The sequence below is a fragment of the Anticarsia gemmatalis genome, chromosome 23, assembly GCF_050436995.1.
Source record: "Anticarsia gemmatalis isolate Benzon Research Colony breed Stoneville strain chromosome 23, ilAntGemm2 primary, whole genome shotgun sequence".
NCBI classification, from domain to species: Eukaryota; Metazoa; Arthropoda; class Insecta; order Lepidoptera; family Erebidae; genus Anticarsia; species Anticarsia gemmatalis.
The window spans coordinates 3,091,290-3,163,378 of NC_134767.1; the positions used below are offsets into that span (position 1 = coordinate 3,091,290).

The 72,089-nt window shown below is 34.7% G+C and overlaps 3 protein-coding genes across 3 annotated transcripts; 1 reads left to right on the forward strand and 2 right to left on the reverse strand.

Moving 5' to 3' along the window:
- Positions 1–28,965: 28,965 nt before the first annotated feature.
- LOC142982976 (uncharacterized) lies at positions 28,966–42,799 on the reverse strand. The gene is made up of 8 exons (XM_076129732.1): positions 42,744–42,799; positions 41,330–41,418; positions 38,616–38,859; positions 37,170–37,312; positions 36,580–36,721; positions 35,717–35,843; positions 29,545–29,658; positions 28,966–28,992 (listed from the first exon to the last, which is right to left on the reverse strand). The coding sequence occupies exons 1-8, from the start codon at positions 42,797–42,799 to the stop codon at positions 28,966–28,968; spliced, it is 942 nt and encodes a 313-aa protein (XP_075985847.1).
- Positions 42,800–49,274: 6,475 nt separating this feature from the next.
- Positions 49,275–51,864, forward strand: LOC142982977 (uncharacterized). The gene is made up of 2 exons (XM_076129733.1): positions 49,275–49,443; positions 51,695–51,864. The coding sequence occupies exons 1-2, from the start codon at positions 49,275–49,277 to the stop codon at positions 51,862–51,864; spliced, it is 339 nt and encodes a 112-aa protein (XP_075985848.1).
- A 12,928-nt stretch (positions 51,865–64,792) lies between these two features.
- On the reverse strand, positions 64,793–67,023 carry LOC142982978 (uncharacterized). Its single transcript, XM_076129734.1, has 3 exons — positions 66,894–67,023; positions 66,336–66,517; positions 64,793–64,978 (listed from the first exon to the last, which is right to left on the reverse strand). The coding sequence occupies exons 1-3, from the start codon at positions 67,021–67,023 to the stop codon at positions 64,793–64,795; spliced, it is 498 nt and encodes a 165-aa protein (XP_075985849.1).
- Between the last annotated feature and the right edge of the window lie 5,066 nt (positions 67,024–72,089).

The following is a 72,089-nucleotide window of genomic DNA, read 5'->3' on the forward strand; positions in this document are numbered from 1 at the left end:
ATATAATAAAGCTGAAGAGTTTGTTTGTTTGTTTGTTTGTTTGTTTGAACGCGCTAATCTCAGGAACTACTGGTCCGATTTGAAAAATTCTTTCAGTGTTAGATAGCCCATTTATCGAGGAAGGCTATAGGCTATATAATATCACGCTACAGTCATTAGGAGCGGAGTAGCAACGAAAAATGTTACAAAAACGGGGAAAATTTTGACCCATTCTCTTAGGTTACGCAAGCGAAGTTGCGCGGGTCAGCTAGTTATTTATATCTCCAAAGTCATATTTTTTATATTTAATAATGATGTAGGTTGGCCAAATGGTGGTTAAGCTATACTTTTTTTAAGCTCCATAGTTATCAACGTCAATAGCATTTTTTCTATCGTAGATATTTATGATTCTGTGCTAAGTGAATCACAATATTATATTAAATGTAGTCGCATTAGTCGCACAGTATTTACATAATATTTCAGAAATCACATAATTAAACGTTTACCATAACCAACAAAAAAAATGTTAAAAAAACGTAACGAATAGTTTCAAGAAAGAAAACCAAATTCAGCTAGGGGTCCGAATATGAAAGGAAGCATTTTCCCGACAGTAGGAAAAATGCAGGCTTATAAAAAAGCTTTATATGTTACGAAAAATCGCAACTATCCACCCAGCCTAACATCTAGATTCGCAAATAAAATTCAAGTGTTCCTCCATGATTGTAATAAATACATTAAGATAAGAGTATACGAGTTGAAAGCCATTTTGTTGATATGACGCGTGAAATGCGAATTCCCTTCAATGTTTTTTGCCTGTAGTAGAAAAATTCGAAGAGCTTTTATCAATAATTTGGATGAAATAAAAGAAATGTATTGTGATTGACAATGACTTTTTGAGGTTAAGTGTGTTAAAGAAACGTGGAATGGAATATAATGAATGGCTAGTGTTAGAGACTGAAGTAGTGTATTTTCTAGTATTACAGAAATTACTTATCCTTGATTTTAGTACATTTAAATTTTCTTTTTTCTTTTCTATTTTATTTTATATTTTCACCGAAATACGAAAGTAATTTTGTTAATAAATACATGCTATAATTTTTATGTTCAATAACTTTGTATAATATTTACCCTTATTTAACTATAATATGTTTCTAGAGGTATAGATTACCGCATGAAAGATAAAAAAAATTCTTGTAATACTTTGAAAAACAAAAAATAAAACATTTTAACAGTCACAGCTGTGCAAACTTGAAAATATTTACGATAAAAACACATTTACAATATGTTATATCAAGGCATATGGCATCTATATCTAAAATTTATATTTCAATAAACTTTACTTTTACATATTCGCAAAGACTCTAAACAATAAGTAATACAAAATAAATCTTAAACAAAAAATAAAATGAAAACGAAAAAGCCTTGATACTTATTCTCATAATATACGGTCGCACCATACAATAAAAACCAAAGAATTATCTTTTAAATCCCAGTTCACTCCATAACCTCTTATCTCGCCAAAATAGGTCTAATTGCCCCATAATTAAGGTCAAAAGTTAACACCTTCATGTATAACCCTGATAAAAAGGGTCCCAGTGTCCCTTGAATAAAATCAGAAGATGATTTCGTAGGAGATAGCGTATTACGCAAAGGAAGTAAGCAAATGAAGCGCAAATGCGATTATTTTCGCCTGAGACTTGCGAAAATTTATACGAAATGTACGTTTTTATTTAACGAGTTAGGGTGTGTTGTAAGATATGCGGCGCGTGATTCATTAGGATTTTAAATGGCTGTCACAACTGTTGATTATGATAAACAAAATGATTTAAGAGCTTTTAAGAACACGTTTTGGTTACGGCCTTAAATGCCGTGTTTACGGCTTCATTTATTGTTAAGGAACTCAAACACTGCTTTTGTTTAAAGACCACTTTCCTCCAAAGAATTTCTCTTGTATAACGGGGTAAAATAAGTAAAGCCTCATAACAGCTGTGCATTATCGTATACACGTGACATTGTTGGTCACCAGTCTCTTTTCCTTTTTAGCTTTGAATCCAACTCAATAGAAATTACATTACTTATCAACTTGTTATGTATATTGAACAGTTAAACTATTGAAGATTGACATAAAATTTTATTAAAAGTAAATATTATTATTCGAAATAAATTTTCGTTAATGATAGCAGAAAGGCGAATGTGTCTCCGGTGTTTAAATTCATAATAACAACGTGTTTATCAAGTGCATTAAAATTATTTAACCTTTTAACTGGTAGCTTTTGTCTCTTGGGACAGTGTTGAATTTCATTTTAATATGATATTTTTCTTCCGCAGGCTATTTATAACATTAAATATCATTATATTTTGTTTGTGACATTGAATAGTTACTGTCTAAATAAGACGAGAAAAATTGTCTTTGAGTATTTTCTAGAATGTGAAGACAATCGACAAATGCAAGTTCTGATTGCCTACCATTATTGCGTCAAATATCAAGCAGTAGTAACAAAAAAATATAATATTGAAAATTGTTTGGTCTTAACTATAACGGAACCAAAACGACCACCAACTTTTATTGATAAAATCAGAGGTTAACAAATTGATACTCTAAAAAAACAAAATAATGTGCTACTATTATAAGAATGCATTTCAGTAGCGCTATTCTCTACAGTTGGAATCATCAAGTATCGAGAGTTTGACATTTAAATTGTACTGCCAAAATAGTTTCTACGACGTCCACTAGAGGCGCTGGTCAGATTTTCAGATAAAATTTATCGATAGCTAGATAGTTGTCAATGCTCGATAGTTGTACAGAATCGCGCTACAGTAAAAAGTTTCAAACAATACTTCGAAATATTCACAGTTTGTCTGTTTCATATTACTACAACAACAAAACAAACACAGATTACAATTATTATTTATTTATTCAAAGCCACTTTCACCTCGCTCTCCTTTCCATGACATCACCCTTAGCCCAACATCTTCAAATGACGTGAATTAGCATAGCTGTGATACAAGTGCCCTTGCATTTATTTATTTATTGTATAATTTGCCACTTCTGTTTTCAAGGAGTTTTAGTTAATACTGAGTAAAGACCTCTGTTTTAAAGAAAAGAAAAGTTCTGTAATTAGTGAAAAAATGTAATATGCTAACTGACCCTTATACGTACGAATACATACGAAAAAAATGCTTTTTAGTTTTGGAGATTATTGTTAAATAAAGTTAGCCTGTGTTTGATCTTGAGTCTTTATATTAGGTATAAGTATATGTGACCATCGAAATTGGTTTAGTGACTTGTGGTTACCTACATCTGCTGGTTACAATACTGTAACTATTAAGATTTTCTTTCTACCGATATTACTATAGTTGTGAAAATGTAACAGAAAGATTGACATAAATTTTGATAACGACAAACAGATCTATTACGTATGAAAGTTCCCAACCCACACTCGGCCAACGTGGTAGACTCGAGGCCTAATCCTTTCTGTATTCCAGGAAGAAACCCTTGCCCAGTAGCAAGACGTTAAAGGTTTTTTCGCCATCAATAGAGCCACCAAGAGCAACGTAACCAACATATTATATTTTTTCTTCTACCCTCACTTATCAATGCCTTGTAACATTACACAGCAAAACACCTTGTTATACAACATTGAACGACAAAATGATACTTGTTGTATAATTTTATCCACTGTTTATGATATTTCGTCTGTTTTCTCCCGCATTTTTCTGCCGTCTAATGACGTCATTCTGCGTATTTTTATTATAGAAGAGATTTTATGCAATGAGGTCGAGTACGACGTGCTTATTGGGGACAAAAGTTGTATAAATTTGAGCTCTGTTAAAGATATTAGCCTTAGAGGTTAATGATCGCGTTTTGGTGGCCTTTTTAAAGGGAAAACTTTTATGGAGTATTTTTAAGCTGATAAGTTTTTTGTGACCCAATGGATATTTGTGGATACTATACATAGGATTGCGGATCATTGATCTTTAAACATCGGCTAAGATTTCCGGGTCAGCCAAAAAGTTATGCGTTTATAATTTTGAAAGCGATGTGGAAGAGTACTACGACTCGTAGTGCGCTTCCCATGTTTAGTTATTTTAATAATTATTTATTTTATTTATTTATTTGTACATATAGTTAGTCTATTATTGCTGTAAATAATATACATTTTTATTATAAATATCATATTATTTGTATTCTTAATATGAACTCTTCATTTTGATTCCGGTCGAGATATTTTTTCAATGGTCTCTATTACATGAGACTGACATTATAAACGAATCACAGTTTTTGATAAAGTAATAGTTATTGTCTACATCAGCTGTGAAGCTGCGGAAATCAATAACTTAAAGAAATAGTCCCATCTAATACTTGAAAACGAAAACTTAAGGAGTATTTTCTCTCATAGCTTACGGGTTACTAGCACATAATTCACGAACAGAATCAACCGGATAGGTAACAGAATTTACTGCCGATACCCACTGGCGTTCAAACAAACTGCGTCGGTGCAACTTACGAGGTACATTGTACGGGTTAACTTTTATGATTTTCCTATATCGTAAAGAGATCACCAAGGTGTGGTGACTGCACCACACTCACCAAGGTGTGGTGACTACACCACACCTTGTTACCACAGGTTTATATTTACACTGGTAAATATAAACCTTAAAACAAATAGTGAACCTAACAATTCGGAACTTGAGACAGTAGTGCAATATTTTGGATCGGAATACAGGACCTCAAGATAGCAAGCTTGATGGTATAGTCATTGGGCCACCATTGCATACGCTCGCAATATCCGGATATGACTGATCAACCGAATTTAAGCATGCTCTTCGAAGAAATCTTCTTCTTATCGTATGGTTAGTGGTCAACCTAGTGTCAAAGTTGTTCAAGCCGCCCGAAAGGCCTTTGACATGGCTTAGCGGCTGTTGTCTTAGTAGAAAACAACCGGGACCGACTTTTTACGTGCCCTCCGAAGCACGGAGACGCCCAGCTCAAATACCACTATGCGGTTGCTTCACCCACAGATCGTTGTCAGACCGGTGAGCGCCACTGGCTATGGGCGCTTCCGAAGAAATGAGATGCTTAAATGAATAAGTACTAAGCGGTCTACTTATGGAACGACTGCAACTGTTCTGCTTGTTTAGCGATGACTGACCCATACTCTCTTTGAGCCTGAAGAATTTGTGGAATAGTCGTTTAACAAAAATTAAATAATTATTTATCTTTTTGAAAGATTCGCATTAAATTGACACAAGACCGAAATTATATTTAAAGCGTTTTTTTAACTATTTGCATTCTCATATTCCTAGTGAAAGATAAATGGCTAATATCAGTCGCGAACTGCAGTTCAGTTTTGTTGACCGATGTCGTCCGATGGATCAAGCCGTAAGTCAAACATTGTCCCCGGGGATTAAACTGAACTCCATATTGCGAGGTCCACTTTAATAATCGATTTGTAGTACTTGTAATCTCTGAAGTTGTACTGCGTTCTGTATGAGCTGTGGGATGCTGGGCTTCTGATCGATTTGTGTGTAGCGATACGTGCTTCTATTAAAACTATTTCTGGTCAATTTCACTACCGACGACGTCTTGTAAGGAGGTCAGGTGCGTAGTACTTTTAACCGTTGGTGCTCTATGTCAAGATGTATGGATGAATGATGCTAGGAAAGCTTGTAAGGATCATACCAAGTGACGTTCTTTGGCCTTTGCCAACCCCGTTAGGAACCAGGCGTGATATTATGTATGTACATACTCATATGTAGGTATTCACCATGGTTTTTAAATCTGATGGGATAGTTAGAGTTATGTATATCAAATATGTTACTTAGATTTTTTTTTAACCTCTGCTGTCCCATTGTTGGGCAAAGGACTCCTCCACCGGTCTCTATCCTCAGGCATAAAATAATTTGAGACTAATAAAAATATTATACGGGATCAACTGAATGCCTAATATAACCTGATCTCCACTCACTATAAATTCACGTATTCGCGTACGGTTTTGAATTTAAAACCTCTTAATTCGATGCTGTATTCAGTAAGTCAGTGAAATATTAATAAACAAAACTTTGTTAGGACTAGAAGGGTAACCTGTTAGGTACACCTGTTACTAAAATATTGACAGCCAACATTAGATGTTAGAGCCTATAAATATTTTGAACAGCCTATAAAAATATTACTTTATACCCGTTGTTAAAGCTTAAACAAGTCAATTATGTCAACTGTACGACAAAAACTTACTATTTTTGATATTATGTTCAGTTGAACTTAGCCATTGGCAAGGCGTAACTATTCTTATCGCAATTATTGACAAGTTGAACCAATTCATGCCTTTTGTAGCACATAAACACTTTACTTTAAAACTCTTAAATTATAAAGACACCTGTACATAGAATGTACTTGCTAATACTGATCTTTTACTGACCAATGAATGGCTACAAAGCTTCAAACAAAAACTACATGATCATTTTATTCTAAACACTACTATAGTTTTTTCAACTAATCAGCAAATTATAATCCCATGAAAAACTGTTACAGGGATGACCCTCTTAAGATAGAACGTTTCAATATAAAAGGTCTTTTGATCGCATCTCAAATAAAACTTAACAAAGACCAAAGTATAACTACCGAAAATAAAAAGCCCCTTTTTATTGTTATTACCATTAATGTGTTACGGAACCCTAAAATACGGTAATGGACTTGTATCTACGGAACCCGGAGTGGTCCGAATACAAATAAGAGTAATTATGTAGCGAAAATTGAAGTTGTAAATTGTGGTGAATTTGTGTTAACTATCTTACAGTTTTTTGGACCGAAAAAGGTTTTTTAAATGACTGCCAAAAACTGGCCCGAGTTGTTCAACAGTAGAATATACTATTGCTTTTAATGAGGTCTCAAGTTTCGTAAGACAACTGTAGCGCGATTTTCTTCGCTGGGTATGCAACTTCTATCAAGTAACGAAAATTAGATATTAGAAATACTTGAAAACAAAAATATTTCAGATTTTCATAAAAAAATATATTTACATCGTAATGCTACAAAATAAAATCCAGTTTTAGACGTATGGTTTTAACAAAAAGTTACGTTCAATCCTTTACTAGATACACGGTAAACCCCGAAAGCCATGAAAAACAATGACATTTGATCTTACCGTATTAAGTACACTTAAGCTTCTTAATCAAACTTTACAACCAGTAAAACCGAAAGCCGAGTTAGTTTTGCAAGCAAAAAAGGCTGCAAGAAATGCTACAAACATAGATACAGAGCAAAATATTTCTTTTTTATTTTCTTGCACGTTCTACAGTCGGTACTATCGAGAATCGAGAGTTTAAAATTAGTTTAGAGTATCGCGTATTTGACATTTCAAGTACTGTAAAAATAGTTCCTACGGCACCCGTTATTGACGCTAACCGGCTTTTTGTCTATGCTATTAATAGCTGAATTTCAACAGTCGATAGTAGTAGGAGATCACCCCTTAAGTTAAGTTAATTATCTATTTTCTTATACTAAACTACAGGTAGTTCAAAGTCGTGTGCTATCTGTATATTATTATATTATTGCGCCTCTAGATCACATTACTTATTGCGTTATAAATAGCAATGGCAGTGAAAAGGAGCGTTGTTGACATTTGCCTCCTACGCTATCTACGATCGAAGGCTCATATTTAAGGCAAGACGCTGATGACTCTTTCGAAACTACGAGTATGTGTGAAATCATTTCTGTAGCAATTCTCTACAATCGGTACTAATGAGAATTTTACATTTAAATGTACTAAATAATTAATCCTTACGGCACTCGTTAGGAGCGCTGATCTGGTTTTCACACCCTTTTTTTTCGATTATTATTACTTAAAAAATATGTTTATTACCAATTTGAATTAAGTTAAACCGTATTTTCGAGTATCGAGACTGACATAACTTTAAAATGTACTGCAAAAATAGTTCTAAAACACTCGCTTGTGGCGCTGAACCGATTGTCATACTTCTGAATAGATAACCGATCGTCAATAGTGGTTAAAATCGCGGAACAGATTTTAATACTTAAAATTTTTCGATAATCGATAGTATTACCAGTTAATAGCCAAGTTAAGACATCATTTACGTCTGTACTTAGCTTGTAGTAGATTTATTTTACTCAAAAAATATATTATCCAATTTAACTTAACTAAACAGATGTCTAATACTCTAAAGTAAACATAAAATACCAGTAAATCGTGTAACGTAACATCAGCAAAACATTTGGCCTACGGACATACTGACCAAAACAATTTGACTGAATGCCCGTTGTGGTTTGACCTTCGTGTGTGATAAATGGATTCCGGATAGATTGATTTACTATGTTCGCGATTAATTGTTGTAGTCGCTTTGAATCTTAATCTAGGATTCTTATGTATGTGTGTGTTAGGTGTACACACGAAATATATATGTTACTGTAAAAGCCCGAACTGTGGTAAATCCTAAGATTTTCCGGTAAAACCTAAGATTTACCAACTCTCAATGGTAAAAGTCCGAACAAGCCAGAGTTTAAAAACTATGTTACGATATATAAAAAAATCCTCCTTCATAACTATGTTTATAACTATTTCACGGTATAATTATATACTGTGACATAGTTATAAAGAAGGAGTTTTGGGCATAGCGACATGGGTAGGTTAGGTTAGAAGGCTAAGGTGGGAGCGAGCGAAGCGAAGCTCCCACCTTAGCCTTCGTGGTTATTTTTTTTTAACCACCCAGAAGGAGGAGCCCCGCGAAGCGGGGCTCCGGCGACATCTCGATATCATCAAGTGAATATAGGTAAAAGTTCGAAATAAAAGCATTGTTCGGACTTTTACCATTGCGAGTTGGTAAATCTTAGGTTATACCGGAAAATCTTAGGATTTACCACCGTTCGGGCTTTTACAGTAACATATATAAACAGACACTAAGCATAATTTATTATACATAAGTAACTAAATAATTATTAAGTCTATTGTACGAATTGTAGAAAAAAACGCGTTGGATTGAGAACCTCCTCCTTTTTTGAAGTCGGTTAATGAGTAAATTATGTCATAGGTCCGATTCATGTAGCGCAATTCTGTATAATCTGTACTGTCGAGAGATTGACCTTTAAAATGTACTGCCAAAATAGTTGTTACATAGTACGGTACGGTAGAGGCTCTATATAGCTGATTTTCGTGTAAAATTTCTCGATAGCTAGCTGGTTGTTGGTAGTCGACAGTAGTCGAGCTACTGAACACACAATAAATAATTAACTATGTATTTTGTATGAACCATTTTAATAAGTTTGTAAGCTGTAGAACGAATGGACACGTTTTACCACACATTATGTTTTTTCTTGCTATACTTTCCGTAGATAGGTATACTGAACCTAATGTAACACTGAGTATTTTCATTCGGTCAAAAAGGTTTTAGAATTTTTCATAACATAACACAATATCCACAATATTTTGTCATACATTATTCATGTATGCATATCACATGGCAATGAACTTTGACCAGTATAAAGGCTCAGTTGGTCAACGACTTATTCAAAGGACATCTTAAATTCTAAAGAGTTGATACGCTAGTAAGCTAGAGACTTTGTATGCAGATCCATTTCCACGATTAGATTATAATTCATAACTTATGCTTATAGCCACGGCTCTGTCCACGTGGTTCTGTTTGGTTTTAAATATCACAATGTGCCCCGGGACTTAATTTCTTCAACAATCTACTCGCTAAATCTGACGACTACCGTGGCACAGTTGTTAAAGTGATCGCCATGCTACTACCATTGTGTCAGAAGGTCGTGGATTCGATCCCCACACGGAACAATTAATTGTTTATATATTTGTAAAAGTCCCCACGACAGTAGGGCAATTCTTAGTCCGGGAGTTATCTTTTAAAAAAACAATCTTATGATGACAACCGGTACAGCAGTTAAGTTATGATTAGTTATGAAAGTTTAAAAGATATGTCTTCTGATGTATAATTTAAAACAATCAATACTGTTTGCTGTGTTTAATTATGCACTATTATAAAATCTAAAAGAGTTTAAGTGCTAATAAATATACACACAATAAGAAAAAGCCCTAGCCCAAACGGAAATAGACTACGCAAAACGGCCAGAAAATAGGCGGTGAAGTTTAAAGGAGAAAAGTGTAAAAAATAAATTTCTTTATAGAGTGTTTTCCAGTAAATTAATTTCCCATTTAGAATCGCAAAGGAGCGTTTTTCAAACATCTCAATTGGGAGTTTAATGTGCTACGATTCCGAACTTTTTTACTACCATAATCTGACTTATAAAAGTCAGAATTACACAATTAACTTTCACCTATATAAATGGAGGCGCCCAGAGCCAGTTGCGCTCACTGGTCGGTAAACGATCTGCGAGTTAAGTAAACTTTGGCGCGGTAATTTCATAGATGGGTGACCGCCTAGTGGTATATGAACTGGGCGTCTCCGTGCTTCGGAGGGCACGTGAAAAGTCGGACCCGGTTGTTGTCAATTAGGTTAACAAGTCAAGTCAAGCCACATCAAAGGCCTTCGGGCGGCTTGAAAAACTTTGACACTAGGTGTATTATTAACCATACAATAAGTAGAAGACCTATATAAATTTGTCTTTTATCGTTTTATTCATCCCTCGAGGCGAACAGTAATAATTAGAAAGGTTGGCTAGAACGCAAAGATTAACTGCTTTATAATTCGCGTGAAGTATTTTTGAAATACGTGGGTAGATGAAAAAGTTCTGAATAGGTTTGTAACATACTGGAGTTTTTTTCAAAGCGTGCTTTCTGTTTGAGAAGCGAAAACTGTTCTGACTATGACGGTTTGAAATGATACTCGAAACAACAAGTACTTCGGCATAAATGTTATTACTTTATATGTTCTGCGAATGGAAGAGACTTTTAAGTAATACTCTGTACATTTTACAAATAAATTGAAGTAGTTTTTGGTACATAATTTCAGGGAATTCAGTGTAATCTCTTTTAAATGACAACGAGAAAAGTGAGGTAAGTATGTGTAGTCAGAATTCTGAAATGACTTGTTTACTGTTGTCCACAAAGTTTTAAGTAGAAGTCCAACAAAAAGTATTTTACTGTTTATATATTTATAATATGTAGAAGGCAAGCTCATTGCCAATACCGGGCTACTATTTCAACACGAAAAACCCAATAGCTCTTTGACCAACTCAAGGATTTAATTCACGACTTCTTGACTAAAATACACGGTTCGCGTGACCCATCCTTTCTGCATGGTATATTTTATTGCATTTTGAATTGCATGTATTACATGTTTCTTAAATTGCATTGCAATTTATACAAAATATTACACCGTATGCGCATTATTAGATACATTATAAGTTACACTGCAACTCAACATTTCGTAAATCTGTATTTCCGTACGCACCATTAACTTCCCATGCTATCTTGTATCACACAGCTCCACGCCATAATTTTTCCTCTCGAAAGGCGTTAGATTTTAACTAAATGACTTCACGTTGTTCTCCCTACATTATGTGTTGAACAGCCATTATTTGCGGTGTTCACTGTTCGTACAAAAGGTGTTGACGCGCACACATTGTTGTGGTAATCAGTTTCCAAAGTGTAATTCTTTTGGGAGGCGTTTTAATTTTGTTTATAGGTTTCGTTTGGTGTGTGTTTAATACTGAGTATTTTAAACGCCTGTGTGTGTCTATCGATGTGTAAACATTTATTTGACGAAATTAATGTTGTATATAAAAAAAATACTTCACTATGTTAAACTCAAAGCCTACCACTCCCTTTAGAGTATTAGAGTAAAACCCTTGCCCAGCAGTGAGACAGTAATAGGCAAAAAATATAACTTTGTAAAAGTAAAAGACATCCTATCTGTATATCGTTACGAAATTTAACAACAGTAAGAGAAGAAGAGACAATAAAAATATTATCACAAAGGTGTGTTTTTCATAATTCAATACGTAAAAAGCCCAAAACAGGATATTAAAACCAAGCTGCTTGCTCCTTACCAAATGAGACCAATGTCTAATACGAGATTTTACTTTTTTACAAACTTTCAATATAGTAAAAGCGTTCGCAACTACAAAAGCGCACATACTACCACTTCCGTGAACATTAAAATTGTAATCCCGAAAATGGCTTACTAAGTGAATGAGTATGTGCGCCGTCCTTGTACAAAGTTAGAACATGATTTATTAGGGGTCCCTTACGGACACATCCGGTTTGGACCTCATAGCCTGGAGGCAGTTGGGAACAATGTACTCCAAGCCATTGTTGTAGTGGAATAAAGTCGATTGTGCTGGTTTAAAGTAGTTTTTAAAATGTAATCATGTAAGTGACATTTATTTTCTAAAGCAATAAAAAACGAAAATGTGATTATTGTGTTCTTGTAGCACGATTCAGCACGAATCACAACAAAATTGATTTTTCAGAGTTACGAATGTTACGATTACTCATGACGAGTGTCATTTTTTACTTAAAAACCCAATCAGGAAAACTTTTATAACATACAAAAAACGACACAAATTCAAGTAGACAAAAATAAGTGCTATATAAAATTTCGTGTTTAAATTAACCCACCACTCCCTTTTGCAAAAGAAGTCAAACTATCTTAATTAAAATGGGTAACGCCCACGACCGTTATGAGTCATAATTTTAATAATTTCATAACCAATACTCATCAGTAGATAAAGTATTTGCATTAATATCTCCGATTCAGTCCATTCACAGGTCAGCAAGTCCATTCAAATTCCGCGTCAATTTTTATTAAGCCTTACTTTACCCAGAAATATCTATAAAGCTTAATGTTCAGATATTGAATACGTATAAAATGACGTCATTCAATTTGGAAAAAAAGGGAATTTCCAACCGCGAAACGTTGTTGAAATGGTGACAAATTAAATTATCGCTGAAGCGTACTGTTGTTAATACAATTTGATGGTCCCAAAAATAGCTTTGTGTTTGCGTGTGTGCCGATACGGTTAGGTGATTGTTTGAATTGCGTCGCTTGAAAATTGTTAGAGCGGCCAATTTTAGTTCCAACGCGAGCTTAAATGTACGACTTTATGTAGCTGTGTAGGATATCTATTGCCTTATTTGGGTGTTGTTACCTTTATTGTCATTTTATCAGTTACAATTTACATAAGATCATTGCAGCCATTACGTAACTAAAAATGTTATAAAACCAGCCAGATTTTTTGTAAAATACATTCATTCTGGATTGTTATTTTGTTGGATATCATCTTTAATAAATGACATAAGGATTAAAATCACGCCCAAAGCCAAGATCAAAGTGACATACTTTCCAAGATCGATTTTTTATTAACATGGCGTAAAAATTGTTGATCATGACCGTTCTAAACAAGATTTACTTTGGGTACTTATTTATAAATGACTTAACACTTTAAATAACAAATGATAATAATTTATGAAGTGTGCACCGCACGTAAGACGCACTAAAAAAGCCCCAATAAGACGCGAAAGTTTTAATTTATTTAGATTTAGTTTAGAAAAGTCAATGAATTCATTGTTGGTGCCGGAAAATAATGATCTACAGTCACATTAATTCCTAGGTACTAAACATTCAAAATACTCTCCATAAAATTCATAAAACAAAAAACAGCAACGCAAATTTCATCCAAAATCGATCGACCTTCGACACAAGCACTTACGAAAAACATTACCAACTCCTTATTGTCTTATACTGCGAAACAAAGCCTTCTTATACATTTTTTGTAGGAAGATTCCGTTGAATTTTCAAGGCTCTAAAATAAAAGAGATTAAGGGCTAAGTTTCCATCGGCCGGGATCATTCTGGGCTCGCTAGTCGTTCCAACGATGCGTTCAAGTGCCCGTTCTGTTGCGACCCATCAATTTTTACGTTTATAATAGTGATAAAAATATATTCAGGACTGCTATGGTATAAGTGAAAAAATCTCGAGTGAAAATAGTTTCTGTTTATTCTGTTTTTTTAGGACGTGCCCGGTTAATCAGTTATTTTGAAGGTTACGTCACATGTTATTATAGAGAGTAGCATGGATGGAAAAAATGGGCATGTTTAAGGTCAATAACACTATTTGAAATGCTACAATTTTATTCATAGCGCTATTTAGTACCAAGAACTAGAAACTGAACTCGCCGTCGTAGTTTTATTTCTATAATCAAATTAACCCAAAATTTTCCTAAAGTAACCTCATTTTACGGTATTTTGTAAATAAACCAATGTTTTATGATAGTAGCATGGTCACCAAGGAAGGAAGGGAAGGTCCAAACGGAGATGGCGGGACGACATAGATGCGTTCCTAGAAGATTGGCCGGAAGCAGCAAGCGACCGAGGGGACTGGAAGCCTAGGGGAGAGGCCTTTGCTCAGCAGTGGGACACAGAAATAGGCTAGATAAAAAAAAAACAAGGTCACCATCTTAGAATGCTTCTACGAGCTTCTCAGAATTGGTATACAACCGCATGTCACCAAGTAGGGTGAAAGTGCATCATAACAAGAGCCCAGAATTTGATAACGTAGCAGGCTTTTGGCAACAGATTAACACCTGTTAAGTATATTTCAACATTATAAATGGTAAAAACATGCTGCATTTCGTACACGACCAACTTGCGTACACAAAAAGCAGTTAAACAAACAAGCTAACATCTTTAGTTCTGTGTAATGTTATTATTATAAAATGACATTAAAGAAAGAAAGAGATGATACTATATTAACTATAGCACTATCCTTATTTCTTGGTATTTTGTCAATGACCTTTGTTAGTAAACAGGACAGATTCTTAGTATTACAGCTAACGGGGAAATGTCTTTGTTTTAAAAGTTCTTTATAAAATATTTACAACGGTCACTTTACAATTTACATAAAAATTATTTTAAATTATATTATTTATGTACTTGGAATAATGATAAACGGTACCGGGAATCAACAATATTGAAAAGTAATTGTCATTGTTGTAAATATCAGAAAATCATTGCTTATATTTAAATACTGGCTGTCTTGGCAAAAATGGCACTGTAGACAAATTATCTGAACCTGAAAAACTCTATTTTTGTTACCAACTGTACTTTATGCAAACCTTTCATAGATATTTACATTTATGAAAGATTTTCTCTGAAACGTAGTTTCATTGGAATTCTATTCATTTCAATAGTTAATAGCACATTCGTTTGTAAATTAATTGAAAGGAGAACTTATCAAATTAATGGAATTAGTGCAAAACATTTTCTTTGAAATAGCTAAACGAGAAAATTAAATGTTATAGTTAGTAATAGGAAAATAGAGATTAAGTAAAATAGATTTATCAATAGAATATATGCTCAATTTATTATTTGTATGCTTTTAGTAATCATATTTCCCTGTTACTATAAAAAAATTACAGTCTAAGATATCTACTATTAATAACATCAACCAGAAAGTGTCGTCACTCGTCAAGGACGAAATTATTATTTTAGGGAACTGTACCCAGAGTTTAAAAAGGACCCTATTATTTTTACTCCATGTCTGTCTGTCACAAGGCATCACCATGTATCTCATGAACCGTTATAATTACACAGATTTTTTTTTACAGATGATGATTTAAATACATGAGAACTAAAATAAAATAAAAAAATATATTTCAGAAGGCTTCCATACAGCAAACGTGATGTTTTCTCCTTAAAAATAAACGGAATCTGCGCGAGTCCAACTCACACTTGACCGGTTTTTTATTTCCAAATAGGCAGAAAAGGCCTTTTAAAACATATTTTTGGGAATAATTCAGAATAATCACTTGATGTCCATTCAACAGATATCTCGCTGCATTATTTTAAACCAGTTCTTTGTATGAAAACCTCAAACGATTTCCATAAATACTCTCTTTCAGTATTCAACGCTCAGAAGGATTAATGTTTTCAACAATCTCATACATAACTGTACGCATTTGCACCTCATTATTTTAAATTTTATGAGCTCATATAATGTATGAGTTTTGCTTTTGGGAAGTATGCTATGTAGGTATATGTAGGTAAAAGACGGATTTATTAAAAGTTTACTTTTGGTGTGGTCGCTTCGACACTGGTTCAAATCCTTGGTGTTATTTTTGCTACTACCTAAGTAAAGTACGTATCAGTTAACATTTTGTTTCTGATACCACAATAAGTCGCTCATAACTAGCAAGTGATTGATTTTTAAAATGTTTCGAAAGAAATATATCTCTACCACTATCATCTTTCGCCAACCGGCTGGTTTTAAGTTTTAGGACCTTATTTATGAATATTTGCTACTGCTACCAACATGCCACTAGCGGATGCCGTAGGAACTATTTTTGCTCTCGATACTCGATAGTACAGACTGTAGGGAATCACGCTACAAATTAGTTGTTGATACAAAGTTCTTCATCAGCTACTCTCTTAATTTCTTGACGATTGTCGATACTGGTAAAATAACGCTCCTTAGTACAAATAATATAAATCGTCATATTCTGCTACATTTTTATCTACAGGATCCCCGATCTAAATCATTTGCGATTGAAATGATGTGTCGCTGGAACGAATGAGTTCTTGAGTCGAGACCACTTATCGACAAACATAGGACGCGATGTCAGATTTGCTACGTCCGCGTTGTTTAAAGAACAGATTTTGTCACCGTCAAATTGATTATCTGATCAGATTTTGATGTTGGTGATAGATTTTGATATTAGCTAATAACGCTATGTCAAAAATCGTACAATTATTCATCAGGCTTAACTTATTTAATGATTAAAAAATACGTCCTAAAAAAAGACCATTACAAATAACCATCCGCCCTCCTACATTTAATTCTAATAAATTCATAGTCGTATATTAAAAAATACTGATATTCGGCCTTTCAATTTAGATCAGACTTTTTCTCAATCATAGCCCGTAGTTTAATAACTTACTCAGCATATTCTAATAAGCCCGCCCTTAGTTGCATGAGACTAACATAGTAAATCTAAAACTTGAGTGTATTTTGTAATCTTCTGCCTACACTCGGATATAATAGGCATAATATCGTAAATAGAAAAATAATCATTACATTTTTTTAAATCAAAATATTACCTACATTTCCACCGTTATCTGCGATCCAACTAGCCTGATAAAGACGCAGCCTCACGCGAACAATTCAACTAAAACTGAGGAGGAATGACGTCGATAAATTGTCTTAGAACTCGCCACAAACTTAATCAGAAGCCACTTTGCACTTCCTTCAGCTAGAAGGGAAAATAGGAAAAAATAACAGACTGCTACTACAGGTTTTTCTTTCGAGATAAAGAGGTTTTTTGAATGGGATTAAGGTTAGTTCGTAGGAGTGAGTAAGTTTGATTGTGATATGTATGTTTTGTTCGTACTGGTTTAATCGAAACCTTTGTGTGCATATAAAATTTAATTGAAATTGCGTATAATAGTAATCTTTTCGTTGCTTTGTACTAAAATTGTTCGTCAGTTATATTTTATCATTCAAAATAATATAAGGTATTAGCTAATCAATGCGACTTCGCTTGCGCTACATTTCGTTGCCTATAATTTTTTTGTTTTACACCGGAAATTTGCTACCGGCTTACTTTCCCAAAATGTTGAATCAGTTTTGTGGGTTTGGCTTTGTTATTAGCACAGAAAGACATTGGTTGTGTAATTTTTTACATTCAGAAATGAATAACAAAACACTAACGCTACTTAGGTATAAAGAAACCTAAATGAAAAAAAAAACTAAGTTCATTGACCTGCCACTGGAAATAGCACTGAGCAATTAGTACAATGGTCTAGATATAATAATAATATAATAGTTATTGAATACGACCGGTGTTAATGACAGCTTTGCGAAGGTACATTTCATTGCAATTGAGTGTGAATGAGCTCTCGTTGAGTTTCATATTAATTATATTAGAGCTGCCATTTAGTTATTTAGAAATAATTGATATTGCTTCATTATTTAATGAATAGCTGATGTCACGGGAAATTTTATACGCAACTGTACGTTTGGCGCAGTGGTTAACGTGGTTGCCTCGTCTCAATTATCGTAGTTTGGAATCAGATGACCGTGAGTTGTCCAATGATAATTGTTTCTTTATAAATACTTACCTTTTTAATAAAAGACAAGTTATAGCCATGTTTATACAGTAATTGCACTAAATATACTGTCCACAGCATAAGACTTCCTCCAATAAGTTATTGTTTTCAAAAACATAAACATAACTTGTGTAAAAATGTATCGAATTAAGTGAAACCATTTTCGTACAATAACACTACAGCTTCAATCTGAGCATACATTTTTGACCATTAATAGTAAAACTACTAAAGAATTAGAATTTAATTGCAAAGCTAAATTAGCTATCAATCGCAAACTTAAATCAAACACATAAAAAAAAATTTGGATAAAAATATGCTTGAAATGCATCTGCATTCAACTTGTATAACTATCTGCATCTCTTTCTAACGTAGTCAAAAGCCACGTGATAGAAGAGGATGCCGATAGCAATATAACTCCCAATAAATCCCGTTCAAGTAAGAGGCCACTGGAAAATAACGACCGGGTAAATTCTCAGTGAGATGGGTTAAGGTTGAAGACATACGGCCAATCAGTTTGTCATACTGTTGAGAGTATTAATCAAATGAATTTTGGACTCTTTACCTACCTTTTTACTATACAAATATAGCAAAAAAATAATTATTTGTTACAGAAAAGTAGTAGTAGTAACCCGTAGCAAATTGTTTTCTCCTCAGCCAGTAATCGAACCCGGGAAATTGTGATAGAAACATTTATTATGACCCCCATAATGGAAATTCATCACATAAAATCTCATCTTTAGAATAAACTGGGGTGTTTTAAAGAATTTATTCATCTGGTGTATCTAAATTAAAACGCTATTAATTTTAATCTCGACTGATATTAAAAAAACTCTACTAAATCATACCTATACAATCTTCCACAAAATGCGTTGTACAAAAACATTTCAAATCCAAACAATATTCTGTACAATATACTACACGAACTGAACAACCATATTTCACGTCACTAACTCATCCAAGTTTTGGCTTGCACCTGTTACCTAAGGTTCCCCAATGTGGATTTTTTCCACGCCAACAGCTTTCATACGGAACTGACCTTATTTGGAAGATAAACCTATCGGGGAGTAAATAATTTTGCTATTTTATCGTATGCTGGTAACCTTTTTGGGAGTGTATTACTTAATTTAGTATCACTACTAATATAATATTTTTAGCCGTACGACTCAATATTTTCTTTTGATACTTGTATGTATAAGGGGTTGGGGACTTTGCATACCTTCTATAACTCTATTTCAATAATTCTCTTCTTTCAATAAGATGTCTTCCTTCACCGTTAGAACAAGCGATCATTATTTCTAATCCATACTAATATTATAAATGCGAAAGTAACTCTGTCTGTCTGTCTGTCTGCTACTCAATCACGCCTAAACTACTGAACCAATTTGCATGAAATTTGGTATGGAGATATTTTGATACCCGAAAAAGGACATAGGCTATATATCATCACGCTACGATGAAAAGGAGCAGAGTACCAGTAAAAAATGTTGCAAAAACGGGGAAAAATTTTACCCATTCTCTCTTATTGGACGCAAGCGAAGTTGCGCGGGTCAGCTAGTACACAAATAACTTCGAAAAGTCATTGTCAAGTGTTGCCTCGGGTTCGAATCTGCAACCACTAGCGTGGGAGGTATCAACTTATACCACTCGGCTACCGCTTCATATTTAGTTCTAGATTTTTTACTATGTCAACTGCTTCTACAGCAATGAATCTAGTATCACAACTAGTTGTACAAACAACAAACACAAAGTACTACCAGAATGTAGAATTCGCAGATCGGACAAATATTGATTCCGTGTGGAGATCAAAACCATGACCCACGCACAAAGTAGTAGCGATGGACGCCGCGGGCTAAACTACGAAACGTCTGAAATACCAAGCTATAGTGACTAGAATATCGTAGGTTGTTTATGGGAACTGAGACGAGACTACAAAATTACGTACTGTAAAAAGTAGTCAGGATTAACCTCAAGAAATACAAGTAGGAAATCCTTCATTGCGAGCGAAAGCGCTGATAGAATCCCGTCTTATTAAGCAATTCAAACTCATAAAGCAGTCAGATTTCAGTTAAATTATATAGAAATGTAATCTAGATCCGTGAAAGCATTTTCAGAAGCTCTAAATGGCAGGAAATATTCTATTGCTTTTCAGTCGATTAACTCGCTCAATATGTATTATCTTAAGTTATATCCAACCTGCTTTCTTTGATGTTTTTGTTATTATTTGTTACATAACATATTGGAATAGGAAACCGAATTATGTAACAAATTTTAAACTACGCAATGTTATTCTGCAATTCAAAATGGAATTTAAAATTGCAATATTAATATACTAAATATATCATGCCTTTTTACCTGTAGGCAGAAGTGTATGAAATAAACCCTCGTTTCGCCATTTACAACGTCAGTTCTATATTATAAGGGGCAGCCGTAATATTATCTATCTATAAAAACCAACTATCTAAGACTTTATAAGTAGTCTCCAAAAATAAACAATGGCCAGAACTCAAATATAAATTATTTTGTGGAAGCAGTATGACAATAAACGACACAAACGTAGCACGTACTTGGCTTTTGAATTCCCAATATAGTAATAACGTTCTTTCGTTCAAAGTCGACAAAAATAGCACCTTCATAAAAACACCAAAAAATCCGCAATAATCTCAAAAATGTTTCAATATACAAATCTCAAAATACGGCAATATCAATCATCACAAGTCGGTATTAACAAAATCCTTAGCGATTTCCTCTCATAACAAAGGAGTAATTTAAGGTGACAGGAGTAAAGAAAGTCTAAAGAAAATTGTCCCTTTGTGCCTGACACAAGGAAAGTAGTAGAACGCTTTGTGTGAAGTGAAGACGGGAAACAATACAAGTCGAGTCACAAATTAAGGAAAACTGCTGAAAATATTCAAGTGGGAACGAAAAGGCAGCTCTGTAAGGGTGTAAGTATCGCGCTGCAGTTTTGAATTTACGCTCTTTTGGAAGTGTGAAATATTATTCGAAGAGGTTATCTTAAGTTTAAGACAGACTATCTCGGATTGTTGTTAATTTAATGAGAATGAGAAGAAATTATATACAAATGTCGACTTTTGACTTCGGTTCCATGACGTATCAACGCAAGTAGGTCACGCAAGTCAATATAAAGATACAGGCTAGAATTAGGTAGAGAGCTAATTTCCATAGCCCCAGTTATATCCGTCGTTACAAGTGTTTTTTTTTTTGGTTAGGTTTAGGTTTAGTTTTGCTCATGGCGCGGGGACCTTTAAAAACACAAACAATGGACACAAAGTACAACCAAATATTTGCTCCATGTGGAAATCAAACACATGGCCGATGCAATGGCACTATTGAATCAAATTTTATAATGGACTCTAGTTAGTTTGTAGACTAAGTTAGCTGGTGTTTATAAAATTGTTGAAACTGGAATATCTTTGTTTTTTTTAATTCGCAAATTATGGATCTTATAGTATACTCTCTATAATTTCTCATTTTATTTTGACTATACCAATAACCCTCAAATAAGCTATTATCATTCCGAAAAAATGCTAATTAACGTCGTTCAATTAAGCCACTCCGTACCTCCATAATTCAGAATTACCTTAGAGAAATGGCAGCATTATTGGCAGCTACTTCCGTCGTTGCCTGTTAGTAATATCAATTAACGTAATTAGTACGGTATATTCCACACGTGACATAATCCATATCGCTGCGGATTAACCGTTTAAATATACATTAGATCATGTTATATGGTAATTACTTAGGTTTATTATGTAAAAGTGTGTGGTGTGTGAATATAAATTGTGGGAGATCTGTTTTATATCATGAAGATAGATAATCCTAAATTTACTGGAAACTAACTTGTTAGTTTTTTTAAATATTTTTTCCATGTTCCTTCAAATATTAATGGTCCATTGAGTTCTGACATGAGGATTGGTGATTATTTTCAATTAATTTCTAGCTAATTTCAGAAAAGCTTTATAGCTGTTTACACGTAAATTAAGTAATTATAATTTGTAGTATTTGATTATTAAAATATCTTATATCAGGAATAAACTTATTTTATAAAAAAATCTTAATCTCAGCTTTATAATTTAATATATTTGTGTTTTCTTTAATCGTAATATGAAATACTTTCTGGGGAATTTTTTATTACAACAGAACCCCTGAACATATTACAAAATACGACGCTAGTAGACACACAAATTGTGAAAGATTTTCGTAAAAACCCAGAAAAAAAAATTACTACCAAGCACAATGTAATGTAGAATACAAAATATTTTTGAACTATCGCACTAACCACCCATAAACACGGTAACAAGGAAAATATGAAGACACACACAAGCAGTTAATAAAGAGCAAACGTGCCTCGTGCCCTGGGGGTACCCGTCATGTTATGCATAACAACAAAGGATGCGATTCTCAAAGACTTGCCGAATGTATGTGATTTTTGTTTCAATCCTTTTGTATAAATAATTTGAGTTCCAAAAATTATGTTTGCTTTTTTCGGTTTTGCGGTTACATTTTTTAAATTTGGCAGCTCTTTTAATTATATTTTTAAATATTTCAGAACTTTTCAATTCGGTTCTAAATGAAAAATATTTTAAACCGACTTGAAAATAGGAGGAGATTCTCTAATCAGTGCGAATTGCTCTTACCTTTTTCGAAAAATCGGTAAGAAAAAAAAATCGGTATCCGATAAATGTATCATGTATATGTTACTGTAAAAGCCCGATCGGTGGTAAATCCTAAGATTTTCCGGTATAACCTAAGATTTACCAACTCGCAATGGTAAAAGTCCGAACAATTCTTTTATTTCGAACTTTTACCTACATTCACTTGATGATGTCGAGATATCGCCGGAGCCCCGCTTCGCGGGGCTCCTCCTTCTGGGTGGTTAAAATAAAAAAAACCACGAAGGCTAAGGTGGGAGCTTCGCTTTCCTTCTAACCTAACCTACCCAATACCCATGTCGCTTTGCCCAAAACTCCTTCTTTATAACTATGTCACAGTATATAATTATACCGTGAAATAGTTATAAACATAGTTATGAAGGAGGATTTTTTTATATATCGTAACATAGTTTTTAAACTCTGGCTTGTTCGGACTTTTACCATTGAGAGTTGGTAAATCTTAGGTTTTACCGGAAAATCTTAGGATTTACCACAGTTCGGGCTTTTACAGTAACATTAACATTATCGGATACCGATTTTTTTTTTCAGAATAGTTATATTGTAAGATAATTTTACCTTTGAATAATGGCCTGGAAAAAGCTCACTCGAGTTGCTGCGATTGTTAATTTCAAAACGCTAAACAATTTCCTTAAAATGATATTCGTAATTTATAACGTTGACATTTTTTTTGCAATCCCGATTACTCACAGATTGCACCTGAGACATTATACGCTTGTCACATTTTTTATCAGTTTACGACGTTCTAACGTTGAGAAAGATATAAAAATACGAATCACGTAAGTGGAGTCGTAAATAACATCGAGGAATGAAATCAAAATTGGTTTAGTATCCTCCAAGCTATAGATGTGTCTGTATTTTAGGATGAAATAAAAATTTATTATATTAATTATTAAGGTTCGTTTGTTAAAATAATTCACGAGTAGTTAAACGCTTTTAATCTGTAGTAACCTGTATATTTTCTAGGTTTATTATCTTAAAATAGAAAATTTTCATAAAAAATGTACATATTAATGTAGTGCCAAATTTAAACTAGAGCTAAGTTTGAGTTTTGTTACGCAAGAATTTATTGATTTGGCTTAGGTACCCGGTATAAATAAAGAATGGCGTAGTCTACAAGTGATATTTCTGAATGTATTACAAAAAATCATGAAACTGAGAGTTGTTTTTTATTTGGATAAACTGTACCTAACAACTGCAACACCTAAAATTGTTTTAAAAAATAAAAACCAAGTGATATAAAGTATTGTCTCAGTAATTGTAACTGTTGCGCTTCTGCCCAACTTTTAAACTAAGCCCCAAGAGACTTAAAGTGTAAATTCAACTTTTACCACTGTTGGTTGCACCTCCAAAGTTTAGGCAATTGGACATTCTGAACTATTTTCTTTTTGTTTTATGCAACACGGTTCCACATAGCATATGGTATTATGAAGATGTATCAAAACAAAAACCTAACGGATGAACACCATGCGCAGCAAGCCTTGCTTATTTGCCAGCCATATAATGCAGCTTCCCTCACAAGGATACTATTTTACTAGTAGCAAGTCCCATCAAATCGGTTTTGCTGTTTCAATATAACCGTCGTAACAGAAAGATTTAAAAACATTTTTGAGCTGACTTTAATCCTCTGGATAACAATCGCTATAGCTGTACTAGGTACACACACATACGTTGTACACATACTAGAGTGACAATAGCATAGATATCAATAAACTAACTTTAGTAATCTATCCACACATAAGCCGAACTCTCGTCTAACAATCTACTGTATAAAGATTTGAGTTACCAAAGACACTCACGACTAAACGCTATTAACTGTTGCTATTATATACCGGTATTATTTGTGTACAGTAATGAGCAAGAATATTAACCAATTGAAACTTATTCAAACGTAATTTAAACGTTGAAATTGTGTTTTTTTCCATAGGTGTAGACAGACACTACAATAACGCCACTTGGTACGATCCTCACAAACTATTTTTAGGATCGTACTAAGTGGTGTTATCTTGTGTAGGGTTAGTTCCTTGCTTCATTCACATCCATACATCTTGTCATACAGGACAGCCAGTTACGAGTGCTACGCACTTAAGAAGAGACTGTTAGAGAATGCAATGTGATATAGATCAATGTTCAATCAATAAATTATGGTTATTTTACTGTTTTCATGGATCAAAATGTGACAGTATATGCGATTTTTACTCGCGACTGTACATGTTAGTAAACTTAACCTAAACGTGTAAATTGATGTTGAACATTTGAGTTGAATGGCAGATGGAGTGGTTTCTAACGTGTCTGAGCATGTCGATTACGAAGTCTCGGGTTCGATTCTCGGAATTGGAGAGTAAATATCGTAACTGCTCATCAAATCAATTTCGGGCATCGGGTAAAGCAGTAGTGAGCTTTTCTAGAAAATATGTGTTTATTAAGTTTTTATGCATCGAATTTTACTAAAACGTATACTTGTAAAGAAAAGACCGATAAGTAACTCTGAATTTTTGAAGTGTAACAGACATGATAATAATATTATTTATACATGACATGTATTCTGCTCATAAACTCTTGATAGTCGTGTCTATAACAATCTAGCGGGCTACACTAACGCTACCAACAAATATATCCCTGCACAATTGATACAGAACACCGTAGCCGAATATCGACTAGAAGACCAATATTATAGTTATTTATTACAACTAGTATAACCTTGAACTCAACAAAAGTCATTACAAAGGTCTTTCGCAAATCTCATTACCTATTATTTGTGTACTCTTGTACAATACAAGATGTCCTTTTAACCTCGTTCCAAATTAGTTTTGTCACTTCGTGCTGGTCCGTTTTCACAGTACAGTCACGTAGCTAAGTGAAAAACAAGATCTTAGCCGCGATAAAGGGTAGGCGCTGCGTTTGCGTTTCCTTTTCGAAAATGGAGAAAAGTCTGAGTAAAATTTATGGTTAATTTCTCGTGAGTAGCCGTAACACATTTTTAAGATTATGAATTGAATATTATTGAATTTATAGTGGTGAAGAAGTTGGTTATTTTAATTAAATAATAGTATTCGTTAATAAAAAATATATACCGATTCAAAAAAAAACTTACAAAGCAGTATCAAGTTAAAAGCATTGAGGTGAATAAACAGTACATTCAAAGTAGTGATTTTAATTATATAAAAATACCGTTAAAAAGTTAGGTTTTGCTTTGACTGAAAATCAATATCAGCATCATCATTGGCCTGTGTCCATCTATTGCAGATGATTAATGTGGCGTCAAATAGAGAAACATTTGAACATATTATAATTTGTCTGTACAGTAAAATCTCTTATACCAACCAGTTATGGATGCATTTGAGACATTTAAAATCCAAATCTTAATATCGATTTTTCTAATATGTAAAAGACAGCAAAAGTAAATTAGTAGATTATTTTCATTATACCCACTATATCTAGCTCATGCTTCAGTTTCTTTACAAAAAACCACCAGTGACTTCTAAAGTTCTCGATTAATTAAAACCATTCACAAGCAAGTAGAGCCAAAGTTGTATACCAAAAGTCAATATAAACTAGTCGAAAAATATCCAGCAAACCTTTTGCAGAAAGCAAATTCTCTGTCGCATTTCGAATACGGATATCGCCTGCGTTTTAGGAATTACACGAACGCTCTACCCTTAGTGGTCAGTAGTATTTCCCACGGGAATTTGAGGATTTTTCACATTCCACTGCGAACTTTTAAAAGCACTGAGATGTATTTAGTACTATTGGATAGATTATTGCGTTAATGTAGTGGTTGGCATTAATGATCTATTATCTAGAGTTTCTATAGGTATACTAATTTTAAAACATTAGTTTGGTTGAAGGCGCAAATATCAGGAACAACTAGAACAAATTGAAAAAAATACTTTAGTGTTGGATAGTCTATTTATTGAGAAAAGCTATAGGCTATATAACATCACGCTACGACCAATAGCGTCTCGTCAATAAAGTCTCGCAGGTTAGCTTAGGATAAAATTACTCTCTACGTCTATGTTAAAGATTGTCTACCTATCTGTTACGCCTCTACCCTAAACTGATCAACCACTTTCGATTTTATTTAGAATGTTGATATTTAAAGTAAAAATCCAACACAAACTAATCCATCATGCTAAGTTTTTTTCAAAAATATTTTCTAGGTTTGTATGTAAGCGGAGTGGCATGGTTAACGTAGTCAATTATAGTTCTGACGTTTAAAACAATGAGTTCGCTATTGTTATACTTGTCTGACTTGTCGCTTTCTTTATGATGCATTTTCAAACCATAAAAAAAAATACGGTACACAAACATTACTAAAATTTTCTTACACGATTCAAATATTAATTTTATTTTGAAATCCCGTTCGTTTTAAACGTAGGTTGACTTCACGATAAACTATTCCCTCTAAAAAATATCCCTAAACTCTGCACTGCAATGACATATTGCCAAAAAATATAAAGAATTGGCCGTCAAAACAAAAATACGTGAAAAGCACTACATATTGAGCCCTGATTTATTGCAAACAAGCGTGACCGCGTGCGTAATGGTTTACGAACTAGAATAGTGATTAATGACGGAGAATCCTTTAGGAAGGTCAGGGAATCTAATAAAGCGTTTGAATATGTAAATACTGATATGTATTGATATGTTATTCTGATGGGAATTATACATAGGACTTAGGTTACTCTAAATGAGAATAGCAGTAAGAGTACGTTACTTACCTAATAAAAGAGCAATTATATGTGCTTTGCCGCCCCGCGTCGTGCCTTGCTACGCGATGCTGTTTCACTACATTGCGCTGCACTTTGCTACGCGACAAATATGCATCGCTACGCGGCGCTGTGGTTCCCTACGCGGCGCTACGGTTCGCTACGCTACGCAATTCTTCACTACGGTACGGCTTGCTTCGAAGCGTAGCGCTGTGTGTTGCTTCATTGCGCTGCAGTTCATGAATCAATAAATGAAGTTTACAAGTCATTATCCTTGTAATATACTTATCGTTCCAGGCTGACTAGGTGTATATCTACTTAAATTTAGTATATTATACTTAAGCCTGACCCTCCGAAAAACCCACATTAAATGACAAACACGGTTCAAACCATCTGTTGCTATTAACAAACATTACTTCAATATTATTCATACAAAACATCTGCAATGTAATAAAACAGACATTTGAGAGTGACCCTTACACTCATTGATACCCAAAAAGCAAGAAAATAACGAGGTACAAAAACAGCTGCCTTTGGCCCTTAGTGTCCCTTATTTGTCCCAAATTTGTCCCTGGACCATCATTTCAACACTTCTCACGTACCTACTTACTTATTAAGGGCTCTTACGGCCGGCTTAAAAAACTGCTTCGGATTCCATCCCCGTAAGTGCAAAACTTTGGTTTGATGTGGTCAAATTGATAAACCCAAATGTCTTTGGCCCAATTTCTAAGAAAGGGTTAAGATTGCATTGATGGCTTTCGCCCTTACAAAAGATCTGGGTAGTTGGATTAGTGCCAAACTTGGCATGGCCAATAAATATGATGACCAAAATGTCCTAGGAAAAAGTTTTTTCACGTATGGCCTACTTAGTAAAAATCGAAATTTAACAATCGGCTGCTTAAAATTTAGTGAAACTTACCACGTCACCGAATTACGGAACAAAAGAAAAAACTTGCATAGAAAATTAAATGATACTGTTGTCTTGTGTACAGGCCGCAAGTTATTCGTAATCCTCCAGCAGCTGCATGCATTATCGCGAAAATGCTAAAAACTGGCGTATGAAATACGTAAATACCTATATTTTTACTACTCCAACTATTACCATTAAAGTTGACCAGTCCACTTCCTTAAAGAAAGGCAATCCAAATCATTTGATTCCTCCAATTCAGCTGGGTCCTATTACACGTACAATTTTCACCGAACTTTGGCCAAGACCCTCTTAATTTCTTTACGGGGCCCATGTTACGGGCTCCATAATAGCCAACGATTTAGAAAAGAAAACGTTCGCATTGTAATTGTTTAAATGTTAAATGTGAATCGTTTTTTCCGCTTTAATTCGAAAAGAAAAGAAGAATTTTATTCGATTAAAACTAAATTGGTACAATCAATAAAGTCAAAGCAGTATTTAAAAATGTTTTGGAGTTTCCTTAAACCTTGAGTTTAATTCTCAAATTAGGCAGCATTTTCTAATTCTGTATACATAAGTTTAACTAGGTATAAATATACTTACTCCGTGGCGCAGTGGTTTAGATCGCCACGCCGGCTACCATTGCGTCAGGAGGTCGTTTCAGGGTTCAATTCCTACACGAAACAATTATTTGTGCGATCTACAAATAATTGTTTCGAGTTTGTAAAAGTCCCGTGAAAAGCAATTCTTGTGTGGGAGTTGTCTTTTTAAGAAAGAAAAAACTAAGAAAGAAGAGAAAATGGAACTGACGTGGAATTAAAGGCACTAACAAATCCTGGAGATTATTATAGTGGTAAACTTCTTAATTCTTAATTCCTCTTTCTAGTAAACTTTTTAATAGGAAATGTTAGGTATATAATAATTTATTATATACATTTACATAAATTATAACACGTGGATCCACTTTAGTTATTTACTTGTAACAAGGAGTGGACTACGATTCAGTTTTTAGAATGCAAAATCTTTTTATAATCTATGTAATATATAAATAAAAAAATATGGACGTACGGTTACAACACATAGACCATATTAAAGACATGACGTATTTAAAAGAGATCTTCTCGAAATAAATTTTATTTGACAATACCACATAATATAATAAAACACCAGAAACAAAATATTAATAGAACAATATCACTTTGCAAACGACTAATACTTTTGCTCACGAATTTGTACTCATTGTTATAGGCATCTGCGTTCATAAACTTGACGAGAGACTCACGTGACGGACGCGGGTCTCCACCGGGACAGTTCACGTACATCATGTTGTGATCACATTCCTAGGAAAATATAAACAAATAAAATATTATTTAAATCATCATTATTTCTGGCAAAAGACTTTTCAAGGGCCATTTCAAACGTGCGAACTAAGTCATGTCATTTTATCGCAGTCTCTCACTCGCACCTACACATTCCTATAATTCTTTTGATAATGACGTAGTTCGCATGTTTGTAACGTTTCAGTTATAGAATCAGGCATACTAGGACTATAGAATAAGGCATCTAACGGACATAATTATTTTATTACTTTCATTGCTGTTTGAAGCACTGATAGTATACCTAAATTTACTTAGATTTACGCACAACTTGTTCAGCAACCATTGACCCATAAAATATAATCTGTGGATAGGAGACTGCGAATAGTAGTAGTAGTAGTATTTGAACAGAGAGTATAATATTAGTTTCAAAAAACTAATTTGAATAGTTTAAATACAATTTAATTATTTTTTTTTTAGTCTTACTCTTATTGTTGTTGTTTTGATATCATATTGTTTAATACGATGATTACATTTTATAATCCTCTAAATACACCACTTAATTAAAAATTCGTTTAAGATCACCATAACATTAACAATAAATTGTTCCGTGACGATGTTAAAACAAAAGCCTTGACATTCAAGTCTCAGATTCAATGTAACAAAACAGACAAACAACCATTCCATCTGAGAACAAAAACGTCCAATTGCAAAAGTTCGGAAACACGATTTCAGTATAAAGTAGCCGAAACAAAAGTGCCAGGAATTGTTTTAACTAGGCGTGCAACGTAAAATTGTAGTCTCTTTTACAACGAAATTGCAGAGCATTTGAAATTTGCGAGGAATTGCTGCGGAATCGCTGCGGAATGCTGACAAGACTACGGACGGACTGCGGAACAAATGGGATTGTGCGTGCACTCGGCGAGACTACTTGAGTCCTTTTTTGATTTGTCGAGTTTATTTCGGACGCGTTGATGTGAGTTTTCGTTTGATGTTCACAAAAATGTCGGAGTTTGTATGGCTTTTTTATGCGAGAAATGTTTCGTAGCACATTTTTTGTAATGGGTTTCTGGTTTACGGAAGGGCTTTTAGCTGTGCTGATAATTATGATAATGCTTTTCTAAAAATGCTGTCATATTATGAAAATGTGTTTTAGGAAATACTAGACAAGGATAAGCCAAGTAAAATATTATAAAGAGAAGAGATTGAAAAAAGGTCCAGTGCGTCGTACTTGTAATGAGCGATTCTGTATGACACAAAGTATGGATAGGAATGAAACAAAGGGAGTTTAGAGGGTTGTATTCAATGGCGTTCTCTAGTCTCTGCCTACGCCTAGAGGATGAAAGCGGGATTTTATGTGTATATGTATATTGCAAAAACTACAAAACCAACATTTCGGGTAAGTTAGTAAAATTCTTACGCTAACATTATCATAACAATAAAAATATGAAGTCAGGAAAAGTAACCAAAAACAATTTCAACTCAATTATTTAAACGAAGTGCACGAACAAAACGTTACAATTTGTACGAACGAAAGAAAATAAACTTAGTTCGTAACTTTATTCCGTTCAAACAAGAATGTAATGCATAGAAAACGTAGTTTTTGTCAAAACTGAAATATGAAAGAGTTGTTATGTTGAAACGAAGCCCAATTGCTCGTTGCGAGAGATATTTGAGGGAAATGTCGTATTCATAGCCTTTTAGTTAGTTAATTGACTGTTGAAAAATAAAACTATGGCTCCTTGGAGAGTTTTCTAGTTTGTTTTAGTACAGTATGCATAAATACTAGCACTTTTTATTGGATTCTTTTGTATCTTGATTGTTTACTGAAAAAAGTAAAGCTATATCCAAGTGATAAAAGACAAGTTTTTTTATATGCTTGTTTCCATAGAAGGTGATGCACACTTTTCCCGAAAAAAGAAACCCAAGATCATCCAAATCCAGGAAACTTTGGATACGTTTACTGATGAAACCTTATTAGGCATTAATACACCGTCTGTGCATATCTCAATCTGATGAAAAGTATGCGAATGAATGGGAACAATACTAGTAACTTTTCCATTCCACAGTTTCAGTTTTGTTCAAAATATGTTAGAGCTTTCCCATTTTATTCTTCATAGAACTAGAAGCAACTAACATCGAGTAATCTACTGTATTCGTCACTTGTTCCACAGTCACGATTACAACGTCACACCTATGCCAAATCTGAAATTTCAACAGCTAACATTCTACAGAGGGAATATGAAATATCAGGTGTCATGGCGATCGTTAATATTACAAAGTGAAGCGAAAACGGCTAAAAAAATACTCGAAGTTCTATTCTGGAACAATTTACTAGCGTAGGTGAATTGTAGGCATCGTTTTTTGATATTTGGAGTGCATTCGATTGTTGTTTAATGAAATACTAGAGCTTAATAAAAACCAAATGGTTATTTTATTATATATATTAGATAGCTCGAAAAGAGTTTTTTTTTATCGCTGACCATTTCTTCAAGCTAAATAAATATAAACTTAAGGAAAGAATCAAATATTATATGACTGGTACTGTGCTATTGCATTAGGTTAAGAACCTGTAATAATAGTTGTAAGAGGCATTTAAATAGATAAATAAATGTTTTTAGATGCACTCATCATCATCATCATCATCTCAGCCGGGAATCGTCCACTGCTGGACAAAGGCCTCCCCCATCGAGCGCCAATAGGACCGGTCCTGGGCCGCCCTCATCCATCGGACTCCGGCAACCCTTACCAGGTCGTCGGTCCATCTTGTGGGGGGCCTGCCAACACTACGTTTCCCGGTTCGTGGTCGCCACTCAAGAACCTTTCTGCCCCAACGGCCGTCGGTTCTGCGAGCTATGTGCCCTGCCCACTGCCACTTGAGGTTCGCAACTCTTAGGGCTATATCGGTTACTTTGGTTCTCCTGCGGATCTCCTCATTTCTGATTCGATCTCGCAGGGAAACTCCGAGCATAGCCCTCTCCATTGCCCTCTGGGTGACTTTGAGCCTTCTGATAAGGCCCATAGTGAGCGACCACGTTTCACCGCCATAGGTCATCACTGGCAACACACACTGGTCAAAGACTTTCGTCTTGAGACACTGCGGTAATTCGGACGAGAAGATGTGTCGGAGCCTCCCGAACGCTGCCCAGCCGAGTTGGATTCGACGAGTGACCTCTTTCTCGAAGTTGGACCTACCTAACTGGACAGTTTGTCCTAGGTAGACGTAATCGTCAACAACTTCGAGTGTAGCGTCGCCGATCTTGACAGGGGTGGGTCTGACATGGTGGTTCGACATGATTTTTGTCTTGTCCATGTTCATTTTGAGACCCACTTGTTGGGATACGCTACTGAGGTCATCGAGCATTGCGCCTAGGTCTTCCATGGTCTCAGCCATGACTACGATATCGTCGGCAAATCGAAGGTGAGTCAAATACTCGCCATTGACGTTGATGCCGAGTCCTCTCCAATCCAGAAGCTTGAAGACGTCTTCCAGTGCAGCGGTGAACAGTTTCGGAGATATTACATCTCCCTGTCTCACGCCACGCCGCAGCTGGATAGGTTTCGAGTTCTGGTCTTGAAGGCGGACTGACATGGTGGCGTTTTCGCATAAGCACTTCAACACTTCGATGTACCGATAGTCAATTTGGCACCTCTGGAGAGACTGTAGCACTGCCCAGGTCTCGATCGAATCGAAGGCTTTCTCATAGTCCACAAACGCTAAACATAGGGGCCGGTTATACTCCTCGGACTTCTGTATAACCTGCCGCAGCGTATGTATGTGGTCTATGGTACTAAAGCCTTTTCGGAAACCGGCTTGTTCGTGAGGCTGGAAGTCATCGAACCTGTTAGCGAGACGATTCGTAATAACTCTCGAGAACAGCTTGTAGACGTGACTCAGGAGCGAGATGGGCCTATAGTTCTTCAAAAGAGCTTTATCGCCCTTTTTAAAGAACAGCACCACCACGCTCCTGTGCCATGCCTTAGGCGTGGTACCCTCGTGGATGACAGAATTAAACAGTTTTCGGAGAGCTTCTAATATCGGCTGTCCGCCCGCTTTTAGAAGCTCTGCTGTTATTCCGTCATCACCTGGAGCCTTGTTGTTCTTGAGCTGTCTGAGAGCCATACTAATCTCGCGCAGGTCGATGTCCGGGATATCTTCGGTATAGTGTCGGGTTAGTGCGGCTCTTGGATCTGTTGCCGCACTGCAAACAGGTGATCGTGTGGACGTGTATAACTGTCCGTAGAACTTCTCTACCTCACCCATGAGCTCAGCTCCGGAAGATATGATCCTGCCGTCCTCGGTCTTCAGTTTGGTCAGCCGGCTTTGCCCAATGGACAGATCCCTGGTAAACACCTTAGAGCCCCTGTTTCGCTCAATAGCCTCTTCAACACATTTGGTGTTGAATTGGCGTATATCGCGTTTCAGGGACTTTGAGATCTGTCGGTTGAGCCGCCGGCAGACTGTCACGTCACCGGAGGACTGCAGAACCATCCTACGTCGTTCTTCCATGAGCTGTAGGGTAGGGTCTGAGAGTTTTTTAGTTCTTTTTGGATGCTGGGTCTTAAAGAACTTGGACCCAGTCATCTGGACAGTTTCCACGAGCCTGTTGCTATAATCATCCACATCTACGCACTCACCTAAGCACTCGAAGCGGTTACGTAGTTCGAGTTGAAAGCTCTCGGGGTTTTGAATATGAGCAGGTGCCGGTCGGAGCGTGGACTTCATCAGTCGTGACCGTTCGAGCGCTATGTTTAGATTCAATGTGCCTCTTACCATTCGGTGATCGCTCCCGGTTTTCACCGCATTGATCACAGAGACATCATTGAATATGCGCCGTTTGGTCGACATGATGAAGTCGATCTCATTTTTGGTCGCACCATCGGGACCCACCCAGGTCCACTTGCGGTGATTCCGCTTCCTGAAGAAGGAGTTCATCATAAAGAGTCCTTCCCTCTCCATGAAGTCGGCCAGCAGTTGACCCCGCGCGTTTCGTTGCCCATACCCAAATTGCCCCACTTTCAACTCACTACCGCAACGTTTGCCCAGTTTCGCGTTGAAGTCTCCCATGACAACGGTGAAGTAGGTCTGGGAGCTATGTATAGCCCGGGATATATCCTCGTACATAGCCTCCACCTCATCGTCGGAATGTGCCGAAGTCGGGGCGTAGACCTGGATGACCTTCAACGAATACCTTTTGGTAATTCTGAGTATCAGGTACGCCACCCTTGTCGACACACTCTCGATCTTCACCACGTTGTTCACGAGGGACTTGTGGATGATAAACCCGACACCACCCTGGGACTGCTGGTCGCCCTCCCGGAAATAGAGCAGGTTACCTGACTTAAGGATTATTGAGTCCTCCCCCTGTCTTCGGACTTCAGATAACCCTACAATGTCCCATCGTATCCTGCTCAATTCTTCCTCCAGTTCGACTAACTTCTCGTCGGTCCGCAGTGTGCGCGTGTTATATGTTGCCAGGGCCAGTTGTCGTCGGTTGTGGTAGCCTGATCGCTGCCGGGGATTCTTAGCACCCCTTGCCCCGCCGTTACCATGACCGCTACCATAGTCAGGAATAGCGGGGCCGCCGGGGACTAGGGGCCGATCTTTTTGTGCCATCATTTTGGGGGGGTTTTGCCATAATCGCCACGCTTGGCAGGCGGGTTGGCGATCGCAGTAGCGGAAGGCTCATCACAAGACGCTGCTGCCCGTCTTGTGTCTCGCTATTTCCTTCCGCCGTGTTAGAATGGTTTGACCGCCATTAGTCGGTTGACTGTTTGCACTAGTGCTACGAAGTACCTCTAGTGGGCGGTGGGGTCGTCACGTCCCGACGCCAACTCACGTCCCGACGCCAACTTAGATGCACTAGAGCAAATATTTTTATACTAATGTGAAGTAATAAATATTTTGTGAAGTACATTTACTTTTAAACAAAGGTGACCTGACCTATAAAAATATTCGCTTTCAAAACCTAAATATTTTCAAAGTTACAACAATAACTGTAGCGAAAAAATCCCGAATATGTCCGCAAAAAATTCGAAATATCACTAGGTAAAGAGACTAAAAATTGCTTGTGAAATTCACCTGATAAACGTCACCTTCAGAGACAATTACTGAGAATTTTTGCAACGTGATGGCTTGATCGTAGGGGCATGCAGTGGGCATGTCAAAAAGTGCGTCCAAAGTACAACGTCGAAATTGAGCTCGGGCACTGGAAAAAGAAAAAAATAGTACATTTATCACCCAGGCACTGGGATTCTATACGTTTCTATTCCATTCTTTTTTCCCAGTGTATTTTATTCGATGCATTGTTCTACACTAACTGTAGCGGTTACGATAAAACGATTCGCTTTTACAGGCTAAACAATTTCTAGACTGTAAAATTCTCTTTGTACTGATGTTTAAGAGGTTTTAATAATTGCTAAGTTTTACATACTCCAAGCTCCACGGTAGTATGAGCATCGTTAGTTGGAAAATTTTCGGCAACAGTCTGGAACTGACTTTAACTTTTTGCCAAAAAGGTTCGTAATTTAATCTTGAATACGTAATGAATATCTGTTTTGCGACTTTATGATAGTGCTTTGTGTATTTTTTGACATAATATTCTGAGCTCAAAGCTTAAAACAGTTGGTACAATTATGAAACTATATCAAACTAGATTACGAAGTTTTCAATCATTGCCATTAGTTTCAATCAGAGATGCATTTTTGTCTTTTAAATAACATTACTGACTTCTTCAGTAATTTTCTTGGCGTGAAGTTTTTTTTGTGGAGAAGTTATCTTCGATCCAAGTTACGTAATAATTATTTTTTTTGGTGTGACCGACCACCACCCTAATAATATTTGATCATAAAATTGTAATAGAGATAAAATATATTCCATTCATTTCTTTACAAATAGAGATTTGCTACTAAAATTCCGGAGCGATTATTTTGTTAGATACAAACCAACACATATAAAAGTGAGTCTGGAAATGTGTCCAGTCGTGTGACGTGTTCTTCTGTTCGTCTATCACCCGCTTGAACATCGTGTAGCAATACTCCCAAGCGGTCGAGGCTTCCATTACACAGTGAGCTAGGACATCGTACTCTGAAACGAAGATAATATTTAAGACCTTTTGGTACTCGAGTAAGGATGGAAAGATTGTTCCTTCACTTAAAAACTTAAGAATCGCATATTATTAAGAAATTACTACATTATTAGACGATCATCTGATTGCGGTGATTTATTGCGGGTGCTAAAATTAGACGCAGACTAGGAATGTTTTTTTTTTAAAGTTATACTGAGTACAGAATTTATAAGGGAGGAGGATATTTATAGAGAGAAATTTATAAAATATTTTTGGTTGCCGTGACAATATTTTCAGGGGACCTAAGCTTTAGTCCTAGTGATATTTTTCTTAAGTACTTTGTAAATATTTTGTAAAGGTTATAGAACTAGAAATTAAACCTGAAACTCTCAGCAGGAGTTCTATGAAATAATATTAAAACATAAATTGTTTTAGCTAGGTTCCTTTGTAACAGATAAATAAACTTACTCGATAAGAACCAGTCATCATCACAGACATTAGCAACGACATGCATGTGGCCACGAATACTTTCTTCGTTGAAATGACTTTCAGTAACTTCCCTGCAGTCTGAGTTCCAATCTATCGCGCAGTTTGTGAGATGACGTATAGCTCTGTAGAAAGATGATTTTAATTTGATTAGGTCGGGGTAAAAGTCTTTGTATGTATGTAAATTATATGTATGAACTTGTAATAAAATCTCTTTGGCTTCAAGAATCACAAATGAGTACTCGGTTCATTAGGTTCCTTTTAGTGAGCTCGTGAAGTACCCAAGTATCGAGCTTTTTTGTGTAAAGAAAAGATTTTATTAAAAGTTCATACATACTAAAATGCGAAAAGACTTTTTCCCCGACCTAATATATTAAGTACGTTTTTATTCAAAAATCTTTACGAATATAAATAAGTACCTATACAAAAAATAAGTTACACCGTGTTAAAAACCTCAGAAGTGCATTATTCATTTAATTTATCAACTGTACAAACTTGTCAGTTCTGAAAAACAGCTTTTTGTTTTAAGAAATATGAACCGCAGTACGTTATAATCTTTCATTCTTAACATTTGTTGTCCTAAACTTGACCTTACGGTCGACTCGGTCAGTAAACAATTTTCTAATGAATATTATTACCGTTAACAAGATGTATGCTTTTGTATAAAAATGCAATGTACTAAATGGCTTGAAACTTTTTCAATGGTCACTGAGTGAGTGCTTTCAGTTGGACATTTAAGAGTTGAATTAGGCAACATGTATGTACCTACATTGCAATTTATGTGGAAGTAATATAAGTATTCTTAAAGTTTCCTACTTTTTTTCTATTTAAATAAGGATAACTCTCTCACTAAGAATTGCTCTTGTGTCGCGGGGACTTTTACAAACATACAAACAACGGACACAAAGTACAACCAGACCCGAAACAATAATTTGTGGATCGCACAAATAATTGTTCCGTGTGGGAATCGAACACACGACCTCCTGACGCAATGGTAGCGGCGTGGCGACCTAAACCACTGCGCCACGGAGGCAGACAGTACCCACATTGCAATTATTGTTGAAGCAATGTTTTTAAATAATATTAAAGTTGTAGGTACATTATGATCCTCTCGAGGGTTGCCGATAGGCGGTTGTGTCCGGCCTATCGGCATGTGGAGTTAAAGGCTGGGCAGCCTCTGAGAGGGACCCCTAAATTGGGGTGACCGCGTGGCGTGCGGCTTGTGGTACATGCTTCGGCAGTTGTCCCGCCGCACGCCGCCACAAGCGGCCGTGAGGACACACGTGGCGTAGTTTAGTGGGTATGCCTGCCCTTCTGGCGGGAGAGCCCCACATAACCCTTCACTCCACCCAGGGTGCAGGTGTATGCTTAATGCATTAGCAACGTTAAAATAAAAATTAAGAAAGCTACATTATGATCACGACTAACCTGCACCAATCAAAAACCTTCAATGGTAGCGGAGGCGCCTTCCTACTAGAATTGTACATCAAAGCAGCTTCCATAGTACAGTTCAGTGCGTATTTGGAGAACTCTTCACAATTAATATTCTTCACAACCATTTGCTTCTCTTTGTTCTTGTCCATAGGTACAACTGGCTCGAATTCTATCTCCTCTGTCGTAGTTGTGACTTTGTGCAACTCTTTGTGGGTGCGATCCTCATAATCATACAAGCCTGAAAATATTGAAAATATTATATCTGACAGTTCGAATTCAGTAAGGATAAGTAATAAAGAAGGTTTAGTTTTGAGTCTGCTGTGCTAGTAAAATACGACTTGGTCACTTTGCATTTCTTATTATTCCTTAGTTTGCCTACTCGTATGGAAAAAAAACGTGATTTAATTCATCTCCCGACACATGTTTAGAAGGCGAACCTTCGACCACTTGTTTGATGGTTCGAACTGAAGAACTGGTTCTTCTACTAATTCTATGAAGGCATTGTAATAAGATCTTGTGAGCCCGAGTGATTTTTTAAAAAGGTTCTTGAAGGGATGCAAAGTCTCGAAGAGCCCGTTGTTGGTCAGAGTAGCGGGCTCAAAGCCTAGCCACACCCTCATCCCAGATAAATAGTCCAATAATGGGACAGTTTATAAGTATTCATTTCATTGTAGCATGACAATTGAATATTTTTCCCTTACCTGAGATAAATATTTTACAAACCTATGTATCTTTAGATCCTAGAACATAAAATAAAATAAGAAAATTTCAAGGTTATAAAGAATACTTACTAAAAAGTCGATCATGCTCATACTCACAAGTCGCGTTCATAAATTCTAAAAGGATTGTCAAAATATAAATAACTATCATTTCTTTCACATCACAAGAGATTAAATATTTTGTACCATTATTGAAATTTTGTAAAACATCGCTACTTTTGTATCAATGTCTTGTTAGTTTGACGTTTTTATGTCAAATGATTAGTTTTATAGAGATTTTTATTACTCTTTACTGCTATCAATACAATTCAAATGAAAGAGGTTTGTTAAATATTCGAGTGTCAATATTTGACCTAAATGAATAAATGATTTGATTTGATTTGATACTGTTATTGTACCAACCTATTTCAAAAAGTTTAAAAATATCTTCATGAAGTCTAGTTACGTTATTTTTGTCGCGAATTTGTGATTTAGCAACAAATGTAAAATCTGTTTTTTTTTGCTACACGAACGGTGCCTACACGATCTATGTAATGCCAATAGTTCGATCAATAACAAAATATTTTTGCTTACATAAAAATACTACATTTTTATGTAAGCAAAAATATTTTGTTCATCTTTTTCATTATCATACTTTACGGGCTGTAAAAATCGTAAAAGGCTCCTTAGTCTGAGAATCTTTAGAAAAAATTACAGGGTTAACGATTCTCCCATTTCAAAACAAATCCAATCTTCATTTCAATGAAACCTGGAAATCCTACTTATCTAAGATGTCCAATATTTTCCAATTGCCACGTCGTTTTCAGGTCACATAGTGTTGCTAATATAATTGTCTTCAACACAAGACGCGAACATTGTATAATAATAATAGTGTTATCACGTAATGTCTAATTGACACTGTATTAATTGAAGAGGTGTGTGACCCGTATAATTGATTGTTCAATGTATTCAAGATGTTCAGTGATATTGTCGTCACCAATTAGATAATTACTAGCTTTCGACTAGATTTATCAGTCAATCAGTCTAGCATTTCTTTCAACTATATCGAAGTTGGCTTCCAGTCTCACCGGATGCAGCCGAATTACGGTATCTTACATGGAGCGACTGCCTGTCAAATCTCCACAACCCAGTTGCCTGGGCTATAACACGATACCCTTCGGTAAGACTGGTTGTCAGACTTTGAAACCTCTGACTACTGGTAAAGACACTAAAAGATTTTCGAAAATGGTAGCTGGGAAGTCAAACAAGAATTTAATGATCGAAGGTTGATACGGTAGGCGTAGAATAACGTCAAGTCCACTTCTTTAATATTAGGTCGGGGAAAAAGTCTTGTCACATTATAGTATGTATGAACTTGTTATAAAATCCTTTCTCTACACAAAAAAAGCTCGATACTTGGGTACCTCACGAGCTCACTGAAAGAAACCTAATGAACCGTGTATTCATGATTCTTGAAGCCAAAGAGATTTTATTACATGTTCATACATATATACTATAATGCGAAAAGACTTTTCCCCCGACCTAATGTTACTAATAGTCTCATTCCGTTTTAATCTATTGTATTGAAGCTATCGCAACGTAGGAAAAATGTATGAATAGAAAACAGATTCTAAGATTATCATTGAGAATTTAGTCTTGAATCTGATCGAGAGCTGAAATCAAATACATTCTCGTAATTTATATCCAGATCAAACTACTTGACAGAAGGCAAATTAGTAACCCTATTCGACCAATTAGTATGATGAAATCGAATTATGGATCATGTCACTGCGTTAGACGTCATGTTCAAACTAAATGGTGCAATACATGTAAAGTATCGTTCATACAGACATTTAGAAAATTTGCGCTTAGTGTTTTTCTTCATAATGTTACTGTGAAGTGGTTGATACAGTAACGCTTACATATGTACATACATCACGCGTGATACACACGTTTCGTCTTTAACAATGTTAGGCTCAATTATTAGGGGGCGAGTCTATTGCCAGTTACCGGGCACGTTACCAATCTCCTGGCATCTCCTGGCATCTCTCAAGTCATATTCTAACATAAGAAAGCGACCAAAAGTACTTTGCCCAACCCTGGAATCAAACCCAAAACCTTAGGATCAGCATATCTTAGCTCATTACAGTGCGCGGCTTGATCTTAAATGTGGGACAACTACGAATTGAGTTCGGAATATATATTTTGAGACTGCCTTTTGTATGTTAGTTTAGTTCCCGCGACAAAACTAAAGTTAAAGAATAATCTTTTATTTCCAAGGCTTGTTTGCCCTACTGCCTACCGATAGACTTTCTTCTATACACCTTATATGTGGGCCTTATAGCCGGTGCTTCTGAAACACGTTCAATTCGTGTCTTAAAGAAGAATCTAATTAAAATAACGCTGCTTCACACTCACAAGTATGAACGAGGACTGCACAGAGATCTGACTGTGTCTTCATTAATATTTCATTAGTTGAGACGTTTGTAGCTTGTTTCACAAGTTCCTTGCAGTATTCATGACAATATACTTGTGTTATAAATGGTGGATGAAATGATTCGTTACTAATGTATACTGTGATTAAGGAATAAGATTTGATTTAAGGATATTACATTTTTTATTACTGCTAGAAATTGTCTGAAGATCACATGACTTTTTCTCTTTAAGCCACTTTTTTTAAAGTCGGTAGACCTAAATAACGCAGAGGTGTTCGGATCACGTGTATATGCTTTTATGTGTTTTAAATAATATTAATTATGTCGGCTACTCTTAACGTGTCCTTAGCTGCAATAAATGTTCTGTCTAAAAATAGTTCTAGTCTGTTAAAAATAGTACGTGTTAATATTTTGGGTTGGTGCATTCTCCCATATAAAAAAAAACCATACTCACTGTCAATTGATTCCTTAAATCAAATTGATTTTAGGGACTATGGAAAAAACAGACCTCAAAAAATACTCATAACAATATGTACGCAGTCATATCTATTCCCTTAACTCAAGATTAGCTAGCATATTAAATAAAGACGTAAATAAATCCACATTTGCTAACAAAGACATACGTCAAATAATTACAGATGGAACAACGTGAATTGTGGTCTCAACGTTGGTGACTGACATGAGAACGCCATTTACATAAGCACAAAATCCTCTTTTACGACCAATAGTTCGTGTAATAAGAAATATGTAGAGATGTGGTTTTACTAACGTGAAATTACGACCAGAAATATATATACAGAAGCAGCTGCGTTTGTTTATGATTGATATTAGTATTAAAAATGAAAAAGTTCATAATGTTTATCTGTTATAGTTTTATGGATAAATCTCTTGACCGATTTTGATAAAATTTTGCATGTAGACTTCTAAGACACTACACATATTGTTAGCAATTTTCTTTAATCACAATTCTCTTTAATCATCCTACATACCCCTTTTTAGGTGTACACAACATCATGTCACACAAGAGCAGCCTTAGGCCAGCCATTTTTGAACCAAAAATTATAAATGATATACATAAATTTTCTCAGAAACCTACTTACTAAAATCTTTCTTTTGCCCATCTTCTAAAATAAACTTAAAGCGCACCATTTTCCAGCTCTTAGCTAACCTACATTTTAGTTAGAAAAAATTAAAAGTATCAAAATTCATATTCATGTTAATTTCTTCGAAACTTTGGAGGCTACCTCTGCAAGTCTAGTAAAACTAAGTCAGCGTCAAGCAGGCGAAGAATCTTTAGTCCGTTTGATAATTAAGTTTGAATATAATTAAGTATTTTACAAAAAATGTCGTGGTATTTTAATAATATTTTCTTAAATAGAGAATAATGTGCAAAATCAAAAAAATTTAGACACATGGTTAAATTTAATATCTTTGTGTCACCTTTAGTACAATTATAAGGAAAGAAACTTACATGCAGTTTTTCAAACAGATAGAGTTAGGTAGACTGACAAAAAAATACCTTAGGCATTAAGTTCACCTTTATACAACTTTGTATAAGAAGTTGAAATAAATAAAAAGTTAAGTAGACTAAATATTAAATTCCTGTACTAGTATGCGTTGAAGTATATACTCATTTTGATAAATAGCACAAGCAAAATCCACTCCACATCAAACATTAGTTAGCAAACTCAAAGTGCTCGAACAGATCGCCAACCGGGAATCAAAAGTTTTGATTGAAATTGGCATCCTGCAACTCTACCTGTGAACTCTTACAGAACAAAATTAATTTAAGACACGTCTCCTTCGATATAAAGTTAGCGTATCGATTTTTACAACATTTTTAGAGCTCCGTACCTAAATGGTAAGAACGGGACCTTATTACTAAGCCTCCACTGTCTGTCCGTCCGTTCGTCTGTCACTAGTCTGTATCTCATAAACCATTAGAGCTAGAAAGCTGAAATTTTCTTTAATTATGTATTTCTGTTGCCTCTATAACAACAAATACTTAAAAATAAACTAATTTTTTTTGAATTTTTTGCTCAATATTAATAAAAGTTACAGGAGATGCTGAAAATTTTGATAAGGTACCATTTGTGCGCGAGTCCGACTCGCACTTGTTCGTTATTTTCTCCTACAGTTTGATATTTTCTTGGAAAATTCTCGTAAATTGTGATTCGATTTTACGGACTGCAAACAATGTTGCAGTGTTTGCATTTGTTATACTGTTTGTTTCTTGAAAACATTCGTTATATCTTATGGATTTACATTGAAAAGTATAAATTTATATTGACTATCTCTTGGCCACGACTCCGTCAATATAGACTGTAGAATGACTTGTGCTATGTTACGTACAAAATCATAGGCAAAAGATTTCGTTTCTAAAGCCTGTATATTCAAATTAATGACACTATGTTATCCTCGCCAATTTATAAGTTTCCTTTAGTTTGAAAATGTATAATTTTTAATATAAAATAAACTGATTAAATTACTAAATTGTTTTATTTCCAAAATGTTATTGGTTTTCAAGTTTTCTTTACAAAATCAGTTCGTTCTCATGAGAATGAAAATCACTGCATATTATGAAACAAAGTTCTCTCGCCACGTCTATTGATAAACTGAAAATCTGTAAAAGGGGTTTTCATGACATTTAACCAATAGATTGAGTAATTAGCAGGAAAGGCTTTAGTGCACAATTTAAGATTTAATAACTATTTCGGTCACTATTGCAATATAAAATTGCATTAAAAACATACCGACAACTCAGACGAAACAAAACTGCAAATTCAACTCCATCAATTTAAAAAATACTTCAAGATTTTGACAAATGAAAGCTACGTTGTACTAGAAAATGTCGTTGTGAAAAATACATTTCATGACTCAGGATTCTGGTCACGTGCTTCGAGAATGTCAACTGAGGCGGGTGACGGAGGAATTTCATTTCAACCAACCATCGAACATCTGTGACTCGAAACAAAAGATATGCAGTATATCTAGACAATCGCAGTATTAAATATTGAATTTTGTTTGCATAATTTATTTTGGTTTGTTGGTTTTTGTGGTAGTTGTTGCGAGAAAGATTTCTTTAGCTATTTTATTTGTTTTATTTATGTATTTTAAACTTTTTATACAGAGCTGTACTTAGGCGTACAGAGGCGGACTGAATGCCAGGGGCTTTTTTTCCCACTCTACCATAGGGTGATGCAGAGATTGTTGTGAAGGTGTTTAAAAGAGGAAGGAGATTGAGATGAGAAAGAGTGTGTTTTAGCTGTAATTGTAATCTAAATTTTAATTAGAAATGTAGATTTTTGTAGCTGTAGTCATAGCTAGTGTTCATGTTTATCTTTAACCGATATTATAAATACAAAAGTTTGACACTCTGTTAGGATTTTGTGAATAAGCCTTCAAACCAAATTGGATAATGTGTAGCAAGAATACAGTTTTAATAACTCGATATTAATACTCGATATCAAACTGGGTAATGTTAATGAACTTTTCCAGCTGAAACTTTTAGCCCTTAAAATGGCCATTATTGTACATCTTAAAGTAGCCATTAGAGTGAGCATTTTTCACTAAACTCATCAGCTTACTAACGAAATTAAACAAAAAGACAGTCAGCCGAAATTAGCAATACTATTTACATCTGTGGAACTACAAGTATTTGACAAAATCCATTTTAAAGAAAGTAATTCCTCAATCTAGCTACGTTAATATCAACATTTATTATATTAGGTCGAGGAAAAAGTCTTTTCGCGTTATAGTATGTATGAACTTTGTAATAAAATCTCTTAGGCTTCAAGAATTACAAATGAGTACACGGTTCATTAGGTTTCTTTCAGTAGGCTCGGGAGGTACCCAAATATCGTGCTTTTTTGTGTAGAGAAAAGATTTTATTACAAGTTCATATATGTATAAACTTGTAATAAAATCTTTTCTCTCTATAATGCGAAAAGACTTCTTCCCCGACCTAATACAAGCTTCACATATAGTCCATTTGCAACGTTCCTGCCATCACAGTGTTAACACCGTCACGTACTTGACGAGTGCAGCTCTCGTTACGTATGCAGCAACACTACGCTACTTACTATAAAGGAAAACGCGGAATAGAAAAAATAATGAATTTTTATATGTAAGAACTGAGTTAAGTAAATGGATTGTGATGTGTATGAATAGCATTGAAGTGTTTGTGCATTGTAGCGTGTTTGCTGTTCCTTTTGAATTTGCCAGAGCTGCAAAGATGAGATTATTATAACTTTTGAGTAGCTAACATGATATTTTCCAAGAGAAACCTATAAGCGCTGCAAGCGTATTTTGCAAGAATATTTTTTTAAATAATGAGAAATGTCAAACACGTGTTAATTGATAGTACGAATGGTAGTAAATCACACCACTGTGTAGACCAAATACAATCGTTTTTTGTTATATTATTACAATGTATGCAGTTGAATATTTGTTCTTCACTGTTTATAGACCCAAATATTAAGAAAGGTTAAATATAACCAGACCTACAACTAGATACCTACTCGTTCTAAATGGATCGACAACAATATGAGTAACTGAAATATTAATAAGTGTTCCTTAAAAAGTTAAAGGTCTTGTGCTAACATCGTCCTGTACCAAAAATAAGAACTGACAAAGTCATTTTAGAAACCAATTCACCTGTACAACACAAAATAAACAACAAAATAAAACCAAAACCACATGCTCTCACTGAATTTAACAATGAAACAAGCGATGACAAGCCGACACAACGTCACTAACAATTTACCGCCTATTTTTGTCAGAGTTAACGAAATACCTTGGAGAGTACTCTAGTTTTTCATTGCGTCAATAAATCACCCGTTTCTATATATTGACGTCAAAAGATGTGAGGAAAGGAAAAGTATATTATTGAGAACGTGGAAATTAAAAAGATCGTTTGTGATGTTCTCGAAGACGTTTTGTACGTGTCACTCTTGTCTTGTGTCGCGTAATTTGGGACTGTTTGTTTATTTTTAGAAATACGTATCGAAATATGTATTGGTGTGGGGGATGCAAAAACAATAAGGATCGTGGTGTGGGGTGACATTTTTTGCATTGGGTAGCTGTGCCCTGGATGCTGTTGCTAAGTTTTCGATTAGATTTCTATTAATTATAATAATATTAGGTCGGGGAAAAAGTCTTTTCGCATTATAGTATGTATGAACTAGAAAATACTTTTTCCTCGACCTAATATAATCGACATCGTGGCCCAAAAGAACTCAATCTAAGCTTAACATACAGTTGTATAGATTTAGGTTTGAAAATATTTTATTTCTTGTTTTGCTTGAACAACATTTAGTCGTCTTGCAATGCATGTATTAATTAAAATTTAAAATTATATATACCTAAGTAAAAAATTGATCATAAAAAATACCGGTTCCTATTTGTTTCTGATCTCATAAAAATTCAATTACCTCTTCAAAGAAGTCTACATGGAAATGTTTCGTTGAATAATTTCAATATTGACAGCAATGACATCATAATTTTTGTTCGCAGAAACTGTCAAAAATCAACAATATATAAATTGGATTAAAAGCAAGTGCCTTGTATAAACATGGAACATGAACAGAAAACTTGAGGCTTCTCCGTATCGCGTATCGAAAGAAAAATCCTGGAAAATTTTAATGATCGCTTCTCAGAATGCATTTCCCTTACAGCAGAGAAATTGAGAAGCGAAGATATAATAACAAAGATATTTAGCGTCGTTGTAATAAAACAGACATTAGTGGCGTAAAACATCAGATTCAGTATAAGATGAATTTTACACCACGCAATTAAATGTCACTGAAATATTAAATTTGCTATAAAGACCACTAATCAAATTGACTATAAGATAAGACGTCATTGATCCTTTTCTTGATTACCAGTTAAGTTTGGAACTGCATAAAGCGGACCGGTCTCAGAGCCCGTCTCCGTTACGGAGTCCCACGCGGAGGCCATTGCGTGCCCAATAATCAGATCTCTGGATCGGTTTCCGTAGAGCAGCTGTCCCACGAAAACCGTTCGCGTGCACATACATATGCGTGTTCACGGAAGGGGGGCCAATCTTCGCGTATGACGGCCATCACTAGTGGCAGCACTCCCAAAACACCAATGTCTGTATTTATTTTTATTATTGCTTAAGTCCCCAACCCGCACTTGGCCAGAGTGGTGGACTCAAGGCCTAACCCCTCCCCCTCGTTTGGGAGGAGACCCTTGCCCTGCAGTGGGACAGATATGGGTTATTAAAAAAAAAAAAAAAAGCTTGACTAACATGTCAAAAATGTAACGACAAAAAAAATTGTACCATCCAGACCCACACCTTTACTTCCTTTCAAATCATCTTTTTCTTCGCCTCATTTATATATCTAAATAATACATAGTTACAGCTCTAACATTATCAAAGATATTTTAAGTAACACCGCATTACCGTCGAACATAACTTTGCACTCTGAACCGAGCTTAAACTGGAAGTGCAGGTTGTAATCCTTTTATCATTACTAAAATTACACGAACGTATTGTGTTTAATCGTGTAATACTGTCTAAGAGGTCTAAGAGGTGATGTCTTCGTTATACATACATATTATTATGTACATGAAATCATTTCTTTTCCCATAGAGGTATACACAGACCAAAGAACGCCACTCGCTATGATAATCACAAATTTATCTTGCCTCCATAACTTTTAAACTTTTGCGTTGCATGTTTATTATAAAATATAATACGGTAATTAACACGAACACGCACTTTAATCTAGAATGCCTGACGTTTCGGCGCAGATTACATTTCCCTTGCCTCATTCACATCCATACACCTTGTCATACAGGACCGCGCCGATTACAAGTATTACGCCCCAACTTATACTCATATCTAAAGAAAATAAGTCAGTCCATTTACGTTTACATGTAGCGTCGGTCAAAGCAATACACTTATATATCTTCATTTATATAATAATATGAACAAACTAGAACTTTACATTACACTTTTCCTGTAATAAAGGCATAATTACAACCTTAATTATGTGTGATTAAAGTGCCGTAAACTAAAAATAAACCATTCTCAATATCGAAGTAAACACAAAATGGCCGCCATCACACAAGTGTGCAACTTAAAACTAATATTATTTCTACGATTCATTTTTGGTTATTGTACCAATGTGACTATCTTTAAAACAAAATGTATTGTCAAAGTCTACAGTGTGTTTATCGTTTGTTTATTGATTTACTTCACTTTCACTTACGTTAAAGTTCTTACATTTTCTAAATTACTAACTACGTGTATGGAATATGTAGCACTGGTTGTATCTTCTTGGTTAATCACTGACGAATATATGTATAAATCTTTAAAACCAATATCTTCGATAGACTTCCTTCCTTGTGCTAAAGAAATGTTTGGTAAATTGGAAAAGCTAATGGTCAAATTGGTTGTCATTATGATAACATATAGGATTGTTCATGTCAGTGTGTATTGTTTTTACGATGATAAAAGCTGCGAATTTCATGAAACAATCGGCTTTTTTGTCATGCATGTGACATGGTGGGCGTTAGATGTCGGGCAAATCAATATGATCTCAATTTTTTCGTTACTTTACTTTCGAGTGAAAATACTTAGGACGACAATAGAAAATTTTGGATTTGACAAAGTTCCTATGAAACAATATTCGCCAAGAAGTTACGTTCGAATGTATGAAAGTTTGGTGGAATCTTTGAATTATGCAAATTTTCCCGTGAAGATTATGGTAAGTAGGCATTGCTTGGCAGTTTTCCAGGTTGAAATTTCTCCTTATGTCTCTTTCGATAGAAGACAAAGTTATCTATTTTCATTGTATGGTGAAACTATAAATTGCAGCAAGCCTTATTTGTTAAAATATGCTAAAAGCGGAGACCTATAATTGGCTGTCTGTTGCGTATTGTATGCATTTAAAATGTTATTGTTTGCTGTTGGTCTTCCAAAGATTAAATAAATAAAATATATAATATATAGTTTTTCCAACGACTCCATCCGCGTGGTTAACAGCCGGTTTTTGAGTAAATTTAACAAAGGTTATCTATTCAATTATGTTTTTTTTATGTGAGTAAATTGACTAATGTCACAAAACGCTAGTATTTCTATAGCCTATATGACATTTCATTACATGAACTACAACATTGCCACCTTTTATGAAAAAAATGTTCAGTATCCACTATCCTTTCGCATTTATAATAATAAGCACGAATTAGTGTGATAATAATAAAGACATAAACTCACCTGCAAATTATCAAATAATAATGATGATATTATTTATTTTGTTTAAGGTGACGATCCTGCTATGTCTGGCAAGCCCAACGTTAATGCGAGATTATTACCGAATTATTGGATATTTCAAAGATGAAGTAAGTATTATGAATTTCTCATGAAACTGATCACTAGACAAGGTATAACCTCAGTAGAACTTATTGAACTCAAACTATACTTAGACACAATATAATTTATTATAACGATTACGTTCTAATAAATTGTATTGGCTGTCGATAATAATCGTATGAAAGTCCTTTTGAGTTTATATAACAGACAAATTCAAAATAGTTTGGCAATCTTTGGAGATAGATATATTATTACTTACTAGCTGACCCGCGCATCTTCGCTTGCGTCACATAAGAGAAAATGTGTCATAATTTTCCTCGTTTTTGTTACATTTTTTACTGGTACTCTGCTCCTATTGGTCGTAGCGTGATGATATAATAGCCTATAGCCTTCTTTAATAAATGGGCTATCCAACACTGAAAGATTTTTTCAAATCAGATCAGTAGTTCCTGAGATTAGCGCGTTCAAACAAACAAACAAACTCTTCAGCTTTATAATATTAGTATAGATGTAACGGGTCTTAAACGCGATTGAATATTAAAGGTTAGAATACCTTATTGTTCAACCGACGTTTCGATCGAATTACATCGACCGTGGTCACGGGCTGACTAAATTTTCAATCGCGTTTAAGACCCGTTACGTTATAATATTATGTGCACAAGTCGCGAGAGTTTAAAAATGTTTTTTTTTTCTTATTTATTAACTCCGCTTTAAGGTAACTGACCCTTCATTTCCAATCGCCTTTTAAGACTAGTTGCATTATAATATTAAAATACAATGTAGTCCTTCTGTTTCAGGGCTTAGTTCTACGTCACGCAATATCGATGATTTCGAGTTTTATACAAACATACCTACCATTAACAATCTCAATGGCGATGATGGATTTGGTACAAGACGAATTGGCAACTATTAAAAATATTACGATTGCAAAATTTATAACCTGCACTGGTAGGTACTTTTTAGCCTAGAATTTTTTTTATTTATGTTGGAGTTGGCTTTCAGTCTCACCGGATGCAGCTAAACACCAGTATTTGACACAATAATATAACGAATGCCTATCTGAACTCCACAACACAGTTGGGTTATAATACGATACCCCTCGGTAAGGATGGTTGTCAGACTTTCAAGCTTCTGACTACTGTACCTCGATTCTCTACCACTATCGACTGCCGACAACCGGCTAGCCATTGAATTTTGACATTTTGCATGTACTGCCAAAAAACTTTCCACGACGCCCGTCAGAGGCGCTGATCAGATTTTCATACAAAATTTCTCGATGACAGGTCGGTTGTCGGTAGTCGATAGTAATAGAGAATTGAGCTACTGATAACGACTGTCAAGGATCTGCGAAAATTACAGCCGGGACCCTAAATTTAACATGCCTTTCGAAGCACGGAGGAACTCGATATGGTCACCCATTCACAGAACAACCTCGGCAAGCATGGCTTAACCTCAAAGATCGATTCGCGCGGCTGTTGTTAACTAGATTTTAAGCTTTTCGTGACCAGACAGACAAACGCGGCAAGGGCGTTTGATAATATATTATGATATGTCGTGATAGTGATACACATAAGATAGTAAAACTTTTCTTTTCTACAGATGAGCGTGAACGTTCCGAGCTACAATTCTTAGTCGATGTGATGGATGCATTGCCTCTTCAGTACAATATATGGAGAATCATACCTTTCACTGCTCCGGTGATACTGGCTTTCTTCTCTTTGTGTACCATCAACTTTATGGCCATCGTTCAGATTAAAACTTATATGTAATTTGTTTTATAATTAGGTACATATTTTAATCATAAATAAAATATAATAGAAGTAATAATTTGTTAATAAATAAACAGATTTATTTTCACGTGGTTGTAAGTAATAAGTACCTGTTAGGCTTTAACATTACAATTTTGATACATTTGGTTGCTAAATATTTTTGTCAGTAGTGTTTTTACATTAGTAATGCAACTGATTGCCTCTGGTTTAATAGCGGAATTAATGTCGGTTCTATCAACTAGAGTTTGACATTTAAAATTACTTAAAAAAAAATGTTCTTGCAAAATAAGCTAAATGCTCAACTTTTCTGATCAACTTTTCATACAAAATGTATCGAAAGCTTCTTCGTTGTCGATAACAAAATGCCTCAATTTTTTAATGTTATCCCAAAACGTAACTGTTAATTAAAAGCTACAATAAAAATGTGGTATATAGAGTACAGTCACAGTAATAAATTTTTATTTTGTTCATTCTTTTTTAATTAAAAATATATGATTCAATAGATTAAATCAACAGAATATTTTTATTTTAAACCGAAACTACAGTGTCCTTTTCCACGAATACGATTGAATAAACAAATTTTATTACAAGCTTTTTTATGTACTTCATTGTCCTGCATTCTGTACAGTTCTTTTGTGGGTAAAAATACACATATTTTTAAGCCAATTCTTCATATTTGTGCACAGATTTTTTCTATAGAAGTTATTGGAGAAAATCCAAAATCAAAGTCAGTAAAAACTCATAATCAGTGGCAGATCCTGAAAAGAAACTGCACCTCATCAGTCTTTCCTGTATCTTTTGCGACAAAGTTTTACCAGTTGCATTTTATTTAGTACTAGCTTCTATTATATTTTACAATATAGTACAAAAGATTTTGAGATATTTATTCCAAGTAATATTGCATACCAAGCTCATCTGCTTGTTGGCGAGTTAGTAAAGTTATATTAGTTGGTCATGTTGCAGTGGCCTGGCAATAGTAGCATAGTTCTGCTGCAATTGGTATTTTGGCTAAATTATTAAACAATAAAAACTTTTAATGCATAACCCAACGTAGGAGCAAAAGAAGAACTGGTAATCCACACACGCTCAGACCAGAATTTACATCTTATACATTTTCTTTCCACACTAAAATTATGACGACATTTCGCACCCATAAAATATTGTCAACGTAAATTTCCTCAGAGTAATCCATGGGTATTGTTCCTATTCGAAACCAAATGCAAAGCCCATAGAATTTATATTCGCGTTAATACATGACCCGTATCTTATTTTAAGCTTTTGGGTGCAATTTCCTTTCTTTTAAATTAACCTTTGCTCCTAGATATTCCGGGAACAAAGGGTTTTCTAAAGCATTTTGTTGTAGACAATATGTGCGCATTTACGAAGTTTTATCTTACTTAAGTAGTAGAAAATGTTATGCATTTGCTTTTGTAGTTGCTGTAGTGAGAAAAATGTGTGTGTACTAAATTAATACATGTGCTTTTGTATGTAGCGTTAATGCAAAGTTGTCGTAATTGCTTTATGTTTTGTGTTTCAAGCATCTTTTCTGTAACTGTCTTTTAGATTTTTGAGAGAAAATTGAGTTACGGGAAGATTTAGAATTGCTGTAGTTTGTGTGAAAACAATCTTTTAATGAGAACTGCTGCCTTTATCTACTGGCTTTTTGCCGTTAAATGATTGTTATTTTGTTAAGCCTTGAATATCTTTTAAATGGTTATAAATCGACCATTTTACGCTTCTGCAGTCCTCAAGTCTAAAGTCTGTTATTTAAGTTAAGCTTATGATTTTCGCTAAGCAAAATATACGTCATAAATTAAATACAAAGAATAAAAGAAAACTCTACACTTATTACAAAACTGCAAGAACTTCAAATAATAAAATAAAGACTGGCTGTATTCAATCGCCATTTTCACACAGTAAATAAAAGCCTACACGCGTCAGATCCCATGTGACAATCTTGTTTTTCGTTTCGTCAATAAATCAACATCGCTTTTATATATCCCTTCAAACAAGCTGGCGTTTACAAAAAACAGGAAGACGCGTTTCCTTGTTGGATGCGGAAATTAAAAAATAACGCTCAGTGCTTTGTCACCCACATGGAATACGTGAAATGTCAGTTATTATTAAATGTGTTTTCTGCAATCGTCTGTGAAAATAAAATATCCTGCTCTTATAGTCTTCTTTTGATGTCGTTTCTTTGCGATTATGTGTCCTTATTTATAAATAAACCGCAAAAACTATTTTGAAATAAGTTTTATAACTGGATTATAATACATTTATGAATATTAATACATTTATTGGCAAACAAAAATATGAAGAATTTTGACAGAAAGAAAGAAAAGAAGAAGGCTTTACCTGACACTTTTGTCATACATAGCGCGATTCTCTACATACAGTACTAACGAGACGAGTATTAAGATTTTGACATTTAAAATGTACAGCAGAAATAGTTCTAACGGCGCCTGCCAGAGGCGCTGATCTAAATTAAAAGTGTATTTTGTTAGTCGATAGCTAGCCTGTTGTCGATAGTTATAGAAAATCGGCCCTCCGGTCTACTTAAACATTTTATAATACTGTATTTGAATAAGAGCTATAAGATGTACGATACAGAATGAGATAAAACCAAGAATCTGGCCACTTGACAACGATATAGAACGAAATATAGTGAACTGTATTCGACGAGTTTCAAGGACGTCGATAAATTGCTGTAATTCTAACATCTCTCGTTCATCTGAAAAAAAAAATGGTGGTATAAAAATTCTGCGTGGTAAAAAAGTACAAAAATAAAAAAAAAAATGTAATTTCATTCAGCTAGACAGTCAGCTAGCTGACTGAAAAGGTAGTTTACAATAAAATTGCCTTTCTGTACTTACTGATAAGCTCCATAGATTTGGCGATTGTAATTGTCTTAATTTTCTTGAGTTCATCTTGAATTAAATCCACCAGCACCATAGCAAAAGCCAGTGAATGGAAAGTGTGCCCTATAGTATCAAAAATCAGTATAAACTGATGTGTACTCACATCCTAGAAAAAAAACTAAGTGTAAATTAGGAAATAATTATAGTGATAGTTCAATACAATGTTCGACTGCCTCCGTGGCGCAGTGGTTTAGGTCACCACGCCGCTACCATTGCGATTTGCGTCGGGAGAATTATTTGTGCGATCCACAAATAATTGTTTTGGGTTTGGTTGTGCTTTGTGTCCGTTGTTTGTATGTTTGTAAAAGTCACCGCGACACAAGAGCAATTCGTAGTGCGGGAGTTGTCTTAAAAAAAAACAAACAAACAAATGTACAGTACCGCGATTCTGTGCTACTATCGAGTATCGAACACCGGTTAGCTATCGAACAATTTTACTCGAAAATCTGTTAACACCTCTACCGGGCTCCGAAAGAACTATTTTGGCAGTACATTTTAAATGTCAAACTCTCGATACTCGACAGTACAGACTACACAGAATCGCGCTACAGACTAAGTATAATAGGTGTTTATTTCTTGACATCTCATCGTATATTTATGAACAAAGCAATTTTAATAGGGCAACTTAATTACCAATGTATTTAAAATCTTGTGAAGAGAAAATGGTCGTTCCAAAAATTAAATACTCATCTGCATCTTTATTTCTTATATAATGTTTGAAATAGGTAGAAACGTTAAATTATTAACTAATTTTGATTCCAACAGAAAAATGATTTCTGTAAAATGCATTTTGAAATTTCGTAAATTGCCTGATGTCAGTGGCAATAAAAATATTTAATACTCACTCGTTTCCATTCAGTGAGAGTTCCATAATAATCAAATATCAATCTTGGCACGGATATAGCCATAAATGAAGTAACCTAAAGGATAAAAAAGATCATTCAATAAAAACTTCTAATTAAATTTAAAGTTAGCAACAAGGAATTTGTTGACATACTGACCATCATTTGCAAAGGCAACCTAATTTCGTCCCAAGAATCGACTAACGTTTCATAAATTTCATAATATTTCTTAATAAAAAATACATTCGTAAAACTGTCCGTTTCAACAGTTTTTCTGATCACTTTCACTCGAAGGTATAATAATAAAAATATCAGTATAATATACAGTTGTCCTACATCGATCAATAACCAAAGTATATTGACCGACAGCATACCTATCGGCTCATAAACAAAGCATACCATTGGTGCACCATAACAAATTAAACCGTATACAAGAATTCTTCGTACTATCAAAGTTATCAGGAGATATATCAAAATCATTTTTAATTTTTCATATATTTTTTCTGCACATGGTAGCAGATCTATTACTGCGCGGCGCCGAAAGAATTCCAAAACATATTTCTCTTGAGTTTTTATTGATATAAAAAAGTATAATAAGTATTCCACGAGAGTGGAGATTCTATCAAACAATGAGTATCCTGGTGCCTCTGTGATTACGAAATAAACAATTAATGTTGCAATAGTTAAACCATATATAACATGCAACTTTGGGCTTCGCGTGTAACTATAATAACCAAAAAAGCTGCGAATTTTTAATATAGGTTGAATGTCAAATACCAATTTGTGTGAGGTTTCCATGTTTGACTTGGCTCAAATCCATTACTCATTTGGTGAAGTTGTAAAGAGACTTATTATTTATTTAAAATCGCCTATGTTATTACTTTACATGGCACTTTATTTTATTTGTTTAGAATGTACACGTTCCGTATTTTCATGATGCTATGATAATGTCGAAATATTTCAACCATACCAGATACTTATCTTCATACATTAGTAATATTATGTAGAAAATGATGTGGAACTTAAAGAAATCGATTACTTTTATCACCAAGTGACACCTTGACTTTGGGTAAAGCGCGTGGCAACCTGCTCAACTATAGTTTGCGACCAGAAGTGTATATTGAGAAAATCGTCTCTGGGGTTAATAAATCTGAAATGTGGTTTAAAAGGGACATTATGTCTATTAAAGCATTCAAACAGGACATAAAATTAAGTAGTTGAAGTAACCATCTTATCAAATGTACATGTTTTATTTGCAGCAGGATTACGTAATATGAGATTTAAATGTAAAGTTACTTATTTTGTCATTGCACAGTAATTGAGTGCAACATAAAATGCCGAATAAAAATTTCGAAATGTATGTAAAACTAATATTGTCGATGTTCAATACATTCGTGATGACTTTATAATAACCGTAACGTAAGAGATTGCAATAAGTGTTATTGTAGTGGAAACTATTACTGTAATATTTTTATAAATATAAAGTGACGATAGGAAATCCAATGAAAGCAAAAAGAAATGAAATATAAAGACTCTCTATTGTAACCTGTAGAAATAGTACACTTATTTCATACAGCTAATATTAAAATAGAATAGTATTGGCGGCCTTATCGCATGGAAGCCATTTCTTAAAGACTACCATTAGAATGGAGAGACATTGTTGAAAAAAAAATAGAGATAGATTAGAGAATTAATCGAGCGGTGATAGCCGAGTGGTATAAGTTGACACCTCCCACGCAAGTGGTCGCAGGTTCGAACCCAAGGCAACACACCAATGACTTTTCGAAGTTATGTGTGTATTAGAAATAATTATCACATGCTCCAACGGTGAAGGAAAAACATCGTGAGGAAACCTTGCATGCCTAAAAATTTGTTTAAAGCATTTATTGAGGGCATGCAAAGTCCCCAACCCGCACTTGGCCAGCGTGGTGGACTCAAGGCCTAACCCCTCCCTGATTACGGTAGGAGACCCTTGCCCAGCAGTGGGACATTAATGGGTTAAATTTAAATTTTAAAATAGAGAATTAAAACTGACAAAGCTGGAGCTAGTTTTGGATATAGTGCAACATCAAGACAATAAATTAATATTAAATTAAACATAATTCTTAAGGACAGTGACAATTTGATTCTAAAAAATATGGCAAAAGCGAAAAAAGAACTTCTAAATATACGACCAATATTTTTATTTCGTTTCATATTTGGATACCATATTGAAGTTGGCCCGTCCAAACTTCGCTTCTGGCCGAAACTTTACACAATACTGATTGTTCCTCTGCTAATATATTTCTTCCAGACGTGTGATTTAAATGTGCATCCATTTTACAAATGGGCTCTTTGTAGCGAATATACAGCGTATGTTATTATGTCTCAGTATACAAAAGATGAATACGTGTTTCGATTCTACAAATGTATATCAATAGACACGTTACCTGGTTCTGAAGAAACTTTAAAATCTTTTTGGAAAGTTTTGACTTCTTTCTATGTAACAGTTGCAGTATTCAGAATTGTACATTTGATAATTTTCTTCAAGGGTGAAATTTTGATAATCCTTTACGAACATAATCTGGATACTTTGGCCTTCTGTTTGTTGTTGATGGCAAATAATATGGGTCAAGTAGACTATGTTCTGATCTTTTGCTTATTGTATTTTCGAGTTGGTATGATTAAAAATACGATGGATAGTGTCGGGTTCGATGATATGTCTATGAAGAAATATTCACCAATAAAGTATTTGAAAATGTATGAAGATTTGGTTAATTCTTTAGATGGTGCTGATTTACATATTAAGGTTAAGGTGAGGAATGAAAAATAATCTATTCTGGAAAAAATAGAGTCCATGGTAATGAGGTAATAAATTCAATTGTTGAAACAGTTAAGAACCTAGCATTAATGTGATATAAATACATTGCAGATTTCAATTCTCCTGTGTTTTACATTACCCAAACTAATGTTTTTATTGTATACAAGAGTATCGCTCTTCAAATTGAATGTAAGTAATTTTTATTTATTACTATCACTTTTTAGAATTTAAGCTTTAATAAATTTATATTTCATCTCTTTCTCTTTTCTTTAGAATGTGTCCTATCTGGAAGTAGAGTGACCAACCTAGTATTTCCAAGTATTTCTTTTACCATTGCCTTGTCTTATGACATTCTCTTGCTATCTCTCTCATCTTGTCTTCGCTTGTTCAATTGTTTTTTTTTTCATTTCAGGGAATAGAATTTAGATTTATAGCATCTACAATTTTGACGACATTGGAAACCTACATGTGCCTGATATTCGCCATGATTTTGTTGGATCTAATTCATGATGATTTGACATCTATCAAAAGTTTAACTATTCAGAAAGGCGTTTATTGCAAAGGTATACAATTGTCTCCGTCTTTTGTATGATAATATGAAAAACAACATTCAAATTATACTAAACTTAAAATTTCATACAGCATTCGTTTTTTGTCACTACGTAACTAATGCCCGGTTTCTGAGTACATTTAGCAGTAGTTTATATATTCAATAGCGTTTCTTTACATGAATTTAAACGCTATTGAAGAGATAAACTACCGCCAGCTAAATAACTGGTACTCAGAAACCGGGAATTGCTACTTTTGTAGCAAATGTATTAAAAAATTGTAGATGAATTTTTGAATAAGAATGAAAATTATCAATGTATAAAAAATATATTTGAAAATACTTACCAATTTTATGAAATTGCTTACACTTTTATAAATATTTTTTGTTCTACATTTACAGATGAACGAGCAAGAGAAGATTTAGAGTTTATGATTGAAATGATAAATCAATTTCCTTTCAAGATCTCTATACTACGCCTAATACCAGTATCGGTTGTAACATTTGTTGGTTTTTTGTCTTTTTGCATCATCAATATAATGGCAATTATTCAGATCAAGTATTTTATAGATGTATGAATAAAGTATCAAATGTACGTCATAAATCTTTTATTTTATTAATTACTAAACAGCAGCACAAAAACAATACTTATGTAAATAAGTTACAATTAATTTATCTTGAAGAATACCTGATTTCTAACTTTATATTGATATTCTATAGCAAAGCTTCCATCCTATGCATTTGCTTTCATAAGCCTTCCTCAAGGTACAATTCTTGGTCCACACCAAGAAGAAATCTAGCAGCTAGCTAGTACCTGATCTTTAACAAATCAAAATAATATCACTCTTGATATTCATATTTCAAATTGATGTTGTTATTTTTATTGGTTTTATACCTATGAAGATCTATAAAGCTTTACAGAAGAAAGGCTAGGGTTTAAAAGAATTAAACAACAAAAGACAGTTAAAGATAAAATTTAATCTGCACAATAGCCATAATATGTACAATGCAGAAGGAAATAAAACCGAGGAACGCACGCATTGATAATGGCACTACACGCCACAGGGTGTATCGTAGTGGACGTGCTTCCATTACATCGAGGAATAGCTGCAATTCAGACCTCTCACGTTCACCTGCACAAAAACAAACACTTTTTAACTGTTTTAAACTGAATAGACATGTCTTTCTATCTTTCTATCTGTAGAATTTTTTGTTATAGAATAATTATGCTATTAAGGGTACTAAAAATATATTTTCATTTTACGTGAAAGCTTCGAAGTTTTATTAGGTTACCAATGACGTACACTCTCTCTCTCTTTGTTTGGTTATAATTACGAATACAATAAATAGTTCTTTAAAGTATAATATATTTTAATAAGCATCTGCAAACAATGTGTTTACAGGATTTGCGTTCCTGAAATACGACGCGACGAATGTAATTCGACCCAACAATTTAAGCAAATAAACAAATTTCATTTTTACCTTACACACAAAATTAAATATGTACAATACCTTTTTTTGCGTCAGGAAAATGTATTACTGCATGTCCGACGCCAGGGAGGAAAGCTGGGGTCTGTCGGGCTCTCCCGCCGGCAATGCGTACCGGCTAACGTGGGCATACCGACTAAACACCTGACGGTGTTCCAACGTTCACCATAAGATGGCCAGGACGCGGTACCTCTGATTGGATACTCCGCGTCCCAGCCGGAAATAATAATATGTCAATTCCTAGATAAACTGCATGATCTACTTACATTTGCATTGCATGCATTTAGCAGCTGTCATCGAATGTATGGCTTCCAGTTCAATCTGGACCAGATCCAGCATCACAATGCCAAATACCAAGCACATGTATGTTTGTCCTACTGTGTCTAAAGTTCTTACAGCCTGCCACATCGTTGGACCCTGGAAAATGAAGCTTAAGTAGATATTGCTGCTTTTATCTATACTAATATTATAAAGCTGAAGAGTTTGTTTGTTTGAACGCGCTAAAACCAGAAACTACTGGTCCGATTTGAAAAATTCTTTCAGTGTTTGATAGTCCATTTATCGAGGAAGGCTATAGGCTAGGTATATATCATCACGCTACAACCAATAGGAGCAGAGTAGCAATAAAAAAAATACGAAAACGGAGAAAAAATTCACCCATTCTCTCTAATGTGACGCAAGCGAAGGTGCACGGGTCAGCTAGTACTATCTAAAAAGAATACAGTGAAGTAAATGAAGCATTATTAGACTATTTCTATTAGTCTTCGATCGTATAGACTAATATTATAAGGACAATATTGTTAACCAATCATGGCCTATGACGCACCTAGCGTGTCTTGAAGAAACTTTCAGGGAGGCCAATGACACTCTGCTCTGCTGTAATTTAATTTTTTATTCAATTTAAAGAATAAATTCTTTTATTTGATATAAAAATTAACTTAAATATATCAGGAGTCAACTACGCGCTAGGTGCGTCATCATCCAGGAAGGCCATTAGCGTGACCTGTGCGTCATTCAATTTTGTATAGGGCCGGGAAAGGCTCGAAAAATAAAGGTGGTGAGGAATCAGTTACGAACAATTTGACTTTGGCAGATACTTTAACTTTTATCTTAGTAATAACATTAGAACTTACGAACTCCTTGAACGATGTTACAGTCCCAAAACATTCGGATATCAGTCTTGGTACTGATATACATAGGAAAATCAATAACTAAAAGAAAAAGACAAAAATATAATCACAAAATCTGATCTAATCATATCAATTTTTCAAACTATTTTACCCCAGAACTCACCATAAATTTCAAAGGAAAATCAATTTCAGTTAAAGAATCTACTAATGCTTCGTACATCCGACTGTAATTCCTAGCAGAATATTTGTTTATAGGTGTGCTATCAAAACCATTCATCATCATGGTCTTTCTCACAATTTTAACTCGAAAATACAGCAATAGAAATATCATTATAATGATGTATTGTCCTATATCTATTGCTACCCAGAGCGTGTTCATTGCCGCCACTCCTAGAGGCTCTATCACCAAGCAGACTATTGGAGAATTGAGACATATCAACGCAGAAAACACAAATCTTCGGCATATAACTATTGTTAGACTTAATATCAAAAATATCCGTAATTTTTCTAACATTTCCTTTCCACATGGTAGGTCATCTATAATCGGCTTGCGCTGGTAAAATCCGTAAACATGTTTGTCTCTTGTTGCCATAGATATAAGAATATACATCAAAAATTCTACACAAGTACTTCCTTTCATTACCCAAGGTAAAGTATTTGACTGAGTGCAGACGGAGAAAATTATAAGCGCTGTTATCAAAAAACTGTATACATTTGAAAAGAACCGTAAAGTTGGAGATTTTGCAGTCGAATAATAGCCAAAAATCAATCTTATAAAAATTACTGGGGTCAAATTGCACACAGTACTAGAAACACCCATGATCAATACCAGTAATAGTTTGTTTTATACATAAGAACTTACAGTACCTATACATTATTATATTTTTTGTTGATGACGCAATCAATATAGATATTTTTATTTTGATAAGTAGATATTATAGAGAAGATAATGTTTTTCCACATAATATTAATAATATTAAGTGAATACAGAAAGTTAGGTGTCTAATTATTTGTAATCAACATTGATTGCAGAAGCATGGTTAGGGACGAATTGCTTCGGCGTGAGTGTCTCTGAGATGAGAATCATAATAGTCAGACTAAGTATACAAAGGCCATGCCTTAAATTGTATGGAAATATTTAAATGCTTAGGATACAGAATTGAATAATCTTTACGAAGCTATTTCTAATATTAATCAAGTAAAGATACAATCAAGAAAGATAGAATAACAAAAAATACATGCAGATAGGACAATTGGTTTAATAGGCAAACCATATCAGACATAATCCGTACAATGCCTCTTTGACTGCCGCCGTGTCGCAGTGGTTTAGGTCACCACATCGCTACCATTGCGTCTCGAGGTCGTGGGTTCGATTCCCTACCTGGACGATTATTTGTGCGATCCACAAATAATTGTTTCGGGTCTGGTTGTAATTTGTGTCCGTTGTTTGTATATTTATAAAAGTTCCCGTGTCACAAGAGCAACTCTTAGTGCGGGGGACGTCTTTAAAGTTTCTTTCTAAAGAGAAAAATCTCAATATGTAGAAATGGTACCCTAAAATAAAACTAAGATGATTATTATATATTTAGATTATTTTTTGGCAATAATTTTAAGGCTAAACTTGAACCAATATCTTCTTTTGAGGAGCACGGTCAAATGACCAAAATAGGGTGTTATAGTTTTTATTCAACGGGATGACTGATATACATAAATACATATAGTATCTAGAATATGCAATATTGGTAAGGATCACAGGGGGGATACATATAAATTAGCGTTTTTAAACTCTCGCGACTAGTACACATAATATTATAATGCAACAGGTCTTAAACGCAATTGAAAATCTATGCTAATATTATAAAGCTGAAGAGTTTGTTTGTTTGAACGCGCTAATCTCAGGAACTACTAGTCCGATTTGAAAAGTTTTAGTGTTAGATAGCCCATTTATCGAGGAAGGCTATAGGCTATATAACATCACGCTACGGTCATTAGAAGCGGAGTAGCAACGAGAAATGTTACAAAAACGGGGAAAACTTTGACTCATTCTCTTAGGTGATGCAAGCGAAGTTGCGTTAGTCAGCTAGTTAAATATAACCATGACAATGAAAACATTTGTATGCCTATTATTTGTCATTAATTTCTGCAACTGGTAGTAATACTTTTATAAAGTCTTTAATAGCTATTCAGGTAATGAGAATGGAGAAGTACCTACGTTCTATCAACTTTATCGCCTGTTCTGAGTATACAGTCAATAACTTTTTATGTTTATCTTTATTGTATTGAACTAATAGACAATGAATGTTATAATAGTATTAATGTAGTAATATAAAAAACATCATTATGAATACGGCTGTTCATGTAACTGAATATATCTCACAAAAATACATGTAATTAAGTACATTTTATTGTGTAAAGAACAAATTTTAACTAAATCGAAAAGTTATACAGTTTTTTTTTGTTCATTCAATGATTCGCTTATAGCTAGTTACGGTCATCGGCTAGACATAATATACATATATGTAAACGATCAGTGCGTTAAGCAACCCAAACGCGGAAATTTTATACGTCAAAGATAAAAAAAAAACATTTATTTCTGTCCATGTTTACAATATTTTTAAAACAATGATAGCCACACTAGGCATTGCCTGTATCGTGGTATCAATGCAATTGATTACCAAATATGACTCAATATACAATTATTATTGTGCTGCTTAAAGCTACAATTAAGTATACAAGATAATTATAAAGATACTAAATTGGAACCATATCATGCAAAATAAAGTTTTGACTATAATGTGCCTGTAATGTGATGATATAATGTGACTTCTTTTTCTTATCGTATGGTTAGTGGTCGACCTAGTGTCAAAGTTGTTTAAGCCGCCCGAAGGCCTTTGACATGGCTTAACGACCGTTATCGACCACGATCCCGGGACCGACTTTTAACGTGCCCTCCGAAGCACGGAGACGCCCATTTCAAATACTACTATGCGGTCACCCAACTATGGAGTGACCGCGCCAAGGGTTGCCGTGGTGCCGCCGACCGGTGACGTGGGTGGCCGCCTATGAGCTAAATGTCTCAATATTTCAGTTTTTCTTCTTCATTAAGATTACAGTCGCTAAGCCATCGCAATGGACATCGAGCAGCCTGATTAACTTTGAGACTAGTTTAACCACTTACTATACGGTGAATGAATGAAGAAATACTATTTATAACTCATGATCTGCACTATGGCTATAATATGCACGATGCCTAAAGAGAAGAAACTCAGGTACACTTTTATTGACAGAGGAAAGAGACGCCATTTTAAATACGCCATAGGACGATCCGTTATCACATCTATGATCATTTGTAGTTCAGCCCGTTTACGCTCATCTGTAAATGAGAATGACTGGGTGTTATTTTCAAGCACAGAAAGTAGAAACAAATAATTGAAGAATGAAGAGTATGAAGACACTTTCAGTAACGGTAACATCCGAAAAATCTAAAGATGGATGTACACTAAAGGAACATGCAAGCCAAATACAAGTTTGTGAAGCGTTAACAGACTTCGAAAGACTTCAACACGAATTTGTCCTCGGCTAGTGCTCTGCTCCTGCTTTGAATGTGCTGGGCACTAACTAAGAACTACTTTAAGAATTTCCCTTCCAGGTAAATATTTTAAGGTTTGAAACTAAATAAACACACTAAGGACGTTTCCAAGTTACGTGAGTGTAAGAAATATTTATTTCTGGTTTTTACAGTAAAATAATATATATTTTTAGATCGCGATGCTTGCTAATTCTTTAAAACGATACACGAAAGCAAATTGCACTAGAAAAACGTTCTGTATTCACGATCTAAATCAACTTTCTGAAGTGTTCTTCAGAAAGTTGAGTTACTCTTGCCCAGCAATTAGACAGTTATAGTACGTTAATTAATTTATAAAAAACATACTTACTAGTGCACGTCAAAATTGACTGAGTGGTAAAAATCATCAACGTCCTCAGTTCACTTTGCAATAAATCAAGTAAAATTATTACAAACACCAAACTTAGGTTAGTTTCTGTAATACCAAGGAGCAGAGAAAGGCCTTCCCTAACGTAATAGCCCTGAAATAAATACAACTTTAGAAATACCAAGTTAGCACTTGGCTCAGGAGATAGTCAGTTTTTCACACACACTCTATCGCACGTTCTTAGGATCGTGCGATATTACGCGCAGAAAAGCAGCGCGGTCTTTGCTCGCGATTTTCTTCGCGGGCTTGACTGATGAGTGCGGCGCGTGGTCTTTCCTTTCCCATTGCAAACCCTTTATACGCGCGCTTTTTCACGCGCGATTGTTGTTTCGTGCGCGATAGAGTGTGTGTGTTAAATTGGCTATTGAACCCGAGACTTCATGATCTGCAACAGCTTCAGTAGTCATATTATGGTAGCAATAAATTCAAAAAAATCATACATCTTGTTTCATTGAAGATATTCTTAAGGAGAATATGTAGACAAATCTTGATGCCGATATCATGATGTAGATAGAAAACTGCAAAATAAAACAAAACATAACGCGTTATATTAAAATCTATCGAGTAAAAATTAAAACTAAAAATTACAGTATTCAGACCATCGTTAGTCTCCCGCAGACTTATTCATAGCACGGTTGCCCGATTGCGTCATTATTAATACTCCAAATAAATCATAACCTGTATGTTCAGGCTCTCTACTAAATTTTGAATCTGTAACAAAATCTTCACGACACGTTTAAATTACTCTTACCTTCCACTTCAAAGGCAAAATAATATCATCCAAAGCATCTACCAATTCTTCATACATCTCCACGTATTTCTTTGGAGAATATTGTGGCGAAACATCATCGAATCCTCTATCCTTCACAGTATGTTTTAAAATCTTCACTCGCAAGTATAAAAGTAGAAAAATCACCACAGTTTCAACATTTCCTAATTGATTTGCCACCCAAAGAATAGTGAAAAATATATGACCGATAGTGCTTTCCTTTGTATAAAATATAATATCTATTACATTGAAAAGATATACGTACATGTGTAAGATTCTGACAACAAGTATTATTACGATTATAAAGGCACAATGCTTCCAAAACGTTCTACGGATATCTTTAGCAAACGGTAGATTGTCTGTAAGTGGTAGTATTTTGAAAAATCGAAATACGTATTCATCTTTCGTGCAGGCAGACATTATATAGCAAAATATGTAGTTCAAGTAAATTGATGTTTTATGACCTCTTCCCAATATGCCAATGAATTTGTCACAACAATATAACAGTACTGGCAGAGTTATTATTCTGTAAATATTAGCCAAGAATCGAAGCTTCTTCGACTTGTCTTTGATAATGTCCAAATATGAATCTGATTAAAATGATTGGTCTTATATTGCATACTAGTTTTTGTTGCGACAACATTTTTCTAATATTTTGACTGTGGCGCATTCGGCAGCCAAAAGTCTATTCTGAGATTTTCTGTCGAGAATATCTCAGATATTGCTCGAGTTGGCAGGAGCCTCGGAGAGAACGTAAAACTGTTGGTCCTGTGCCTTATCTCTCGCTGGTGGCGGTTTAGCCATTCCACTTGGCTATGTGAGTAAAGGAATAGAGAGTGTACCTGTGTATTGTGCACACACTTAGACACTTTACAAACTTCTACACAGTTGGTTAGTTTCAATGAATCTGGCCGCCGTAGCCAAATATCGGCCAGGAGAACGTAACAACTTTTTTTAATAATATTTTTTTTGGATTTTTTTTATGTACATTTATCCAATGTGTTTCTAATAACTTCTTACTAATGGAATGACAATCATAAAGTAAAAAAAACCTTTTAACTGATGCGCACTTAGTAAATTAACAAAAATAATAATACTGAATCGAATGTTAGTTTAAAATAACTGATTAACTTTCTTCACTAATTGTGTTCACAGGTCTGAGTTTAGATTTAGTCTTACTTTGTTTTATTAGAAACATAAATAGTCCGACAACTTTTTCCCCCTTTTATGTCTCACTGCTGCGCTAGAGTCTCCTCCGGAATAAGGGAGGGGTTAGGCTTTGAGTCTATCACGCAGGCCAAGTGCGGGTTGGAAACTTTGCATACCTTCAAGAACTGTTGACTCGGCATCGATCACTTGCATGGGAGCCGCTATTAAACCTAACTTAATGCCATTAAGCCTCAGTACTATCACTGCTATAGTTAATCATTCTGTAGTATTTTCAAATTAAAGTAACTGTACTAAAAAGCCTCCGTTAGCTACATATACCTGTGGATCAATGTGTTCTAAATTCTATTCTTCTTCTTATCGTATGGTTAGTGGTCAACCTAGTGTCAAAGTTGTTCAAGCCGCCCGAAGGCCTTTGACGTGTTATTCTAAATCATGTTAACCTCGTCAGCCGCGGGCTCTGCATTGAAAGCTACTAAGATGTCGGACGCAAATAACATTGTACAAATCATATTAAAATTAAAAGCAACAATTTTGGTTTTATCACACTATAATTTGATCTTATTTTAAAAATGTCAGCTACAATATTGCAAATTAAATCATTTACAACACATTTATTCCTTAATAAAGAAATTGATTTGCACTATAGCCATAATATTTATAATGCAAAAAGAAACAAAACTTAGGAACATGAAAGTTGAGATCGGTATCACGCGCCATACATTGAACTCTATCGGACGTTGGTTCATGAGATCGACGAGTAGCCTCAACTCATTTCGTTCGCGTTCGTCTGTAAAAAGTAACATATTCTGCCGTCGTAAATGTAAACACAGTAACTCAAGTTACTGTGTTTATAGTTTGTTTAGTTCTTTGGAATCAGGAGACCGCGGGCTATTTGAGAAAGTTTTCGGTTTGTTTGTACGATGGATAGTTACCGAAATACATTAAATAAAAACACAGTATTTTTACAAAAAAAAAATTTTTTTTAATAAAAAATACAGTATCTGTGTTATTTTAAATTAAATAACAGTATCTAACTACTAACTGTGTTTTTTTAACGTGAATAGATTTAAATTTTATTTTTTTTGCTTGATTATAACACGGCTTCTTCAGTTACTGTGATTGCGTATAAAATATTGTTCAAAGATAAACAACAAATACTTGAATAAATCACAGTATCTCATTTACTGTATTACTGATTTTATACGTATTTCTAAGAAACATAGTTATAACACAGTATGTACATACTTACTGTGTCGTAATTCCCCTAATGTTAATATCTTTACAAAGTTACAACACAGTAATAGGTAAAACTTGGTTACAACACAGTAACCGTTGAGTTACCGTGTTGTAACTTAAAAAAGAAAAAAATATTATATTATAACCCTAGCTTAAAACACATTATCTAATTTTATTATTTATACAATAATAATATACTAGATATATATATACAGAATCAAAGATTTAACTATACACTAACATTAAAAGTTGCATGAAATAATATACAATAATTAGTATCTTCATGAGAGCAAAAATTAACCATTAAACTTCAACCGCGTTTTTCTCAAAACGCATATTTTGAAGTTACTGTGTTTAGATTTACGACGGCAGTATTACTGTCCCACTGCTAGATCAGAGTTAATTCATCAATAGCATGGTTAGAATAACTTCTAACCTAACAAACACCTAGGAGCAAAGTTGTTCAAGACTGCCGTAAATGTAACGTCATATTATTATGTATATGCATCGGAATAAATAAATTGACATCGAAAGAGGCCTTTATTATTTGCTTTCAGGGGACAATTTTCTACAGCCAGCAAATGGATTGATCAGCGCCCCTTAACATATGCTGCAAGACTTATTTATTTAAGTTACAAGTTCAATAAGGCTCGCTACCTTAAAAAAAATTGTTAAGTATTATAGCGCTGCTGTTTCAAAAACTACTTTCTAGGGACTTGTAGCGCGAATCTCTACATTTGGTACTGTCGAGTATAAGTTTGACATTTGAAATGTACTGCCAAAATAGTTCCTACGACGCCCGTTAGGAGCACTGATTAGATTGTCATTCAGAATTTATCGATAGCTAGCCGGTTGTCGGTAGTCGATAGTGGTAGAGAATCGAGCTATGCCTTCATTCTTTCTTTTTCTTATTTTTAAAAAGACCATTTTTAAAAGGACAGCATTAAGAATTGCTCTTGTGTCGCGGGGACTTTTACAAACTTACAAACAAAGAACCCAAAGTACAAACAGACTCGAAACAATATTTGTGGATGGCACAAATAATTGTCCCGTGTGGGAATCGAATCCACGACTGCCGAGGCAATGGTAGCGGCGTGGAACGAAACCACTGCGCCACGGAAGCAGTTCTTGTCCCTCATCAACTTACCGGCTGAGGTGATGCATTTATGCACAATGATAGATTTCATAACATCCATGTCGTCTTTTATCAAATCTAGTAATACCATTATAACTAGGACGAAATACAAGGTCTCAATTACTGTAAGTACCATTATGGCGGCTCTTCTTAACTCCAAGCCCTGAAATAAAGATAAAAGGATTTTTATTCATCACAGCTGATACATATAGGAGTCTTTAATACAGTCACTTTCAAATTCGATTGGATCGAACAAATGTCAAATCGTAGTTTTAACGACTCAATACTGTCGGGAGTAAGCCTGCAGCAGCCATACAGAAAACTACCCAAAGCAGCGTCAGTTAAAGAAGACTAAGATATATAAAAATTGACTTACATTTTCTTTAAAATATGATACGTTATTGAATAAATGTGTAACCGCACTCGGTACTGTGGTACCCAGAATGATAGCAATCTGAAAAAACAGTAAAACCCATTGAAATTTTCTGTCGCAGACATTGTAGGACAAGCTAAGGTGTCAAGAAAGACCTGAATAAGATAAGCGAATATGTTTATTTCTCAACGAAACTTACCGACAACTTCAAAGGAAAATCAATATCATCCATAATATCAACAAGAGCTGCATACATGTGCCCGTATTTTTCCGCCGTATACACTTTTACCGGATAGCTATCAAAACCTTTGTCCTTCATAGTATTTTTAATAACCTTCACTCGAAAATACAACAAGTAGAAGATCAATAGAGTGCCGAATTGACCGAGAGTCACTGATATCCAAGTAACAGAGTGGACTATATTGTCCAATAACAAATCTAAAAAGTTTAAGTTTCGGCCTTGGTAAACTATATAACCGTGAAGGCCTCTACAGCAACACAAGACAAGTAACATGAATGATAGCAATCGCCAAGACCATTTATATAACTCTTTAGCACCGGGTAAAGTATCTAAATCATTAATACATTTGTAAAAACGAAACACATATTCGTCTCTAGTCGCTACCGACAATATAGAAAGCAACAGATATTCTATTGGAGTTATACATCTATGAAAAAGCCTCATTTGCGGCAAATATATAAATTTTAGATACATGCAAGTTGGAACAAAAATTACGATGTAAAGCTTTGTTAGTAAGCGAAGTTTGAATGAATTGACGTCAATGTGGAAACCGAAAAAAAATCTTAAGACAAATAAAGGCTTTAAATTGCACACACTGGTTTCAGAATTCGTCATTTTCTAGAATGTCTTCGAACTTGAATCACCACAATATTGTTTGTAATAAGTGAGTATACTAGAACAAGAGTTTCTTCTGTTTCGTCAACCTATTTATTTTTCATTAAGCAAGACCGGAATAAGTAACGGTGATCGGAATAATACATAGCGTGAGTATTACCTTGTTATTAATGTAATTACTTATTGAGCGGAATAAAAATTCAATTCGTTGTTTCGCGTTATTGATGAATATTTTTGGATACAGGTAATAACGTTGCCTAGTCATTTGTTGTGCTTTTTTCAATTAGAATAGAATAGAATAGAATTATTATTGGAATTAATGGAATATTCATTTTGATTGAATTTGATGACAAGATTAATGACCTAATGTTGACCTTTGAGAGGTATATTATGTACATTTATGTAAGAAGTATTCTCTATAGTAACATTTTCTGTTTTGTAGCTATTTTTAATAACTGGTATTCCGCCCTTCAAAAACCTTTTCTCTGTCCTGCCTTTCTATCCAAAGAACATGCATGGCAAATAGCTTTATGCGTTCAGTAATTTCTGCTGGGTGTGTTTGTCAGTAACGGTAGATTTATATGATTCTGCAGTAGTTGGTTAACATAACTCACAATTTATGTATCAAAAAACCAATATATAAAAAGAACATTTATTTGAATCATCGATTTATATGTAACTTAATTTGTATGATAGCCATGATATGGATGACGCAGAAAGATATGAAGCTTAGAAATACAAACACTGAGATCGGCACTACTCGCCATAAGTTGAACTGTAGAGGACGCTGTTCCATTATGTCGATAAGTAGCTGCAACTCGGCTTGTTCACGCTCACCTGCATACAAAATTAATAATTTTAGTACCTTAACGAAATTCCTAATATATTGTACCGACTTTCATTGCCAATATAAGATCCTAATAAAATGTCATAATCTCAGACACAAAATAATCTATTCCGTTAATT

Coding starts and splice junctions, on each gene's coding strand:
- LOC142982976 (XM_076129732.1), bottom strand. CDS start 42,799: ATGGCTGGCCTAAGGCTGCTCTTGTGTGACATGATGTTGTGTACACCT. Junction 38,860..41,329: donor GGAGATTGGTAACGTGCCCG/GTAACTGGCAAT, acceptor CAATATTTTCAG/GCTTGTATGATTATGAGGAT. Junction 37,313..38,615: donor AAGGTTTTTGATTGGTGCAG/GTTAGTCGTGAT, acceptor ATCTTTCTACAG/AGCTATACGTCATCTCACAA.
- LOC142982977 (XM_076129733.1), top strand. CDS start 49,275: ATGCATGTGACATGGTGGGCGTTAGATGTCGGGCAAATCAATATGATC. Junction 49,444..51,694: donor TTACGTTCGAATGTATGAAA/GTTTGGTGGAAT, acceptor TCTTTTCTACAG/ATGAGCGTGAACGTTCCGAG.
- LOC142982978 (XM_076129734.1), bottom strand. CDS start 67,023: ATGCGCCACAGTCAAAATATTAGAAAAATGTTGTCGCAACAAAAACTA. Junction 66,518..66,893: donor CGAAGAAGCTTCGATTCTTG/GCTAATATTTAC, acceptor CAAATCAATTAG/GAAATGTTGAAACTGTGGTG. Junction 64,979..66,335: donor TTTTGCCTTTGAAGTGGAAG/GTAAGAGTAATT, acceptor AATAACACCCAG/TCATTCTCATTTACAGATGA.